At 47.5% G+C, this 72089-nt stretch overlaps 1 long non-coding RNA gene and 1 pseudogene across 1 annotated transcript; both read right to left on the bottom strand.

Annotated features, from left to right (window-relative positions):
• Positions 1 to 554: 554 nt before the first annotated feature.
• Positions 555 to 679, bottom strand: LOC139266525 (5S ribosomal RNA; annotated as a pseudogene).
• A 20345-nt stretch (positions 680 to 21024) lies between these two features.
• Positions 21025 to 47055, bottom strand: LOC139265335 (uncharacterized). The gene is made up of 3 exons (XR_011593534.1): positions 47008 to 47055; positions 34544 to 34628; positions 21025 to 21067 (listed from the first exon to the last, which is right to left on the bottom strand). It is a non-coding gene; the product is annotated as an uncharacterized lncRNA (long non-coding RNA).
• Positions 47056 to 72089: the final 25034 nt, after the last annotated feature.

Genomic DNA, 72089 nt, shown 5'->3' with positions numbered 1-72089 from the left:
ACAACGAGCATGGTGGATAGAGGTGTACCGATGGATGTGGTGTATTTAGATTTCCAAAAGGCATTCGATAAGGTGCCACACAAAAGGTTACTGCAGAAGATAAAGGTACGCGGAGTCAGAGGAAATGTATTAGCATGGATAGAGAATTGGCTGACTAACAGAAAGCAGAGAGTCGGGATAAATGGGTCCATTTCGGGTTGGAAATCGGTGGTTAGTGGTGTGCCACAGGGATCGGTGCTGGGACCACAACTGTTTACAATATACATAGATGACCTGGAAGAGGGGATAGAGTGTAGTGTGACAAAATTTGCAGATGACACAAAGATTAGTGGGAAAACGGGTTGTGTAGAGGACACAGAGAGGCTGCAAAGAGATTTAGATAGGTTAAGCGAATGGGCTAAGGTTTGGCAGATGGAATACCATGTCAGAAAATGTGAGGTCATCCACCCCTTGGAAAAAAAAACAGTAAAAGGAAATATTATTTGAATGGGGAGAAATTACAACATGCTGTGTTGCAAGGGACCTGGGGGTCCTTGTGCATGAAACTCTTTTTGGACCGACTGCACCTGGTATTCCCAGGCAGTCTCCCATCCAAGTACTAACCAGGCCTGACTCTGCTTAGCTTCCGAGATCAGACGAGATCGGGCGTTTTTTTTTTCAGACTAGTGTGGCCGTAGGCTCCTTGTGCATGAAACTCTTTTTGGAGTTCACCTGCAAAAACATAAAACATTAAACGGTGCCACCCGACCTGGGTGACACTCCAGACATTTACAAGGCCCTTTTTTTTCCCCCTTTTTTTTTTTGGGCACTAAAATCACAATTTTCCCCAGTGCCCCCTATAAAAGGGGAGGGGGACACTAAAAGCACCGGCAATTAAAACAAATTAAACTTAAAAAACGTAAAATCAAATTAAAATTTGGTTGCCGGGCGTGATGATGCACTCCAGTCCCTCCGGTGCCCACCTCTCGCGGAAGACCGCGAGCGTACCGGTGGACACCGCGTGCTCCATCTCCAAGGACACCCTGGACCGGATGTAAGAGCGGAAGAGAGGCAGGCAGTCAGGTTGAACGACCCCCTCGACCGCCCGCTGCCTGGACCGGCTGATGGCACCCTTGGCCGTGCCCAGGAGCAGTCCTACGAGGAGGCCTTCGGACCTACCCGCTCCCCTCCGCACAGGGTGCCCAAAGATCAGGAGAGTGGGACTGAAGTGCAGCCAGAATTTCAGGAGCAGCCCCTTCAAATAATAAAACAGGGGCTGCAACCTTGTGCATTCCATAAAAACATGGAACACGGACTCTTCCAGACCGCAGAAATTGCAGGCGGCCTGGGAGTCCGTGAACCGGCTTAAAAATTTGTTGCACGGCACTGCTCCGTGCACCACCCTCCAGGCCAAGTCCCCGATGAATAGTGGGAGGACTCCTGCGTAGAGTGCCCTCCATCGGGGACCCCCGCCTCCTCCGGACGGCAAGATGGTACGCCATGGCGTGTCCGGACGGCCGGCGAGGATGGCAAAGTTGAGGGTGTGCAGGAGCAGCCCGTACAGGAAACCCCTCCGCGCGGAACTGAAAGGCACGGAGGGGATTTCCCCGAGGCGGCTCAAGTTGTGAGGCGCCGGCCCCCGAGGGAGGTTCCGGGGTTTGGCGCCGATGAGGAATTCCGTCCGGACGGGGGTCAGTTCGGACGGGATCTCCCCACGTGCTTGAGCCTCCTCGATGCACTTAACGGAGTCAGGGCCCAGAGCTGTTTTTAGCGACTCGATGGCATCGGCCGCGTGGCGGACGTTGGCAGAATTTAGGCGCCGCGCCAGCGTGTCTGGCGCCATCCAGCCCGCTCCTCCGCCATCGAGCAGGTCCCTGACCCTGGTCACCTCACCAGCCACAGCCCTCTCTTCCGACCGCCACATAAAACCTCGGCCGTGGAGGTACGGATTCCCGAGCAGCGGTTCCTGCAGGACGGCCGCCACTCCAGCCGGCGGAGAGCTGCGCTTGGTGGAAACTTTGTTCCAGACCCTGATGAGTTCCCTGTAAAAGACAGGCAGTTCCCGGAGGGCGGTCCTGGCACCCCCCAAGTTCACAAACAGAAGCTGCGTGTCATAATTGAGGTCGCGCTGCTGGCGGAAGAAATACCTCGCCAGAGCACACCACCTAGGAGGGGGCTCGACGTAAAGGTATCTCTGCAGGGTCTGAAGACGGAAAGTCGCGAGCTGGGCGCTGACGCACACCAACGACTGGCCGCCCTCCTCAAGCGGGAGACTCAAGACCGCAGCAGAGACCCAGTGCTTCCTGTTGTTCCAGAAGAAGTCCACCAGCTTCTTCTGTATCTTGGCGACAAACGCAGGGGGAGGGGTCAAAGTGACCAGCCGGTACCACAACATTGCGGCCACCAGCTGGTTTATGACTAGCGCTCGACCCCTGTAGGACAGCACTCGGAGCAGTCCTGTCCAGCGCCCTAGGCGAGCGGCGACCTTGGCCTCCAGCTCCTGCCAGTTCGCCGGCCAGGCTCCCTCGTCGGGGCTAAGGTAGACTCCCAGATAGAGGAGATGGGTCGTGCTCCAGGCAAAAGGCCTGAGCTCCTCCGGCAGGGAGTCCACCCGCCACTGACCCACCAGGAGTCCGGAACATTTCTCCCAGTTGATCCTGGCGGAGGACGCGGCCGAGTAAATCTCCTGGCACTCACGCATCCTCCGCAGGTCAGCGGGATCCTCTACCGCGAGGAGCACGTCATCGGCGTAAGCCGAGAGGACGACCTCCACGCCCGGCCCTTGCAGAGCCAGTCCCGTCAACCTCGTCCGCAAGAGGCGCAGGAAAGGCTCCACGCAAACGGCGTATAACTGGCCGGACATGGGGCATCCCTGGCGCACCCCTCTCCTAAAGCGAAGGGGCGCCGTCAAGGACCCGTTAACCTTAATCAGACACTCCGCGGCGGCGTACAAAAGTCGGATCCGGGCAACGAAATGCGTCCCGAACCCGAAAGCGCGCAGAGTTCTGAGCAGATAGTCGTGATCCACCCTGTCGAACGCCTTCTCTTGGTCGAGGGATAGGAAGGCGACCGACAGACCAGCCTCCTGGGAACAATGGATGAGGTCCCGGACCAGATGGATGTTATCGTAGATTGTCCGGCCCGGGACCGTGTAGGACTGGTCGGGGTGGATCATGTGGTCCAGCACGGCACCAAGGCGAGCAGACATTGCCCTGGCGAAGATTTTGTAGTCCGTGCTGAGGAGGGAGACCGGGCGCCAGTTCTTAGGGAGGCGGAGATCGCCCTTCTTAGGCAGCAGGACGATGACTGCCCTGCGCCAAGAGAGGGGCATCTCCCCGGTCGCCAGACTTTCCCCCAGGACCCGCGCGTAGTCGCTCCCCAGGACGTCCCAGAACGCCCTGTGGAACTCCACGGTCAGCCCGTCCAGCCCCGGGGATTTTCCCCTCGAGAGCCGGGCGAGGGCACCGGTCAGCTCCGCCAGGCTTAGCGGAGCTTCCAGATTTTCGGCGCCCTCCGGGCTGACCTTCAGCAGGTCCTCCCACAAAACTCTACGCGCTTCCTCGCTGGAAGGATCCGGAGAGAACAGAGCCCCGTAATATTCACGGACCCTGTTGTTGACGCCCTCCGGATCCGAGACGAGAGAGCCGTCGTCGGCCAGCAGCGTCAAGAGCTGCTTACGGACACTCTGCCTTTTTTCCAGCGAGTAGAAGAAGGGGGAGCCGCGGTCCAGCTCCCGCAGGAATCGGATCCGCGACCTCACGAACGCGCCTCGGGACCCGACGAGCAGCAGGTCCTTCAGCGCGGCCTTCTTCGCTTCGTACACCGTCCGCAGGGCCGGGTCCTGGACGACTTGACCGAGACGGGACTCCAGGTCGAGCACCTCTTTTTCTAGGCGCCCGACTCTGGCCGCCCGCCTCTTGGTCGACCCCCTCGCGTACTCTTGACAGAAGACGCGGACGTGAGCCTTGCCCACGTCCCACCATAGCCTCAAGGAGGGGAAGCCCCCCTGCTTCCTTCTCCAGTCGGACCAGAATCGACGGAACGAGTCCTGGAACCGCACGTCCTCCAGCAGCCGGTTGTTAAAGTGCCAGTACGCGGACCCCGTCCTCGCGCGGAGCGAAGCGAGCTCCGCCCACACCAGGTGGTGGTCCGAACACGGCACCGGCCGCATGGAGGCCGCCGGGACGCAGGAAACGTACGCCCGAGACACGTAAAGGTGGTCGACTCGAAACCATCCAACTCCAGGCCTCACCCAAGTAAAGGCGCTGGAGTCGGGGTGGAGATTTCGCCAGACGTCCACCAAGTCGAAGGACCCGACCAGGTCCCTCAACTTCTCCATCGCCGTCATGCACTGCGGGGCACCGGAGCGGTCCCTCGCCTCGAGGGTGCAGTTAAAATCCCCCCCGAGGACAATGCAGTCGCCGACGTCGACGGAGCCAAGAAGAGCGGACACCTCTTCAAAGAAGCGCGTTTGCTGCGGGCCGGGCTGAGGGGCGTACACGTTCACGAGATGGAGCGGCACGTCCCCCAGGCGAACCGTTACGTGCAGCAAGCGGCCTGGCACGGGCTCCTCGACCCCCAAGATCTCCGGCTGAAAATGCGGGCCCAGCAAGATGGCCACCCCACTAGAAATGGCGGTGAGGTGGCTCATGCGGACCTCTCCTTGCCATTCCAGGAGCCACGTGGCTTCGTCTCCCGGAACGGTGTGGCTTTCTTGCAGGAAGCACACCGCATATTTCCCCTCCCGCAGGAGCGAAAAGTTGTCAAATCTACGGCGTGCCCCTCTGCCACCGTTGATGTTGAGGCTGGCTATGGTTATCTTCATGGCAAAAGCATAGTGCAACCTCTACCTTAACCTATTGTGGGGGAGGGAGCGGAGTCCTTTGTTGAACTCCGCTCCCTCCGCAGCCCAGCGAGGAGTCCCTCGAGCTCGCGCAGCTCAAGGTGTTGCGCCTTTGTCAAGGGCCCGCCCGCGGCCAAGGTTTTAACGGCGGCGCGGACGGACGCCTTGATCAGCTCTGGCTCGGACCATTTTTCCAGGGCCAGTCGGGCTTGGTTGCAGTGACCCCGGCTCTGGGCCAAAAAGTCCCGGAGTTCCTTTGCAGGAATGAGGATGGTCTCGGCGGCGGCCGCGAGCAGATCCACCGCCTCGCTGGCGGTGGTCTCTAGGTCTTCACCCGCGTCCCCCACCGAGTCCCCGTCCTCCTCCGGGAGGTGGCCGCCAGCCGGCCCATCGACCGCACAAGGTACGGCAAATGACCCGGCCACTCCAACCGGCCCTGGCTCTGCCCCGATCCCACCCCCAAGATCGTCGGCAGAGGAGTCCCCACTGGGCTCTTTTAAAAATGGTGCTGGGTCGGGAAATGACAGCGGAAGGGGTTCCCCCTCCGCCCCAGGAACCGGGGAACAAGGAGAGACCCGGCCATAGGAAATCCCAAGGCTCTCCAAGTGCTCCAGCTCCACAGCAAGAGGCGAGGTTAGGTGTTCCTCCACCTCCCCGCTGCCACCCCCCGGCCCAGCATCTACAGTTTCATTAAAATCAATCATTTGTGTTTAATTTTCTGCCGGGTCGAGCGACTCCCGGGGGAAGTTGATTAATAGCTGGGCGGGCTCAGGTTCGGCCTTTTCGGCCCCGCCCGCCTCAGTCCCCGGGACGCCCGGCCCGGCGGCAATGCATTCCTCCGCGGTCCCCACGCCCCCCACGACAGGCAGATCTTCCACGCCATCCCCGGGAGGCAGAGGCTGGGCAGCCTCGACTGTCTCACCCTCCCCGGGGACAGACTCCTCCCGCTACGGCGCTGCTTGGGGGCGCTGGTGGGGGACCCGGGACACGCGGCGGGCACCGACTCCTCCGCGGAGGGATGTTGTTCCCCCTCCGCCTCAACGGAGCGGCGCCTCCTTTTGTTGCTGGAGCTCCGCTGAGGCAGGGAGACCTCCATGTCTGCCGAGGCCTCCCGCTGCGCACCCCCCTTTTCCTTTTCTTGCCCGCGCCCGGGCCCCTCTGCGGTGTTGTTCAAGGGCTCGGGCACGGGCTCAGGGCACCCCGCGCTCGACGGAGGCTGGGTTGGGCCGAGCGCGGTGGTCAATCTTTCCGGCGCACTGAGGGGACCCGCCTCTAGATGTTTCTCCTTGTTCCGCGCCTTCTTTCCGTTCGGACGCTCTCCCTCCCCCCAGCCGGAGGCCCTGAAAACAAAGGCCTCCGACGATGCCCTCGCACCTACGGCTCCCGGCACGCGGACGCAACTAGGGGGAGGGGTGGCGGCGGCGCCAGCCTTGGCCGCCTTCGGTGGTTTGGCGGCCTTGGAGGCGGGGCAGTTCTTGCGAACGTGCCCCACCTCCCTGCATGCATGGCACCGCACGCCGTCCGACGTCCAAAAGACGCGGTAGGCAGTCCTCTCGTGCACCACATTGAAGTTCCCCTCCGTCGTCTCCTCCTGCGCCAGCCGGACAAAGAGCTGGCGGCGAAAGGAGAACACGTGGCGCAGGCTGTTCTCCCTGAGGCCGAGCGGTATGGGGTTGATCCCCGACCTTACCTCCCCCAGTTGGTGTAGGTAAGGGAGGAGGAGCTCAGCGGGAACAAAGGGCGGGACGTTTGAAACGATGACCCTCTGCGCGGTGGCCTCGAGAGGGTCCACCGGCAGGAACGTCCCGCCCACCGTGAGCCCCTTTTCGAGGGCCAGGAACACCGCCCGCTCCGACCCCAGGAAGAAAACAGCCTTCCCAGACATCTTGGAGGCCGCGACAATGGCCGAGGGGCCGACTACCCCAGCCATCGCCCGCACGCACTCCTCAATGCTCATTGTGGGGTGAGTGTAGCTCTTGACCCCGTGTTTCTTGGTTATAAGTTGAAAAGGTGGCAGGGCAGCGGGTGGCGCAGGAGGTGCTGTGGAAGCGGTTGCCACCTGCGCATATGTCCTCGCTGGCCCTGCCACCGGCGTGGATGGGGTTGCCATCACGGGGTCCCTTTAAGGGCTACACCCACCCCAAAGTCACAGGCCTTAATGGTCTTTATTGGCCTCGTATATTAACTGAGCAGAGGAGCCCTTAACGAGGCACCTCTCCCCTAGTTGGCATTTGGGGAGGGGCCTTGCTCCCTCTGCTCAGTTGTCTCAATTGTGTTTTTTTTTAATTAGGAGAAAGGGGCCTCAGAGAGAGAGGGGAGAAACAGAGTAACAGAGAAAGAGAGAGGGGGGTGGGAAGGGGGGGGAACTGCGAGGGCAGGTCTCCCCTCGCAGCTGTGGGTGGGTGCACTCCCCAGATGGCAAAACACACAAGCACAGTCTTTGGGTTGGTCTTCAGGTGGGGAGAGAAGATATCTTCACCTGGGGCAGCTAGAGCCACCAGGCACACACTCCTAACGATATTCAATTGGTGATTTAAAGAAACTTCAGCCTGGTAGCTCCAGCTATCCCAGGCTAGGCAATTGGGGGGGGGGGTCAAATGTGTGTGGGGCCTAGTTGTAAGCAAGGCCCCCACACACACTTTCCACACACACACACCCCCCGCGATGTTCCGGCCCTCAGTGGTCTTCTTTCCTCCCCCCACCGATATAACAAAGTCTTTTGGGAAATGCACCCACACCCACCTGTCGAATGGTAGAGTCTCCCTCCTTCCACACTGGATGTTGTTTTGGTCTTTCCCCCTCTCTCCAACTCTTTGCAAAAGTGGTAAAAGTTGTTAAAGTTTTCTTTTCTCCTCCTCTCCCTCTGGGTGAAAGTTGGTGGTGAAGCCCCTTCCTTCCTTCTCTTCCTGGGCTGTTCTCAGGGCTCTCCAGGCAGGAGCTAAGGTTGATAGCTGCTCTCCTCTCTGCAGCTCAGCTCCGACTGAGCAGGACACGCCTCCACTGCTCCACGATTGGTCCTTGTGCATGAAACTCTTTTTGGAGTTCACCTGCAAAAACATAAAACATTAAACGGTGCCACCCGACCTGGGTGACGCACCAGACATTTACAAGGTCCTTTTTTCCTTTTTTTGTTGTGTTTTTCATTTTTTTGGGGGTTTTTTTTGGGCGTTAAAATCAGATTTTTCCAGTGCCCCCTATAAAAGGGAAGGGGACACTAAAAGCACCGGCAATTAAAACAAATTAAACTTTAAAACGTAAAATCAAATTAAAATTTGGTTGCTGGGCGTGATGATGCACTCCAGTCCCTCCGGTGCCCACCTCTCGCGGAAGGCCGCGAGCGTACCGGTGGACACCGCGTGCTCCATCTCCAAGGACACCCTGGACCGGATGTAAGAGCGGAAGAGAGGCAGGCAGTCAGGTTGAACGACCCCCTCGACCGCCCGCTGCCTGGACCGGCTGATGGCACCCTTGGCCGTGCCCAGGAGCAGTCCTACGAGGAGGCCTTCGGACCTACCCGCTCCCCTCCGCACAGGGTGCCCAAAGATCAGGAGAGTGGGACTGAAGTGCAGCCAGAATTTCAGGAGCAGCCCCTTCAAATAATAAAACAGGGGCTGCAACCTTGTGCATTCCATAAAAACATGGAACACGGACTCTTCCAGACCGCAGAAATTGCAGGCGGCCTGGGTGTCCGTGAACCGGCTTAAAAATTTGTTGCACGGCACTGCTCCGTGCACCACCCTCCAGGCCAAGTCCCCGATGAATAGTGGGAGGACCCCTGCGTAGAGTGCCCTCCATCGGGGACCCCCGCCTCCTCCGGACGGCAAGATGGTACGCCATGGCGTGTCCGGACGGCCGGCGAGGATGGCAAAGTTGAGGGTGTGCAGGAGCAGCCCGTACAGGAAACCCCTCCGCGCGGAACTGAAAGGCACGGAGGGGATTTCCCCGAGGCGGCTCAAGTTGTGAGGCGCCGGCCCCCGAGGGAGGTTCCGGGGTTTGGCGCCGATGAGGAATTCCGTCCGGACGGGGGTCAGTTCGGACGGGATCTCCCCACGTGCTTGAGCCTCCTCGATGCACTTAACGGAGTCAGGGCCCAGAGCTGTTTTTAGCGACTCGATGGCATCGGCCGCGTGGCGGACGTTGGCAGAATTTAGGCGCCGCGCCAGCGTGTCTGGCGCCATCCAGCCCGCTCCTCCGCCATCGAGCAGGTCCCTGACCCTGGTCACCTCACCAGCCACAGCCCTCTCTTCCGACCGCCACATAAAACCTCGGCCGTGGAGGTACGGATTCCCGAGCAGCGGTTCCTGCAGGACGGCCGCCACTCCAGCCGGCGGAGAGCTGCGCTTGGTGGAGACTTTGTTCCAGACCCTGATGAGTTCCCTGTAAAAGACAGGCAGCTCCCGGAGGGCGGTCCTGGCACCCCCCAAGTTCACAAACAGGAGCTGCGTGTCATAATTGAGGTCGTGCTGCTGGCGGAAGAAATACCTCGCCAGAGCACACCACCTAGGAGGGGGCTCGACGTAAAGGTATCTCTGCAGGGTCTGAAGACGGAAAGTCGCGAGCTGGGCGCTGACGCACACCAACGACTGACCGCCCTCCTCAAGCGGGAGACTCAAGACCGCGGCAGAGACCCAGTGCTTCCTGTTGTTCCAGAAGAAGTCCACCAGCTTCTTCTGTATCTTGGCGACAAACGCAGGGGGAGGGGTCAAAGTGACCAGCCGGTACCACAACATTGCGGCCACCAGCTGGTTTATGACTAGCGCTCGACCCCTGTAGGACAGCACTCGGAGCAGTCCTGTCCAGCGCCCTAGGCGAGCGGCGACCTTGGCCTCCAGCTCCTGCCAGTTCGCATGCCAGGCTCCCTCGTCGGGGCTAAGGTAGACTCTCAGATAGAGGAGATGGGTCGTGCTCCAGGCAAAAGGCCTGAGCTCCTCCGGCAGGGAGTCCACCCGCCACTGACCCACCAGGAGTCCGGAACATTTCTTCCAGTTGATCCTGGCGGAGGACGCGGCCGAGTAAATCTCCTGGCACTCACGCATCCTCCGCAGGTCAGCGGGATCCTCTACCGCGAGGAGCACGTCATCGGCGTAAGCCGAGAGGACGACCTCCACGCCCGGCCCTTGCAGAGCCAGTCCCGTCAACCTCGTCCGCAAGAGGCGCAGGAAAGGCTCCACGCAAACGGCGTATAACTGGCCGGACATGGGGCATCCCTGGCGCACCCCTCTCCTAAAGCGAAGGGGCGCCGTCAAGGACCCGTTAACCTTAATCAGACACTCCGCGGCAGCGTACAAAAGTTGGATCCGGGCGACGAAATGCGTCCCGAACCCGAAAGCGCGCAGAGTTCCGAGCAGATAGTCGTGATCCACCCTGTCGAACGCCTTCTCTTGGTCGAGGGATAGGAAGGCGACCGACAGACCAGCCTCCTGGGAACAATGGATGAGGTCCCGGACCAGATGGATGTTATTGTGGATTGTCCGGCCCGGGACCGTGTAGGACTGGTCGGGGTGGATCATGTGGTCCAGCACGGCACCAAGGCGAGCAGACATCGCCCTGGCGAAGATTTTGTAGTCCGTGCTGAGGAGGGAGACCGGGCGCCAGTTCTTAAGGAGGCGGAGATCGCCCTTCTTAGGCAGCAGGACGATGACTGCCCTGCGCCAAGAGAGGGGCATCTCCCCGGTCGCCAGACTTTCCCCCAGGACCCGCGCGTAGTCGCCCCCCAGGACGTCCCAGAACGCCCTGTGGAACTCCACGGTCAGCCCGTCCAGCCCCGGGGATTTTCCCCTCGAGAGCCGGTCGAGGGCACCGGTCAGCTCCGCCAGGCTTAGCGGAGCTTCCAGATTTTCGGCGCCCTCCGGGCTGACCTTCGGCAGGTCCTCCCACAAAACTCTACGCGCTTCCTCGCTGGACGGATCCGGAGAGAACAGAGCCCCGTAATATTCACGGGCCCTGTTGTTGACGCCCTCCGGATCCGAGACGAGAGAGCCGTCGTCGGCCAGCAGCGTCAAGAGCTGCTTACGGACACTCTGCCTTTTTTCCAGCGAGTAGAAGAAGGGGGAGCCGCGGTCCAGATCCCGCAGGAACTGGATCCGCGACCTCACGAACGCGCCTCGGGACCCGACGAGCTGCAGGTCCTTCAGCGCGGCCCTCTTCGCTTCGTACACCGTCCGCAGGGCCGGGTCCTGGACGACTTGACCGAGACGGGCTTCCAGGTCGAGCACCTCTTTTTCTAGGCGCCCGACTCTGGCCGCCCGCCTCTTGGTCGACCCCCTCGCGTACTCTTGACAGAAGACGCGGACGTGAGCCTTGCCCACGTCCCACCATAGCCTCAAGGAGGGGAAGCCCCCCTGCTTCCTTCTCCAGTCGGACCAGAATCGACGGAACGAGTCCTGGAACCGCACGTCCTCCAGCAGCCGGTTGTTAAAGTGCCAGTACGCGGACCCCGTCCTCGCGCGGAGCGAAGCGAGCTCCGCCCACACCAGGTGGTGGTCCAAACACGGCACCGGCCGCATGGAGGCCGCCGGGACGCAGGAAACGTACGCCCGAGACACGTAAAGGCGGTCGACTCTAGACCATCCAACTCCAGGCCTCACCCAAGTAAAGACGCTGGAGTCGGGGTGGAGATTTCGCCAGACGTCCACCAAGTCGAAGGACCCGACCAGGTCCCTCAACTTCTCCATCGCCGTCATGCACTGCGGGGCACCGGAGCGGTCCCTCGCCTCGAGGGTGCAGTTAAAATCCCCCCCGAGGACAATGCAGTCGCCGACGTCGACAGAGCCAAGAAGAGCGGACACCTCTTCAAAGAAGCGCGTCTGCTGCGGGCCGGGCTGAGGGGCGTACACGTTCACGAGATGGAGCGGCACGTCCCCCAGGCGAACCGTTACGTGCAGCAAGCGGCCTGGCACGGGCTCCTCGACCCCCAAGATCTCCAGCTGAAAATGCGGGCCCAGCAAGATGGCCACCCCACTAGAAATGGCGGTGAGGTGGCTCATGCGGACCTCTCCTTGCCATTCCAGGAGCCACGTGGCTTCGTCTCCCGGAACGGTGTGGGTTTCTTGCAGGAAGCACACCGCATATTTCCCCTCCCGCAGGAGCGAAAAATTGTCAAATCTGCGGCGTGCCCCTCTGCAGCCGTTGATGTTGAGGCTGGCTATGGTTATCTTCATGGCAAAAGCATAGTGCAACCTCTACCTTAGCCTATTGTGGGGGAGGGAGTGGAGTCGTTTGTTGACCTCCACTCCATCAGCAGCCCAGCGAGGAACTTTTTGAGCCGGCGCAGCTCAAGGCCTTGAGCCTTTGATAAGGGCCCGCCCGCGGCCATGGTTTTAGCGGCGGCGTGGACGGACGCGACGAGCAGCCCCGGCTCGGACCATCTTTCCAGGGCCAGACGGGCTTGGTCGCGGCGACCCCGGCACTGGACCAAAAAGTCCCGGAGTTCCTCTGCGGGAATGAGGAGGGTCTCAGTGGCGGCCGCGAGCAGATCCACCGCCTCACTGGCGATGGACTCGAGATCTTCACCCGCGTCCTCCACCGAGTCCCCGTCCCCCTCCGGGAGGTCGCCGCTAGCAGCCGGCCCGTCGACCGCACGAGGTATGGCAAACGGCCTGGCTGCTCCATTTGGCCCTGGCTCTGCCCCGATCCCACCCCAGGATCGTCGGCAGAGGAGTCCCCACTGGGCTCTTTTAAAATTGGTGCTGGGTCGGGAAGCGACAGCGGAAGGGGTTCCCCCTCCGCCCCAGGAACCGGGGAACAGGGAGAGACCTGGTCAAAGTAATGTTCCAGGTCCTCCAATTCCCCCAGCTCCACAGTAGGGGGCGAGGGTTGTTGTTCTTCTCCCTCCCCGCCGCCACCCCCCAGCCCAGCGTGAACGGATTCCATAAAATTGGCATTTTCAGAGTCGAGCGACTCCCGGGGGAAGTTGGGTATTGGCTGGGCGGGCTCAGGTTCGGCCTTTTCGGCCTCGCCCGCCTCAGTCCCCGGGACGCCCAGCCCGGCGGCTACGCATTCCTCCGCGGTCCCCACGACAGGCAGATCTTCCATGCCATCCCCAGGAGGCAGCGGCTGGGCAGCCTCGACTGCCTCACCCTCCCCGGGGACAGACTCTTCGCGCCTGCAGCGCAATTTGGGAGCGCTGGTGGGGGACGCGGGACACGCGGCGGGCACCGACTCCTCCGCGGAGGGATGTTGTTCCCCCTCCGCCTCATTGGGGCGGTGCCTCTTTTTGTTCCTGGGGGTGCGCGAAGGCAGGGAGACCTCTATGTCTGTCGAGGCCTCCCGCTCCGCCCCCCCCTTTTCCTTTTCTTGCCCGCGCCTGGGCCCCTCCGCGGTATTGGTCAAGGGCTCAGGCACGGGCTCAGGGCACCCCGCGCTCGCCGGTGACTGGGTTGGGCTGAGCGCGGTGGTCAAATTGTCTGGCGCACCGAGGGGACCCGCCTCTGGATGTTTTGTCTTCTTCCGCGCCTTCCTTCCGGTCGGACGCTCTCCCTCCCCCCCGCCGGAGGCCCTGAAAACAAAGGCCTCCGACGATGCCCGCGCACCCATGGCTCCCGGCACGCGGACGCAGCTAGGGGGAGGGGTGGCGGCGGCGCCAGCCTTGGCCGCCTTCGGTGGTTTGGCTGCCTTGGAGGCGGGGCAGTTCTTGCGAACGTGCCCCACCTCCTTGCAGGCATGGCACCGCACGCCGTCCGACGTCCAGAAGACGCGGTAGGCAGTCCCCTCGTGCACCACATTAAATGATCCCTCCGTCGTCTCCTCCCGCGCCAGCCGGACAAAGAGCTGGCGGCGGAAGGAGAACACGTGGCGCAGGCTGTTCTCCCTGAGGCCGAGCGGTATGGGGTTGATCCCCGACCTTACCTCCCCCAGTTGGTGTAGGTGAGGGAGGAGGAGCTCAGCGGAAACAAAGGGCGGGACGTTTGACACGATGACCCTCTGCGCGGTGGCCTCGAGAGGGTCCACCGGCAGGAACGTCCCGCCCACCGTGAGCCCCTTTTCAAGGGCCAGGGACACCGCCCGCTCCGACCCCAGGAAGAACACGGCCTTCCCAGACATCTTGGAGGCTGCGACAATGGCCAAGGGGCCGACTACCCCAGCCATCGCCCGCACGCACTCCTCGATGCTCATTGTGGGGTGAGTGTAGCTCTTGACCCCGTGTTTCCTGGTTATAAGTGTAAAAGGTGGCAATGCAGCGGGTGGCGCAGGAGGTGCCGTGGATGTGGAAACCGCCTGCGCATACGTCCTTGCTGGCCCTGCCACCGGCGTGGATGGGGTCGCCATCACGGGGTCCCTTTAAGGGCTACACCCACCCCAAAGTCACAGGCCTTAATGGTCTTAATTAGGCCTCGTATATAAACTGAGCAGAGGAGCCCTTAACGAGGCACCTCTCCCCTAGTTGGTAATTGGGGAGGGGCCTTGCTCCCTCTGCTCAGTTGTCTTAATTGTTTTTTTTATTAATTTGGAAGAAAGAGGCCTCAGAGAGAGAGGGGAGAAACAGAGTAGCAGAGAAAGAGAGAGGGGGGTGGGAAGGGGGGGGGGCTGCGAGGGCAGGTCTTTAATAGGGTGATTAATGAAAATCTTCAGCCTGGTAGCTCCAGCTATCCCAGGCTAGGCAAATGTGGGGGGGTGGGGGGGGGTTCCAATTGTGGGGGGGGCCTAGTTGTAAGCACGGCCCCCACGCACACTACCACACACACACACACCCCCCGCGATGTTCCGGCCCTCAGTGGTCTTCTTTCCTCCCCCCACCGATACAACAAAGTCTTTTGGGAAATGCACCCACACCCACCTGTATAAATGTAGAGTCTCCCTCCTTCCACACTGGATGTTGTTGTGGTTTTTCCCCCTCTCTCCAACTCCTTGCAGAATGGTAAAAAAGTTGAAATGTTTTCTGTTCTCCTCCTCTCCCTCTGGGTAAAAGTTGGTGGTGAAGCCCCTTCCTTCCTTCTCTTCCTGGGCTGGTCTCAGGGCTCTCCAGGCAGGAGCTCAAGTTGATAGCAGCTCCTCTCACTGCTCACAGCTCCAACTGTGCAGGACACGCCTCCACTGCTCTACCATTGGTTCCTTGTGCATGAAACTCTTTTTGGAGTTCACCTGCAAAACATAAAACATTAAACGGTGCCACCCGACCTGGGTGACACTCCAGACATTTACAAGGCCCTTTTTTTTCCCCCCTTTTTTTTTTGTGTTTTTCTTTTTTTTTTGGGGCACTAAAATCACAATTTTTCCCCAGTGCCCCCTATAAAAGGGAAGGGGGACACTAAAACCACCGGCAATTAAGACAAATTAAACTTAAAAAACGTAAAGTCAAATTAAAATTTGGTTGCCGGCGTGATGATGCACTCCAGTCCCTCCGGTGCCCACCTCTCGCGGAAGGCCGCGAGCGTACCGGTGGACACCGCGTGCTCCATCTCCAAGGACACCCTGGACCGGATGTAAGAGCGGAAGAGAGGCAGGCAGTCAGGTTGAACGACCCCCTCGACCGCCCGCTGCCTGGACCGGCTGATGGCACCCTTGGCCGTGCCCAGGAGCAGTCCTACGAGGAGGCCTTCGGACCTACCCGCTCCCCTCCGCACAGGGTGCCCAAAGATCAGGAGTGTGGGACTGAAGTGCAGCCAGAATTTCAGGAGCAGCCCCTTCAAATAATGGAACAGGGGCTGCAACCTTGTGCACTCAATAAAAACATGGAACACGGACTCCTCCAGACCGCAGAAATTGCAGGCGGCCTGGGAGTCCGTGAACCGGCTTAAAAATTTGTTGCACGGCACTGCTCCGTGCACCACCCTCCAGGCCAAGTCCCCGATGAATAGTGGGAGGACCCCTGCGTAGAGTGCCCTCCATCGGGGACCCCCGCCTCCTCCGGACGGCAAGATGGTACGCCATGGCGTGTCCGGACGGCCAGCGAGGATGGCAAAGTTGAGGGTGTGCAGGAGCAGCCCATACAGGAAACCCCTCCGATGAATCCCAAAAAGTTAGTTTGCAGGTGCAGCAGGTAATCAGGAAGGCGAATGGAATGTTGGCCTTCATTGCGGGAGGGATGGAGTACAAAAGCAGGGAGGTCCTGCTGCAACTGTACAGGGTATTGGTGAGGCTGCACCTGGAGTACTGCGTGCAGTTTTGGTCACCTTACTTAAGGAAGGATATACTAGCTTTGGAGGGGGTACAGAGACAATTCACTAGGCTGATTCCGGAGATGAGGGCGTTACCTTATGATGATAGATTGAGTAGACTGGGTCTTTACTCATTGGAGTTCAGAAGAATGAGGGGTGATCTTATAGAAACATTAAAAATAATGAAAGGGATCGTCAAGATAGAGGCAGAGAGGTTGTTTCCACTGGTCGGGGAGACTAGAACTAGGGGGCACAGCCTCAAAATACGGGGGAGCCAATTTAAAACCGAGTTGAGAAGGAATTTCTTCTCCCAGAGGGTTGTGAATCTGTGGAATTCTCTGCCCAAGGAAGCAGTTGAGGCTAGCTCATTGAATGTATTCAAAGCACAGATAGATAGATTTTTAACCAATAAGGGAATTAAGGGTTATGGGGAGCGGGTGGGTAAGTGGAGCTGAGTCCATGGCCAGATCAGCCATGATCTTGTTTAATGGCGGAGCAGGCTCGAGGGGCTAGATGGCCTACTCCTGTTCCTAATTCTTATGTTCTTATGTTCTCCTCCTTTATCACGCTCCTTAAAACCTACTATCCCAATATCTCATGTGGCCTGGTGTCAAATTTTGTCTGATAAAACTTGTGTGAAGCACCTCGGGATGTTTTATTGCATTAAAGGTGTTATATGAATACAAGTTGTTGTACTGTTTCACTTAGTTACATTTTAAATGTTTTGAATCACCTTTATTACTCAGGGTTTTGTCAGTTTCCCACCAGAGTTATGGTAGGAGCTCTGTGGAATTCCGCCAGAATTTCTGCCCCAGCATTTAAAGTCACTATTTTATTTTTTAATTGTTTTCAAATTTTCTGTGCAAAACTGTAACACCGTGTCTACAAATGATTTGAAGCTTGGGACAGAACCAAATCTGTCTAATTTTGCAGAAGAAATTGGGAGGGACTTCAATAGGCAACCCAAATACAAAGAGATTTGGATAGGTTGAGACGGTAGGCTGTACTGAAGCAAGGATATCCAAGCATTGGAGGAAATAGCAAAAAGGGCAACCAAACTGATATCGAGTTAAGGCATCAAAGCTGTGAGGAGATGTTGAAGAGGCTGGGATTGTATATTCTGCAGAAATCATTCCAGTATTCAACATCACGGGTCTGGATCTTTGGCTAATTTGTGCCTCGTTTAGCGCCCCAACAGTTAAATGCTGTTTTTGGGCAGGATGCTGGACGTCCAGGATTTAGTGCCCGACTAGAAGATTCGCCTATCGGATTGCGCCAGTGCAAAAACTTACCGCCCTGTCCTCCATTTTCAGCATGATTATGACGTCAATCGTTGTGCAAGGCTGCGCTAGTGCCCCCCATATGGAACTTTCGGCCTTCGCGCCTCATTTAATGCCCGCCACAGGAAACGCCTGAAAAAAACAGGTGGTCCCAGGGTGCAGCAGGTACTATTGGCAGCATATTTAAATGGAGGCCGCTGGATCTTATATCGCAGTCGTCAGTGACCGTTACGGTTGCGCGCAGAATGCTGCGTGAGACTTTGAATTGCAATCACCACTTTTATGTGCCGTGACACTTTGCTTACAAGGTCAGTGAGAGATTTCAATGGGGGCAATACTAGTTTGCCAGCGTATCATGCTGGTTGCTATTGGCAGGTGGCTTCAAGCTGGAAGAAGGGTTCTTGGCCATGTTGTGCCACGGATTCGAAGAGGTCGCAGATGTATGTGGAGGAGGCCTTACCACCCACAGGTTTACAGGGAACATTGCTCATAACTCTACATCTCTGAGGTGCAGTGTGTTAGAAGGTTGCACTTCCGAAAATAAGTGCTGACAGAGAAATGCCAGCTCCTACAGGCCGACCTACAGCCTACCAGTGCCAACAGGACTGTGCTGCTTGTCGAGGTGAAGGTGACTGTGAGAAGGTGACTGTGGTGATGGCCTTCGATGCCTCTGGCTCCTTCCAGGCAGCAGCAGGGGACAAATGCAGCATCTCTCAGCACGCTGCACATAGCTGCATTCGACAGGTTACAAGGGCACTGTATGCATACATAATCGACTTCATAAAGTTCCCAATGAGCTGGAACAGCTAGAATGAGAGGGTTTTAGGGTTTGGACGATTTTCAGGCTTCCCCAAGGTTCAAGGTGCCATTGACTGCATAGATGTTGCCTTGCGAGCACCAACATAGAATGCAGAGGTCTTCTGAAACCGAAAGGGATATCATTCACTAAACATACAGCTGGACTGCGATCACACGCAGCACATCCTCACAGTGAATGCCCGCTATCCAGGGAGCACACATCATGCTTTCATCTTGTGTGAAACAAATGTTTCAGTGACAAAGACAGGGCCAGAGCTGGCTGATTGGGGACAAAGGATATGGCCTGACCACCTGGCTCATTATCCCCCTCCAGAACCCCGCCACAGAAGCCGATACCTGGACTGCTCTGGAGGCAGCCTTCAATACATCCCTCAACAGGTCTCCGAATCAATTGTCGTGTGCTGCATGCTGCACAACTTAGCCATCATGAGGGGCCAGGCATTGCCAGTGGGTATTGCAAGACCACCTCAGGAGGATGAGGAGCCTCACAAAGAAGTCATTGCGGTGCTACCACAACCACAGGAAGGCAGCATGGAGATGTGGCCGCAGCAAGAGCCTTACGTCGGCAGCTCATCACTGACCGATTTGCTTGAATGGGGGATAGAAACGTCGAAAATAGGTGCAGAAGTAGGCCATCCGGCCCTTCGAGCCTGCACCACCATTCAATAAGATCATGGCTGATCATTCCTTTAGTACCCCGTTCCTGCTTTCTCTCCATACCCCTTGATCCCTTTAGCCGCAAGGGCCATATCTAAGTCCCTCTTGAATATATCCAATGAACTGGCATCAACAACTCTCTGCAGCAGGGAATTCCACAGGTTAACAACTCTCTGAGTGAAGTCCTAAATGGCTTACCCCTTATCCTAAGACTATGTCCCCTGGTTCTGGACTTCCCCAACAACGGGAACATTCTTCCCGCATCTAACCTGTCCAGTCCCGTCAGAATTTTATATGTTTCTATGAGATCCCCTCTCATCCTTCTAAACTCCAGTGAATACAGGCCCAGTCGATCCAGTCTCTCCTCATATGTCAGTCCTGCCATCCCAGGAATCAGTCTGGTGAACCTTCGGTGGACTCCCTCAATAGCAAGAACGTCCTTCCTCAGATTAGGAGACCAAAACTGAACACAATATTCCAGGTGGGGCCTCACCAAGGCCCTGTACAACTGCAGTAAGACTTCCCTGCTCCTATACTCAAATCCCCTTGCTATGAAGGCCAATACACCATTTGCCTTCTTCACTGCCTGCTGTACCTGCATGCCAACCTTCAATGACTGATGAATCATGACACCCAGGTCTCGCTGCACCTCCCCTTTTCCTAATCTGCCACCATTCAGATAATATTCTGCCTGTGTGTTTTTGCCCCCAAAGTGGATAACCTCACATTTATCCACATTATACTGCACCTTTGCAGCGTTGACTCACTACTCTAGGCCACCATGACAGCTAATCCACACTGAATTCTGCAATGAGACACAAGCCACCAATGGCAAAGATCAAATAAACATTTTTATAAATATTAACCCCAAAGCCCCAAACTATATAATGGTTAAAGTTAAAGTAATTAAAAACAAAGCTGCTTCTTGCAGTGAAGAAAATGTAAATAAACATCAAACTGCATCATCCAGTCAACAAAATATAAATAAATACGAAACTGCTTCCTGCAGCAAGACAATTCAAGATGATTTAATTGTTAAAACACAACTATTTACAATTCTATATACATCCATTAACACAAACTTGTGCCAGCCCTTAATGGCACTTAGCCACACTTGTCCCCCCCTTCCCTTCAACCCCCTCCCATGCCTGCTGCTTCTCCTCAATGAGGCCTCAGTGCCTACAGCAAGGCTGCTAGAGGGCTGCTCATAGCCTGGAAGGCCCGCCTGTGGATTGCTGTGCCTCATCATTGGCGGGAGCAGTCACTGATGGCTGGGGTGTCAACCATGTATGGTGCATGATTGACGAGTCAGTGGTGGGAGCTGGAATGCTGTCATCCTGAGGAAGCACCTACCATTTCCTGGGAGCCACTGACACTCCAATGGGACTGGGCCTCAGTATCCGGAGCACGATGTGTCTCCAAAATTTGCTGACCTGCTTTGGCACCATCCCTTCCCCATTGGACAGTGGGGAATGCAGAGAATATGGTAGCAGACATCGACTGCATCACTTGACCAAGCTGAAGGATAGCTGTGCCTGCGATGTGCCTGAGTCTGTGAAGTGATCAAGGGCACCCGCCACACACACTGGAATGCCACTGTCGCTGCTCAAGGCCACCAGCCTCTGTGTGTGGGCAATGATGACCTCGCTGGATTCCCGAGTCGCACTGACAATCTGTGATGCTGCCTCCGCAACATTCGTAGTAAGCTTGTCGATGCCCTATGGGATCTGTCCCAATACATCCATCAGCATTCCTGTGGTGTTCCTGGACATTTCCACCAAATCCAGTTCCATGTCTGCCTGTCGTTGAGCAGACCGACTTTGCCGACTCAACCTTTGGAGAGCTGGCCTGCGAGATTCCCCGCTCACACTGCATTTGCTATCGGCAACTGGGGCCAGGAGCCTCCGACTCCTCAAACCCCGGAAAATCAGCATCGTCCCCAGATGTAGTGAGGCCAGACGGGACAACTGGTGGGCTTTGAGGCTCATGGCAGAGCACTCTCTTCCCCTCTCTCATCGTCTCCCCCATGGCCAGATGTAGATGGCTCCCTTGAAGGATATGCACTTGTGGCTGGTCATCTGCAAGTAGAAAACAACTGAGGTGTGGTTAGCAGCAGGGGAGGGGGCAGGGTGATATGAAGAAGGTGGCATTGCACATATTCATTTGAAGGCCCGCCACCACTTCATTATCTGTCTACATTCAGTCTTGTTCATTGCTCTATCCATTTACATACCCTCAGTACCCGAAGGGGGCTCAGCATTGTCCCTGGCAACTGTCCGAGCTGGTACACCTATGAGGGCCAACACCCGTTCCTCGACATCAGTGAGTGGTAACTATTCGGGCAGTCCCCTGCCTGTGCGCAGCTGCTCCCTCCTGTTGTGGGAGTGCTTTGACTGCAAAGAGAAAAATAGGAAGGATTCAGAAAGGGTTTCTGTCCTGTTGTGGCACATATGCCTACCATAATATGCCTCGTATAATACGTGATACTGTGTGCATGTTCTAGTGGCTTCTGTTCAATCTGTTTGGATGTTGCATGTGCTTCATGAGAAATTGTTAGGAGGTTATTGGGATGTAAAAGGGGACTGTAGGTGATCTTTCTGAAAGGCACAGCAACAGGGGGGAGTGTATTGTGAGGAAGGATGTAAATGATTGAGTTTATGTGCCTGGATCATTAGAAGCCAATGGGTGCAGAAGTAAGCCTTCATCTTTCTTATGCATTGTGAAAGCCACCCACCTACGGTTGAGAGGGACCATATGCATGAAAAACTTCAGATAGTGTGTGTGTGAGATTCATGTTTGAAGTCATGGAGGCATACACAACTGCAAATGGTACTCATCCCAATGACTCTGGTAAGGTCATTGACCTTTTTACGACACTGTGTGGCAGTTCTGGGCACAGTGTCTGCAGCAGACACCTCCTGTGCAATGTCCTTCCACAGTCTCTTAAACACAGGTGGGAGTGGTCTGGCTCCCCCAGCAAGATAGAGTGAGGACCACCTACTCTCCACTGCATTGGACTAAGGCCTCACTCGCCTCATTGCTGAAACGCCTGGCACACTGCCTTTTCTCCTGCTCCTCTATCTCTGAAAAAGTGGCTGAAGTGGGGCGGTTTATATGCGCAGGAAGCTGCCATGCCCTGCATTAACGTTTGCGACCGGGAGAAAAAACTGCACATGCGCAAAATGGCCGCCTCCTTTAATGACGCAAGTTTTGGCTCGGGCACACAAGGTCCATTGTGCAATGCCTGACTTAACGCCAATGCTCCTGCAATTTAGTTTTTCACCAAAACTTCCAGTCAAAGGCGTAAACTATTTTTAGGTGCTAACTTTAACGCCCTGAAATCCAAAAAGCCCAAAATCCAGCCCATTGAGTCTTGATAATGTGTTTGGGTTTGACAAAAACTCCAGAATGCAGGACATGGATTCCAGATTTGAAGAGGGAAGATGCACAAACAGTTTAAATTGAATTACTTTCGCAAAGGGTGGTGAATGTGTTGAATGGATTGGCAGGGAGGCAGTGAAGGCAGACAGTGAAAATATTTAAAGGATAATGGATAGATATTTGAAGGAATGAATGATTCGAATATATTATTTTTTTGGATTGACCAGATCTACTGCAGTCTTTTTGCATCCTGTAATTTCCTCTGTTTTCCCATTGTCTGCAAAATCCTTGAGATGGCAATCAAATACTTTATCAATCTTTACAATAAACTAATAAAATACAATTGGGGCCCAGATAAGCCTAGCTTCTAGTTAACCTTTACTATGCTGGAGCTGACAGCCTAATTTAAATTGTGATATGAATTATTCTCCTTGTCATCGAAACCTCTCTGGACTGGACTGGCATACCACTTGCTCTGAACCTGCCGCTAGGCCAAAGGGCGCAAGATATACAAGTGCAACAATAGAAACATATTTCTGTTACCGTCAGAGGGAAACTACCCTTTTGCTGGTTGAAACAATGCCCAGTTGAAAACAGCATTTGTATTTTAGTGTTGCACATATACTAAAACAATTATTGGTTGCTTTAAGCCAAGACATACGGCTGGATTCCCTGTTTCATGGCAGTGTTCCAAGAAATGATTACAGGGTAGTCTTCTCTATAACCCAACTAATTTCTTCCAATACATTTTACATCCAGCAGATCATGCTGGAGGTTATTTTGTAACAAAGAAGGTTGTTAACCTGACATGGGGAACTGGCTAGGTACAATGGGAAAGTTGCCATTCCACTCCCATCAGACACAAGCACCCCACTCCACGGATGTCAACCCAATATTCAGAGGCCAGAGCTCTGGGGATCAATATTAATGCAGAGGTAGGATCTGAGTGTGGGAAGATCGATAGCGGGTGCGAAACACGGAAGATTCTGGGACTGTCTGATTTCAACATGGATGCCTCATTATAACTTTATTTCAAGGTTTCATGTCTCCAATGTTTGTGAGCATGTGTGATGCGCACTCGCATGGCTGAATTTCACTGTGACCATTTAAAAGGCCAATGCACAGATGAAATACGGAGGAGTTGAGGGAATTGCATGAGCCAAATAAAAGTTGAAATGGAATCAGGAAGGGCAAAGGCTGCAGCCTGCTTTAATGTGGTGTCGCTTGGTGTACTGCTGCAGTAAGGGTGAGAAAAGAAGTCTTATTTCCCAGTGATGGGAAAAAAAAACCTGCTGCTATAACAAAGAAGATGGCTGAAGAGGTGAGTAGCAGGAGCGTTGTGCTCGGGGCATGGATTCAGTGCAGGAAGCGTTTTGATAACTTAACCAGGTCAGGAAAGTTGAGCACAGTTGCAGATTCATCTAAATCCTGTAGTGCACCCCCCACCCCCACTCTATCTTGTCAAGCATATTCCATCATATCACTCCTCACACCCACTTAGGTTACAGCCGCATCCATTGTTCCATGTCAATGCACTTCCTCACCGCCCCCTTCCTCCACCCACCATTGTTACTCACCCCAACCCTTATGTAACGTGATACCACCTCAGTCAGCTCACTTGATTCTCAGACTTCGCTGCAGCATGGTGACACACTAAATATCTCCGACCCACATCTCATACAAGACTAAGTCATGTTGACTTGATTTCAGCACCAAATGAAATATGAACACCTTAATCATGTGAATTTCAGCATTTTTACATTCCCAAGACTAAATCACACCCATCTCTTCTCTCCTTCAGGACTATACCAAGAAGAGGAGCAGCTCATGCCCTTTGCTGACAATTATTCCTCAAAGGAGCTGATTCCTTCTGAGGGTGCACCATCACAGGACACGTGCTTACCAGGCACCAGCGCAGAAACGATCACTTCAGTGGGTCCTCTTGGACAGAGAAGTGGGATGTCACCTGGTGATTTGTATGCCACAAGTGAGCATGAGCAGAGAGTGGTGGCAGGGACATCTGTGGAGGGTTTGTGTCTGAGGGTGCAGTCCTTTCCAAGCTCTGCTCAGCTAGGCAGAGATACTGTATCCCGGTGGCCATGAATGAAAAGGAGAATGTTAAGGGGCCAACAGCAAATGTGCGAGGTACTGACAGTCCTGCCAGGCACACTCACCATGATGTTCCAGAGGATCGAACATTTGCAGAATGATGTCACAGGCCATTGTGAGGATGCCTTCCATGGAGAGAATGGCCTCCTCTGTGGAACTTGAATCGTGGCAGACAAAGCAGTTCTTGGGCCCTGATGATGGCTATGCAAACTATGCATGCCAACATTTCTGCTGCTTTAAACAGGATGACAGATACATTAGCCACAGCCTTACAAGGCGTCACTGAACTTCATCAAGCTGCTCTCCCCTAAAGAGGCAGGAGTGATGTGCACCTGGCCCAGGAGAGGGCTGATGGCGAAAGGGGATATGGAAATGGTAACTCCTCCAAAGCATTTCCACCTCTCACCCATTGCTTCCCCCCACAGTACCCAACATGCTGCCTCCTCTCCCACTGGCCCAGTCTACTCCTGCACATGTGCAGGTAGAGCAGTCTTTGGTCATAGTCCGTGTGTATCTCAAAAGAGATCAGAGCAGCCTGGCTCTTCCTCTGCTGAAACCACAGGGGTTGCACCATGTAGGAGTGCCAGGGAAAGAAAAATAAAAGTTTTGTAGTTCACTGAGGGGTATGCACATGGTGTTTATGAAAATGTCTTGTTAGTATCTTTAATTTCTTAATTCACATAAACTTTATTAATTTGCACCACTTTCCTGCATTCACCATTCTTACATGGCGAGTGCCATCTCAGGGTTTCAGTTGCTTGGTGATGAATGTGAAGACATGAATTGACTGAGACCAACTGGTGCATGTGCAATGGTTGGATGGTTGGTTACAAGACAGCTTTGTGTAAGTAGGGGTGTGGGGTTGTGGTGGGGAGATGGCTGGTTAAGTTATAGTTACTTTGGTCCAGTGTGAATGACGAACTGAACCTTTGAGCTATTAGGGCATCCCTGGCATTCTGAGCAGCAACGTGATCGTCTGGTCTGGCATTGGGGACCCCATCTTCCTCCCTCCTCCACTTTGTCCTCCTCCTCTTCATTGGAATCCTCATCAGATGATGAGGGCTGAATGGCTTATTCCTCCTGCACCTCTAGTCCTTGCAGTTGCGCTATGTTGTATAGAACACAGCACACTACGATTATCCTGGAGACCCTTGCTAGTCAGTTCTGAAGTATGCCTCCAGATCTGTCCAAGCACCTGAAATGCATCTTGAGCATGCCGATGGCTTGTTGGATGCCACATCTGGTTGTCATACGAATCACGTTGTCGTGCTCTTGGTGTTCATTGGTGGGGTACCTCAGAGGTGCATCAGCCAGGATTGAAGGGGGTATCCTTTGTCACCTAGCAGCGACCTCTTAAGGCTGGTTCCAGGTATGAACAGGTCGGGGATGTTGGACTGCCACTGTATGAAAGCATCATGGCAGCTCCCTGGTCTAAAGGCCTGCATGACTCTTTTCTTGTGGTTGCATACCAGCTGAAAATTGATGGAATGGATTCCCGCGTGTGTGCAATCGATGGCACCCTGCACCTGTGGGAAGCCAGAAAGAGAAGCAAATTCAAGTGCTCGCTCATTCTGGCTATTCTCATCTAGGGACGTTTACATAACTCCCAGCCGTATGCATTTATGTGCAGCCGATTGCAAGACCTTCAATATGTCTCCAGTAGTGCATGGAAGGAACCAGACGCAAAAAATTTGAGGGCAATTCTGACTTTCACAGTCACTGGTAATGCGTGAGCACCAGGTCCAAAAGATAGCTGGTCTTCTTCTAGGAGGCTGCAGATGTCTGCGACTATTCCACATGAAATTTTAGCCCTTGTCTGTACTTGCCAGGCTTTCTGAAACGCGGCTCGAAGCTATTGCCTTCCTATTCATAGACAGGAATACCATCACTGAGCCAAGGTTCATTCCATTACACTGTGGTAGTGAATTAGAAATAAATGAATATTGAAACTTAGCGCAAACATGTCTTTTTATTTGCTTTTCTCGCATCAAATAGCTGTTTCTGTTATGCCTATGATATAATAAGCATGCTGTTTTCTTAAGCCTAACATTTCACTATAAATCCTTTAATCTGCTGAATTATTTCGACATAAACCTGCAGTAATGATGTTGTAAATAAATATGATGATTTTCTGTGAACCTTTGGCTGTCAAATCATCTCACAAATCCAGAACAGAATTAAAAAGTGGTGTGTCAGCCCAAGGCAATAAGAATAAACAAACTATTAATAAAATATCACCTAGTATATTTTACAAAAGTAACTAGCAGCAGAGAGAGATATTTCAGGCTGCAGTCTCATCTCAGGATCCAGATAATGTTCCTAAATCTCTCAAACCCACCCCTCATGTTTCTGATATCCAACCCCTCAGTCAGATTACAGAATGTGTAGTTCACTCCTGACTATCCGTTTCTGTATCTCTTTTGGCTCTGCAACTATTGAGAGTTTACAAAAAATGATGTTTAATTTTCTAATTTTATCGTTAAGACAAGTAACGTATTTTATCTTTTGTTGAAGCTAGATAACTTAAATAAAGGCACCTTGTGCTATGGCTCTTTTTGCACATTTCCGAAGTGGGGGCGGGGTGGAAAGGAAAGAAATTCTGGCTCATCAAAGAACCTTTAGTGTAGGTTGTGCATTGGAGAAGCAAAGAGTGCTGCTATTAAGTGAGGAGCTGAGTGAACAGCACACCAAGTTTAATATGCTGCCGACAAGCTGCTCAAAGATTCTCAATTATGACTACCATATGTGGCAAAATAAATATCAGGCAGAGCAGTTACATTATACATTCTCTTTAATCCAGCTGTACCTCAGAAGTAATGTAAAACAGCTATGAAATCACTGATGATTGACAGTTTAAAGGTACTCATCTACTTAAATGTAACTTCACAGAACAACACTGTGCCTTAAACTGAAATGGGTTTCCACTAGTTTCACAAGCTTTAATCTGATTTATGAATAAATTTGTTTTTATTCATACTCACATAACTGGATCTTTCTTCAGCATTAAATGTTCTTTCCCTAAAGTCCTTTGTAATGACTAGAAACTGACCTTTATTTCCAACTAATTGCCCATTGGTACCAAATTACCACTCTTTGGGCCCAAATTTCCCCAACCCCGTTTTCCGGCACACTCTCCTGAGATGCGGCAACTTTGTGCACTCAAAACGGCGCCAAAAAACTTACTAACAATTCTGGCCGCTCTGCTGTGTGTCCCGGGTCCTGGCGCGCCGTTTCTCGTGAAGTGGGGGGCGGAGCTATAGCCCCGTGCCGAAAACAGTGCCGGCTGCTGCACGCATGCGCAGTGGAGTCTGCGCGCATGCGCAGTAGCTCCTTGCCTTCCCAGCGTGTCCTGCAGGCTGTGAGCGGGACCCGATGCTCACTGCCCTGATCCCTGGCCAAAGGGACGACCCGATGTTCGCCGCCCCGATCCCTGGCCGAGTGGCCTGCCGCACAGGACGGCCGCTGCCTTTCCGCGCTGAGGGCTACAAGAAACAGGTTGGTGCGAGGAAACTTTTGATCAGAGGGGAAAGGTGGGGGGGGGGGGGGGAAGAATTTTGATGGGGAAGAATTTTGATGGGGGGGGAAGAGTTTTGATTGGGTGGGGGGGGGGGGCGGTGGGGAGGAGGAGGAGAGTTTCTTTAAATGATTTAGAAAAAGACTCTGTCAATGGCACAATGCAACTGGCTGTTAAGAAGTGAGAATGACCAGAGAAAACTTCCCTTAGGTTTGGTCTCTCACTACCAGCAAATATCTGGTTATGGCTTTTGTTTTGGTAGTAATCATGATTTGGGTCAATTTTTTTAAAATCCCACCAATTCTTAGTGAACAACTGCATGGATGCCCGTGGATACCCTGTTGGGAACATTCCATTAGCACCCACGGGTGCCTTATTGGGAAGTGACAGCATGGGCACCCTCAGGTACCTTGCACAAGTGACTATCGTTCATAGCCCTGCTAGCAAAATATTTGATTCATAAATGGTTTTATGAAACCCTTTGTCTTCTGATATAAATGATATTAAAAAGTGTATATTTTATGAAGCTTTATATAGTGGAATGTGTAAATTATGCAAAAGTTACAGTACAAGATCTGTGTTAATTGTTGTGAAGGTGTTTAGTGCTTTGCAAGATCCTCTAACTTCCCTTTCCACTGCCCCACCCCACTCCCCGCCCCCTTTAAAAAAAAAATAAACGAAAAAAAATCCTAACTCACTTGTACTGCCGCAAATTAAATGTGCAGAATGGGGATTATTAAGATACTCCAGAAAAATCAAGTTGCTCCAAAAAAACCGGAGCAACTCCTGGACAAATTTGGGCCCTTTGAACCAGGAACTATTGCAACTTTATTGTTATTTATTATACATTTGATTCAATTTTATTCGATATCAGCTCTTCGATTATATTGAGCAACATTTTCCTCTGAGAGTTTTTTCAGCTTTCTGCTGAGGTACACTTGGAACCATTTGAAGACAAGTGTGGAGAAATGGATTTGCACCCCTTTCCCATTCACCTATGGTGGCCGTGCCTTCAGCCTTCTCGGCCAACACTTTGGAATTCCCTCCCTAAGCCCCTCCACCTCTTTAATCCTTTCAGGCTTTCCTTAAAAACTATCTTTAACCAAGCTTTTAGTCACCCCTCCTAATATCTCCTTCTTTGACGGCATCCATCTTTATCTCATTACATCTATGCGAAGGACCTTGGGATGTTTTACTACATTATAGGTGCTAAAGAAATGCAAATTGTTGTTGTTACCATAGAGAGAGGCAGAGGAGAGACTAGGTGCTTCCACATGTAGAGATTGAAAGGCTGACCTCATGTAAAGAACGAAAGGCTGAATCATACTATTTGTAAATGTAAATACTCTTTTGACAGTAGATGTGTGTAGAACATATAGTTACCTCCAAGCTATAAGAATGACATTTTCTGACATGATAGCAACTCCAATCAACATGCTCATTGAAATAATAATAGAAGCAATTTTTCCCACCAGCATGTCTTAGTGTTTTGACAAAGAGTCAAGACCTGAAATGTTAATCTTTTTCCTTTCTCCAAAGATGCTGACTGACCTGCTCAGTATTTACAACATGATCTATTTTTATTTCAGTTACCCAGCATCTGCAGAATTTTGCTTTTTGTGAATGAGCAGGTGTTGCATTTCCTGTGCTTGCATGGGTAGGTGCCAGGGAAATGAAGGAGGTAGTAGCATTGATGGAACAATGAACCAAGGTGTCACAGAGGGAACAGTCCCTTCAGAATGCTGAGAGGGGAAGAGAAGAGAAAATGGCCTGGAAATTTGGTTGCACCTCATCCATTTTCCAGGTGCTGAATAGGCACATAAGCATCCAATATGGCAGGCAGGAAGCACACCTTGATTATGAGCCAGGAGACTGCCGCCCACCATATTGGATAGGGCTTCTTTGTAGGCATCCACAGCGCCACCCAAACTATTTAAAGCAATGGATAACTTATGTAAGTAAGGCTGCTATGCTTGTTGGGCTACTCCAGGACCTGACTCGCCATGTGTTAAACTCGTCCAGCAACTTAAAAAAATGTGTTTATGAGATGTGGAGGTCGCTGGCAAGGCTAGCATTTATTGCCCATCCCTAATTGCCTTCAGAAGATGGTGTTGAGCTGCCTTCTTGAACTGCTGCAGTCCATGTGGTGAAGGTACTCCCACAGTGCTGTTAGGTAAGGAGTTCCAGGATTTTGACCCAGCGACGATGAAGGAGCGGTGATATACTTCCAAGTCAGGATGGTATGTGACTTGGAGAGGAATGTGGAAGTGGTGGTGTTCCCATGTGCCTGCTGCCCTTGTCATTCTACGTGGAAGAGGTCATGGGTTTGGGAGGTGTTGTCGAAGAAGCCTTGGCAACTTGCTGCAGTGCATCTTGTAGATGGTATACACTGCAGCCACGGTACGCCAGTGATGGAGGGAGTGACTGTTGAAGGTGGTGGATGGGGTGCCAATCAAGCGGGCTGCTTTGTCCTGGATGGTGTCGAACTTCTTGAACTCATGGCACTAACAAGCACAAACGAGCCCTCACCAGCGGTATTTAAAGGGATCATGCAATACATACAAGTTAGTTGACTTGTATGTCATTTCAGGCTGCCGGTTAACTTGTGGGTGTTATCTGACTCTGGAAAGTTCATTTTGACTACTGAAAATAAGCTTTTGCTGCTGTTACATTGTTGTTGGGTGCTTTATAAACAGTTCGTCTGCAGTCATGGGTGCCTTTGGGGTTGGAACAGCGAGGAAAACAGCAGAGAGCAGGAGCAATTGCGACAAGAGGGAGGAGGTGGTGAAGGACACTGTGTTGGAGGCAACATCCACAGCAGGTATTCAGGGAGCACTCCTCCTACATGAAGTTCTCAGAGGAGCAATGTCTCAAATGCCTTAGCTTCACGAAGAAGGCTGTCACCAAACTATGATACCTGCTGCAGCCACAACTCGAGAATCATACCATGGACAGCACTCCCTGTGGCTGTCAATGTCACGATAGCCCTTAACCTTTATGCCACGGGCTCATTTCAGGCTGCAACGGGGCGACATCGGTGATATATCACAGTTCCCAGTCCACCGCTGTATCAGGGAAGTCACCAAGGCTCTCCATAATCAGAAGGAATACCTATATCTAGTCTCCGTGGTCAAAGCGAAACAGTATGAGAGAGCATGTTCACCCATATGGCAGGCTTCCCCAGGGCACAGAGTGTCATAGTCTGTACCCACATTGATAATGGGGTGCAAACCCCTTTTTGTCCAGGGCGGCAGATGCGCCTCCCCTGCAATTGCCCCCTTCATTGTTAGGGCGATAATGGTTTTGTGCTGCGCCTCCCAATTAGCGCCTTGGGTCGGGGCACACATGGTGATGACGTAATCGCTGTGCGCGCCAACCACTTATCACCCCACGCCGACTCCTTTGCGCCCTGCTGGGGAAATTGCCCCATGGGACGAGAAGCTGTCTCAGGGCAATGCCAACGACAGCTTCATGAGGCACAAAGCTGCCGTACAGGGGCCGCTGGGGCACTCCTTAAAGAGGACGGCCTTTGCACGCGGCTACCATGTACTTTTGTCAGCCAACCTTTCAGTAGGCCCGACAGTAACCGTTGGTTCCTTGGGTGCTAGGCCGCTGGCCAGGCTGAAAAAGTCCCTGGTGGCCACCAAAGATAATGCAGAGTTCACAGCAGTCCTACCCTTTAAAAGAAGCGGAGGGGCATTGTGGCGTCCCACTATCGCCCTGAGAGTGCCTCAGAAATGAGACGGAATGCCTCAGACAGCGCTCTGCCTTGTTTCTGGGGCGCTTTGGCCCAATTCAGCGAGAGGGTCGGTACTTCCGACCTGGGCACAAAAAGGCCCGTGTTCGGAGGTTACCGCCCGCAACATTGGTAAGGGACAATTTCGCCCCCAGAGTGCTTACAGGAAGTAGGATGGGAAGAAGTAAAGTTAATTAAATTCTCTAGATCAAGGCAAGGGCAGAAAACAACAACACCAAGTTTTACTGCTAATTTTGCCTCCCTCTCTATCTTAATAAGCTCCATCACTTACTCTCCACTTCCTGGACTTCTCTCTTTCTGTCTCAGGGGATGGGCTTTCCACTGACATCTAATACAAGCCCACAGATTCCCATAACTACCTGGATTATACTTCTTGGCAGTCCATCCCATTTGTCATTTATACAAAAAAAATGCTTATTCTCTGACATATACTCTAAACTCAGGTTACAAGTATTCGCATTTTAAGCTGTGCATCTTCTAAAATACATCCTTTAAAATGTAGTTTCTGGATCCATTACATAAACTTAGTGTTGCATTGAGTCACATTTCCCTTCATCTCACCTCAGATTACTTAGTTTCTATGCATCATTACACTTCTCTGTGAGAGGAAAGCTGTGTGAGATTCACAACATTGGTCACTGCCACAGATGGTTTAGTACAAGGCCCCTGTTTGCACAGTTGACAAAAGGCCTTTTCATAAATATTAACTGTATGAAATTGCAGAATCCCACTAAGTCTGGAACTTGTGCCAACTATTCACTGTTATTGTATTTAAGTATTTTCTTTTTTCTAATTTATTATTCAGGTTTTGAGCTCATACTCCGGTACAGTACTGAAGAAGCATGCATTGTTAGAAATATTGGATGAGATGTTAAACCGAGGTCCCACCTGCCGAGTCTGGTGTTTTAGTTGGGTGTTAAAGATCAAGTTACACTATTTGAAGAAGAGCAGGGAGTTCTCCCGGGGTCCTAACCTACATTCCTTCCTCAACCAATAACATCAAAAATACCCACATTATTTTGTCATTCATAGAAGAAGGCCATTCAGCCCGTTGTGCCTGTGCCGGCTCTTTGAAAGAGCTGTCCAATTTAGTCCCAGAGCCCTGCAAATTTCTTCTCTTCTAGTACATGCCCAATTGCTTTCTGAAAGTTCCTATGGAATCTGATTCCACCACCCTTTCAGGTAGTGTATTCCAGATCTTGACAACCTTCTGTGTGAAAACATTTCTCCTCATTTCCCCTCTAGTTCTTTTGTCAATTATTTTTAAATCTGACATCTTTTTACCAACCCACTTGCCAGAGGAAACAGTTTCTCCCGCCTTGCTCTATCAAAACCCCTCATAATTTAGAATACCTCTATTAGGTCTTCCCTTAACCTTCTCTGCTCTAAGGAGAACAATTCCAGCTTCTCCAATCTCTTCACGTAACTGAAGTCCATCATCCTTGTAAACATCCTCTGTACCCTCTCTAAGGGTTTGACATCCTTCCGAAAGTGTGATGCCCAGAATTGTACACAATACACTAGCTGAGGCCTAGCCAGTGATTTTTAAAGGTTTAGCATGACTTCCTTGTTCTGTATTCAATGCCTCAGTTACAAAGCCAAGTATCACATACGCTTTCTTAATTTCCTTATGAATTTGCCCTGCAACCTTTAAAGATTTGTGAATATGCACCCCAGGTCCCTCTGCTCTTGCACCCCCTCAAAATAGTACCTATACTTGTCGTTGTTGTTTGTCGGTCATTTCTAACTGTCACAAAACACCTACAAGACAGCTGCCACACTTGCCTACAAAACAATAATCACGCTTTTAAAAGTAATTCTTCAGTACAACATTGAAGTGTCAGTCTAGATTATGTGTTCACCTCTCTGGAGTGGGGCAGAGTTGAGAGTACTACCACTGAGCCATGGCTGACATCTAAGCTATTCCTAAAACATCTAAGACACTAACACTCAGATTATCATATACTTTGCTTAGAGTTAATAATTAATATTATCATTCTTACAACAAAAATGTTTTAAGGAAAAGTAGAGCATTTTTCTTAAGATTACACATCCCGTGATCTGAAATTACTGTTGAGGTTATAATAATAAAGGTTATTCTCATACATAAAAGGTACATCACTTGACTATTATAAATCCATTTAATCTGTGCTGAAAATATTTAAGGGGGAAATCACAAACCAATGCACAAAAACAAAATAAAGATTTTCAGTTTGTCCACATTATGAGTTGCTCAGAACCACTATAAATCTTATTCACAAAGAAAATGGACCTTTGAGAAATAACCTTTGGCTAATAATACAGGAGTTCCTGCTCATGAATTCTCCTCTTTATTAGATAGGAAGTGGTATTGCTGTTAATCAGTGCCAAATTTGCATTTCCTAACTATAATATATTTGTATTGGTGCTTAACAGATTTCATTTTTGATCTATTTGCCTAAGGCGTTTTATTATTATACATGAATCCATCCTTAATGGACCACTGAGCACAAATTGCCAGCAGCTAGGACTCCATTAAAAATCACCCTGAGCCTCCAAGCAACTAACCACAAACTGCATTCAGTAAAACTGCACTTTCATAGCCACTGTTTATAGTGGAATATATACTGCAAGGTTTTTCTGAATATTGATTGTAAAATTGATTTTACATTTTTTTTTAATGGATGCTATGCCCAACAATGTTTCTCTGCCTCCTTCCTAGGCACAAACACAATGATTCCCGATTGTTTACAATTGAGCACAACAGCAGCAAGCTAATTACTTGTGATAGGGAATGTCATTTAGATTTTGTATGGTGTGTTACAGAAATGTAATTATATGCATTAGTATAATTATCCTATCAGTAAAATGACTCTCCAGTCTTAGCAGAAAAGGTATCATCAACTTAATATTAGAAACAAATTAGTGTGAGAGAAATTTTTCTGGGCCCATTTTTGTATTGAAAGGTTTCAAAACCTAGTTCAGCTTTCCTCTGATGCATCAACAGCCATCCAAGCAACAACCCCTTGCACAACAGTAACAACCAATGAGCACCCAGCCAACAAGCTTCACGACAACAAACTTGATAGCACTTTTATAGCTTGAATCACCAGAAGGCTCTTCTCCTACCTTGCTCTCCACAGTGCAGAGGTGATATGGCTGAATGCTCTTTCACTGGCAGTGAAGCAGAAAGAGCAGGGGACATAAAGGAGACCTGCATCAAATAAGCAGAGAATATAAATGAAGACAGTGGGCTGAATTTTCCCCAATTATCTGCGCCGTTTTTTTTAGCCTGCACCGTTTTTTTTGAGTAAATTTATATCTCCAAGTTTCCCCAAAGTTTCTGCACTAGTGCAATTCACTTAGGTCGGATTTTTTTAGGCTACGATTTTTTTTTACCTCATTGGGGGCGTAATCTGCCACCCACTCCAATTCTGGCCATTTAAGCAAGTTTGGCCAGCTCCGATTTACTCCAAATTTTCTTAGGATGGCATATGTGACCACTCTGGAAAAACCTTCTGGGCAGTTAACAAAATCGGTGCAGGTAAGAGAATCAGCACAGCAGATGTAGTTCCACGGCCTGGTCAGCAGCAGCAATGAGGGAGAGAGAGTGGGAGAGGAGAGAGGAGAGAGGAGAGGGAGGGGGGGGAAGGAGAGGAGAGAGGAGAGAGGGAAGAGGGGGGAGGCCTTTCAGCCAGGGCTAGCAGCAGCAACCGGCACCGGGAGGAGGGGGGCAGGGGGCGGGGAACGTAGGGAGGGATAGACTTTTAGCATAAACACTTTAATAGTTTAATGATGGAATGTTGCTGCAATGTGCAAGGTGCTTGTGCAGGTTGCTGTGAGCTGGCCAGAATGTGTTGTATGTTTCACTTTCCAGCCTCAGCCTGCAGTGTGTCCCTCGTTACCCTGGTAACCTGATGTTTTTGGTGCAGATCTTAGGCTCCACTCCTAAAGCTAAAGGACAGGCTAGGCGACGCCAAAATCAACAATTCAAATGGGGAAAGTTGGATGATTATTTTTGCATAGTTGGGCCTCCAAAAAATGAGCATAACTCTTCAAGTACGCCAAAAAATGGCATTGGGGAAAATTAAGTCCATAAGGTTGCAGGAGGTGGTGCAGGTCAGATGAACCATGCCTGTAGAGAGAATTGTAGAGCGGATGGGGATTTTGAAATGAATGTGTTGGAGACTAGGAGCCAGGGGAGGTCAGCAGGCTGCAGCCACATCTAGGCTTCACTGATACAGTAATTGTTAAATTACAACTGAAATAAGGCAGTCATTTGTCCTGAGAAGTGAAAACATAGAAGTACGCCTCATTCATTTGTCAGTAAATGATTTGAAGATCAATCCATTGTAAGTGTAAAATACATTCCACACACTATTATTCTCCATGATGACTTGCCACCACATTGATCTGCCTGCACTGCTCTCTCTGTGACCAGCACAATCAACCTATATGGCACTAGTACATTTTAGGCTACAGTACAGACATACATTTGTCAGATCACTGATGTACTTTAGAGGAGAGATGATGAATTTATCATCTTTGGTATCACAACAAGGCAGCACCAAGATAGGGCCATTACTGTTATGGGATATTAGCTTTCCAAGATCCAGGTGCAATCAATGGCACCCATAATGTTTTGCAAACTCCCACAGAAAACTCACTCAATAATCTCAACAGGAAGGGCTTCCACTCCCTCAATGTACAGATTGTGTGTGACAACATGCGGAGGAATCTGCACATCAACATCCGAAAAGCTGGAAATTGTCATGATGCAGTCATTCTTCACAATTCAGCATTGCTTGACATCTTCTGAGTCCACATTAACAGCTGTTAACTAGGTTATTGCTCGACAGATAATCCTTAAATTTACGCCTGGCAATCAATTTCATTATTTTACATGGAATGGAACAAAGACTAACTGTGCATGTTTTGTCACCTGTTATGAAAATAGGCACCACATTAGCCAGTATCCAATGACACTCTCATAGTGATATCAGTGTTTCACTAATCTGGATCCCACTGGAATACTCCAGGGATCTATCCTTGGCCCCCTCCTATTTCTCATCTACATGTTACTTTTCAGCGACATCATTTGAAAACATGATGTCAGATTCCACACATACGCTGATGAAACCCAGCTCTACCTCACCACCACCTCTATCAACCCCTCCACTGCCTCTGATTTGTCGTGGTGCTTGTCCGACATCCAGTATTGGATGAGCAGAAATTTCCTCCAATGAAATGATGGGAAGACTAAAACCCATTGGCTTCGGTTCCCACCACAAACTCTGTTGTTCTTGGAGCAACAATCCTGACATTGACCTCCTTCTTGCCACTGCCTCCTGAGCACATGTCTGGAGGGCCTCCTGCCCCCCTATGGATACAGGATGTCTCTCCTTCTCTCCAGTGCATAGTTAGAAGACCTTGGAGCATGCTCTCTCGCATGTTCAGCCATTTCTCAAAGTATCACAGCCCAGATTCACTTTTGAAAAAACTCCCACCACTTCTCGCAGCCTGGCTGCACGCAGAAATCTTTTAAAACAGCAGGCAGCACCAATTTAACCTCCTGCCTGCAACCCATTGAACAGGCACAGGTTAATCGTGTACCGTGATCCGGACGCCCATATTTGGGGTTAGCTAATTTAATCCCCTACATCTACCAACTCTAACTCTAAACAACAGTTTGGTTGATTGAAGTCTTCCATTAAATTTACTTTCCTATTCTCACATACCCTCCTTATACCTTCAAAGAGCTAATTGTTCTCCTTATATTCACCTGGTGGTCTATAACATACCACGGTGTTAGCTTTCAAGTGTGTAACACCAGATGTGCTCAGTTAAAAAGTATTGGGCTGCAAGGGCGGGAACTCTGAACTAGCATGGACACACATGCTATGATTTATAAAAAATAAGCTGGTAGGTTGTACAGAAATAAAAGAAACAATTTATTTTTTAGGCCATTAATGGCAGATTCATGCAGATATAGCATATTTGTCTTGGCACAAAGGGATATAGTAGCGTGATTTGTTGAAGACTGAAATATCATGTGAATAATCGCATTACATCTGCCAGTATAGCTATATTAATGACTTGGCAATCTGATCATAGCTGATGGATTCACAAAGCTGGTGAGCTAAAAGTCAATTTACAAACAAATCAAAATTCTGTTATTTCATTCATATTTATGGCATGCTTTGTGTTCATAAAGGCACAGGCTGGTGAGTAAACCCATTTTTGGTACAGCAGAGCTGGTTTTATAAATGTGTGTAAGTGGGCAAGGCTCTTGGTCAGTAATGTGCCCTTGTTCAATGGCCCTCTGAGATTAAGCCTGATGGTGAGTACAACTCCCTCTACTCTGTACCAGCTGTGAGGAAGGGGGAATTATCTTACAGACAACACAGATTGTTTGGCAACACACAAATACATGAATTGTGCACATTCATCAGCAAGCAGTGAAAACAATTGGGTCAGAAAATAAACAGCTGTTCTGGTGGATTGAATCATTGGGGCAATTTACCTTAAAATGAAAGAATCATGACTACCACCTGGGAAGTGGGCATTCACCTACATGATGTTGTGCGAGAGGTGGGCACCGGAGGGACTGGAGTGCATCATCACGCCCGGCAGCCAAATTTTAATTTGATTTTACGTTTTTAAGTTTAATTTGTTTTAATTGCCGGTGCTTTTAGTGTCCCCCTTCCCTTTTATAGGGGGCACTGGGGAAAATTGTGATTTTAGTGCCCAAAAAAAACCAAAAAAGAAAAACACAAAAAAAAAAGGGGGGAAAAAAAAGGGCCTTGTAAATGTCTGGAGTGTCACCCAGGTCGGGTGGCACCGTTTAATGTTTTTATGTTTTGCAGGTGAACTCCAAAAAGAGTTACATGATGTTGTGCAGGTGCTCAAAGACAAGCTACAGGTTGATGGAGTGATATCTAAACTTTGGGGAATCCTGCCACTGAGAATGCCAATTGTCCACAACACCAGAAGAAACAATTGCAGTATATTTGGATGGTCTCAGTGTTCTTAGACTGGACAAATCAAATTGGTAAAGATAGTCTGGAGGATGAGTTCATGGAATGCATTCGGGACAGTTTCCTAGAACAATACGTCATGGAACCAACCAGGGAACAGGCTATTTAAGATCTTGAATTGTGTAATCAGACAGGGTTAATTAGCAATCTCATAGTAAAGGATCCTCTGGGGCAGAGTGATCATAATATGATAGAATTTCACATTAGATTTGAGAGTGACTTGCTCAAGTCCAAAACTAGTGTCTTAAACTTAAATAAAGCCAATTACATAGGTATGAAGGATGAGTTGGCTAAGGTAGATTGGAAAAATAGATTAAAAGGTATGTCAATACTTAAGCAGTGGCTAGCATTTAAATAAATATTTCATAATTCTCAACAAAAATACATTCCATTGAGAAACAAAAACTCCACAGGAAAAGTGATCTATCCATGGCTAACTAAAGAAGTTAAGGAAAGCATTAGATTGAAAGCAGAAGCTTATAATGTTATGAAGAATAGTATTAAGCCTAAGGATTGGGAGAGTTTCAGAAACCAGCAAAGGATGACCAAAAAATTGATCAAAAGGGAACAAATAAGACTATGAGAGAAAATTAGCAAGAAATATATAAACAGATTGTAAGAGCTTCTGGAAGTATGTAAAAATGAAGAGAGTAGCAAAAGTAAACATTGGTCCCTTAGAGACTGAGGCTGGAGAAATTATTATGAGGAATAAGGAAATGGCAGAAATGTTAAACAAATATTTTGCATCTGTCTTCACAATAGAAGACACAAGAAGCGTATCTAAAATGGTGGGGAACCAAGGGTCTAATGAGGGTGAGGAACTTAATGTAGTTAATATCAGTAGATAAAACGTTCTAGAGAAACTAATGGGACTAAAAGCCGACAAATCCCCTGGACTTGACGGTCTACATCCTAGGGTTCTAAAAGAGGTGACTACAGAGATCATGGATGCATTGGTTTTGATCTTTCAAAATTCCCTAGATTCTGGAACGGTTCCAGCAGAATGGAAGATAGCAAATGTAACACCGCTATTCAAGAAAGGAGGGGGAGAGAAAACAGGGAACTGCAGGCCAGTTAGTCTGACACCAGTAATCGGGAAAATACTGGAATCCATTGTGAAGAAAGTAGTATCAGGGCACTTAGGTATATGATTAGGCAGAGTCAACATGGTTTTATGAAAAGGAAATCGTATTTGATAAATTTATTAGAGCTTTTTAAGGATATAGCTACTAGGGCAGATAAAGGGGAACCAGTGGATGTAGTATATTTGGATTTCCAAAAGACTTTCGATAAGATGCCACATAAAAGGTTATTACACAAGATAAGGGCTCATGGGATTGGAGATAATGTATAAACATGAATAGAGGATTGGTTATCGGACAGGAAACAGAGTGTAGGGATAAATGGGTCTTTTTCAGGTTGGCAGAATGTAACTAGTGGGGTGCCACAAGGATCACTGGACAACACAAAGCAACTGAAAAGGGATATAGATAGACTAAATGAGTCGGCAGAAAGGTGGCAGATGGAGTATAATGCAGGGAAATGTGAGGTTATTCACCTTGGTAGGAAGAATAGAAAACATATTTTTTAAATGGTGAGAAACTTTTAAATGTTGGTGTTGAGAGAGATTTGGGTGTCCTTGTGCAAGACACACAAAAGGCAAGCATGCAGGTACAGCAAACAATAAGGAAGGCAAATGGAATGTTGTCCTTTATTAAAAGGAAAAGGAGGTGGGGTAGCATTGCTAGTTAAAGAGGAGATTAATGCAATAGTTAGGAAGGACATTAGCTTGGATGATGTGGAAGAAAAATGGGTAGAGCTGCAGAACACCAAAGGGCAAAAAACGTTAGTGGGAATTGTGTACAGACCTCCAAACAGTAGTAGTGATGTTGGGGAGGGCATCAAACAGGAAATTAGGGGTGCATGCAATAACGGTGCAGCAGTTATCATGGGTGACTTTAATATATATATAGATTGGGCTAACCAAACTGGAAGCAATACGGTGGAGGAGGATTTCCTGGAGTGCATAAGGGATGGTTTTCTAGACCAATATGTCGAGGAACCAACTAGGGGGGAGACCATCTTAGACTGGGTGTTGTGTAATGAGAGAGGATTAATTAGCAATCTCGTTGTGCGAGGCCCCTTGGGGAAGAGTGACCATAATATAGTGGAATTCTACATTAGAATGGAGAATGAAACAGTTAATTCAGAGACCATGGTCCAGAACTTAAAGAAGGGTAACTTTGAAGGTATAAGGCGTGAATTGGCTAGGATAGATTGGCGAATGATACTTAAGAGGTTGACAGTGGATGGGCAATGGCAGACATTTAGAGACTGCATCGATGAACTACAACAATTGTACATCCCTGTCTGGCGTAAAAATAAAAAAGGGAAGGTGGCTCATCTGTGGCTATCAAGGGAAATCAGGGATAGTATTAAAGCCAAGGAAGTGGCACGCAAATTGGCCAGAAATAGCAGCGAACCCGGGGATTGGGAGAAATTTAGAACTCAGCAGAGGAGGACAAAGGGTTTGATTAGGGCAGAGAAAATAGAGTATGAGAGGAAGCTTGCAGGAAACATTAAAAAGGACTGCAAAAGCTTCTATAGATATGTAAAGAGAAAAAGGTTAGTAAAGACAAACGTAGGTCCCCTGTGGTCAGAATCAGGGGAAGTCATAAAGGGGAACAAAGAAATGGCAGACCAATTGAACAAGTACTTTGGTTTGGTATTCACTAAGGAGGACACAAACAACCTTCCGGATATAAAAGGGGTCAGAGGGTCTAGTAAGAAGGAGGAACTGAGGGAAATCCTTATTAGTCAGGAAATTGTGTTGGGGAAGTTGATGGGATTGAAGGCCGATAAAACCCCAGGGCCTGATGGTCTGCATCCCAGAGTAATTAAGGAGGTGGCCTTGGAAATAGCGGATGCATTGACAGTCATTTTCCAACATTTCATAGACTCTGGATCAGTTCCTATGGCGTGGAGGGTAGCCAATGTAACCCCACTTTTTAAAAAAGGAGGGAGAGAGAAAACATGGAATTATAGACCGGTCAGCCTGACATCGGTAGTGGGTAAAATGATGGAATCAATTATTAAGGATGTCATAGCAGCGCATTTGGAAAGAGGTGACAGGATACAAATCCATGCTAACTTGGACCTGAAAGGGAAATCATGCTTGACAAATCTTCTGGAATTTTTTGAGGATGTTTCCAGTAGAGTGGACAAGGGAGAACCAGTTGATGTGGTGTATTTGGACTTTCAGAAGGCTTTCGACAAGGTCCCACACAAGAGATTAATGTGCAAAGTTAAAGCACATGGGATTGGGGGTAGTGTGCTGACATGGATTGAGAACTGGTTGTCAGACAGGAAGCAAAGAGTAGGAGTAAATGGGTACTTTTCGGAATGGCAGGCAGTGACTAGTGGGGTACCGCAAGGTTCTGTGCTGGGGTCCCAGCTGTTTACATTGTACATTAATGATTTAGACGAGGGGATTAAATGTAGTATCGCCAAATTTGCGGATGATACTAAGTTGGGTGGCAGTGTGAGCTGCGAGGAGGATGCTATGAGGCTGCAGAGTGACTTGGATAGGTTAGGTGAGTGGGCAAATGCATGGCAGATGAAGTATAATGTGGATAAAAGTGAGGTTATCCACTTTGGTGTTAAAAACTGAGAGTCAGACTATTATCTGAATGGTGACAGATTAGGAAAAGGGGAGGTGCAATGAGACCTGGGTGTCATGGTACATCAGTCATTGAAGGTTGGCATGCAGGTACAGCAGGCGGTTAAGAAAGCAAATGGCATGTTGGCCTTCATAGCGAGGGGATTTGAGTACAGGGGCAGGGAGGTGTTACTACAGTTGTACAGGGCCTTGGTGAGGCCACACCTGGAGTATTGTGTACAGTTTTGGTCTCCTAACATGAGGAAGGACATTCTTGCTATTGAGGGAGTGCAGCGAAGGTTCACCAGACTGATTCCCGGGATGGCGGGACTGACATATCAAGAAAGACTGGATCAACTGGGCTTGTATTCACTGGAGTTCAGAAGAATGAGAGGGGATCTCATATAAACGTTTAAAATTCTGATGGGTTTAGACAGGTTAGATGCAGGAAGAATGTTCCCAATGTTGGGAAAGTCCAGAACCAGGGGTCACAGTCTGAGGATAAGGGGTAAGCCATTTGGGACCGAGATGAGGAGAAACTTCTTCACCCAGAGAGTGATGAGCCTGTGGAATTCTCGACCACAGAAAGTTGTTGAGACCAATTCACTAAATATATTCAAAAAGGAGTTAGATGTAATTCTTACTACTAGGGTGATCAAGAGGTATGGCGAGAAAGCAGGAATGGGGTACTGAAGTTGCATGTTCAGCCATGAACTCATTGAATGGTGGTGCAGGCTTGAAGGGCTGAATGGCCTATTCCTGCACCTATTTTCTATGTTTCTATGTTTCTATTGAAAGATGGCTGGATAATAAGAGTAAGGAAGTCTTGCTACAATTGTTTTGGCCTTGGTGAGACCACACCTGGAGTACTGTGCGCAGTTTTGATTGCCTTATTTAAGGAAGGATATCCTTGCCTTGGAGGCGGTACAACGGAGGTTCGCTAGATTGATTTCTGGGATGAAAGGGTTGTCTTAAGATGAGAGATTATGTAGAATGGGCCTATACGCTCTGGAGTTTAGAAGAATGAGAGGTGATCTCATTGAAACATACAAGATTCTGAAGAGGATTGACAGGGTAGATGCTGAGAGGTTGTTTCCCCTGGCTGGAGTGTCTCGAACTAGGGGGCACAATCTCAGGATAAAGGGAAGGCCATTTAAGACAGAGATGAGGAGGAATATCTTCGCTCAGAGGGTTGTAAATGTTTGGAATTCTCTGCCCCAGAGGGGTGTTAATACTTGTGGCTGGAAATTCATGAATACCACTACCACCAGTTTGCTGCCAAAAAAACCCACTTTGACTCCGCTATGATTTTGAGGCAGAAGATTTGGGAAAATAATGGGAAAAAATCCACCCGGCGGGAAAAATTGGTATTGCATGAAGATTCACGGCGTAAACCGCAAATTTTCTGTAACTTTTTTCCGAGGCCGTTACTGCTGCAAGTTGGGCCTAGCGAGGAGGGAAAACACAACAAATATTTTTCCAAAAAACAAAAAATAAAAAATCGCAATACATTCACAAGACCCTTTTCCAGTGAATCACTGCAAAAGAATTTTAAAAAAATCTTTAATTACCTTTTTTGCAAGTTTTCATACCTATCGCTGCTTCCAAGGGCTGCACCGACAGGCTTTTTCTCGGTGTTATTTTTTACCCTATCTATGGCTCACCGCTGGGACCAAACCCGGGCGAAAGCGCTTGTGCCATTCTTACACGCCAGCGGGCCGCTCCCCAGCAGTATTTAAAAAACGCCGATGAAAGACTTCAGGGAATTTTCCGCTGCACCGTTTTCCGCCCAGAATGGCAAAATACCTGCTGAAAAACGCGGTGGAAGATTGATGAACATCAGAACATAAGAAATAGGAACAGAAGTAGGCCATACGGCCCCTTGAGCCTGCTCCACCATTCAATAAGATCATGGCTGATCTGATCATGGACTCAGCTCCACTTCCCCGCCCACTCCCCATAACCCCCTATTGTTTAAGAAACTGTCTATTACTGTCTTAAATTTATTCTATGTCGCAGCTTCAACAGCTCTCTGAGGCAATTAATTCCACAGATTTACAACCCTCAGAGAAGAAATTCCTCCTCATCTCTGTTTTAAATGGGTGGCCCCTTATTCTAAGATCATGCCCTCTAGTTCTAGTCTCCCCCATCAATGGAAACATCCTCTCTGCATCCAACATGTCAAGCTCCCTCATAATCTTATATGTTTCGATAAGATCACCTGAATTCCAATGAGTAGAGGCCCAACCCTACTCAACCTTTCCTCATAAGTCAAACCCCTCATCCTCGGAATCAATCTAGTAAACCTTCTCTGAACTGCCTCCAAAGCAAATGCCTCCTTTCATAAATATGGAAACCAAAACTGCACACAGTATTCCAGGTGTGGCCTCACCAATACCTTGTATATCTGTAGCAAGACTCCCCCTGCTTTTATACTCCATCCCCTTTGCAATAAAGGCCAAGATACCATTGGTCTTCCTGATCACTTGCTGTACCTGCATATTATACATTTGTGTTTTATGCACAAGTACCCCCAGATCCCACTGTACTGTGGCACTTTGCAATTTTTCTCCATTTAAATAATAACTTGCTCTTTGATTTTTTTCTGCCAAAGTGCTTGACCTCACACTTTCCAACATTATACTCCATCTGCCAAATTTTTGCCCACTCACTTAGCCTGTCTATGTTCTTTTGCAGATTTTTTGTGTCTTCCTCACAAATTGCTTTCCCTCCCATCTTTGTATCGTCAGCAAACTTGGCTACTTTACACTCAGTCCCTTCTTCCAAATTGTTAATGTAGATTGTAAATAGTTGGGGTTCCAGCACTGATCCCTCCTGTACTCCACTAGTTAATGGTTGCTCACCAGAGAATGAACCATTTATCCCGACTCTCTGTTTCTCTGTTAGTTAGCCAATCCTTCATCCATGCTAATATATTACCTCCAACCCCTTGAACTTTTATCTTGTGCAGTAACCTTTTATGTGGCACCTTGTCAAATGCCTTCTGGAAGTCCAAATACACCACATCCACTGGTTCCCCTTTATCCACCCTGTTCATTACATCCTTGAAGAACTCCAGCAAATTTGTCAAACATGACTTCCCCTTCATAAATCCATGCTGACTCTACCTGACCAACTTTTGCTTTTTCAAATATCCTGCCATTGCTTCTTTAATAATGGACTCCAACATTTTCCCAACCACAGATGTTAGGCTAACTGATCTATAGTTTCCTGCTTTTTGTCTGCCTCCTTTTTGAAATAGGGGCGTTACATTTGCAGTTTTCCAATCTGCTGGGACCTCCCCCGAATCCAGGGAATTTTGGTAAATTACAACCAATGCATCCACAATCCCTGCTGCTACTTCTCTTAATACCCTAGGATGCAAGCCATCAGGTCCAGGGGATTTATCTGCCTTTAGTCCCATTATCTTACTGAGTACCACCTCCTTAGTGATTGCGATTGTGTTAAGTTCCCCCCCTCCCTATAGCCCCTTGACTATCCACTGTTGGAATATTATTAGTGTCCTCTACCATAAAGACTGATAGAAAATATTTGTTCAGAGTTTCTGCCATCTCCATGTTCCGCATTACTAGCCTGAGTCTCTGAATATATTCAAGGCTGAGATAGATAGATTTTTGGAGTCTAGGGGAATCAAGGGATATTGAGATCAGGCGGGAAAGTGGAGTTGAGGTCGATGATCAGCCATGATCCTATTGAATGGCAGAGCATGCTCGACGGGCCATAGGGCCTACTCCTGCTCCTATTTCTTATGCTCTTATTTCCTCAATACTTGTCATATCACTGCCAATTTTTTTCTTCAAGGTATTTCTCAACTCTCTCTTGAATTTGACAATATAATCAGCCTCACTGCTTTCCTTGGCAGTTCACTCCATACATTCAGTACCTTTTGCATAAAGCACTTAAATCTAAACTGTCTTTTCACCACCCTTCTTCCAATTTTGAGGCAATCCATCTTACTATAGAATCTGAGGCCAAAAATTCATAGCCCTTCCAGATCACTCCCACCAGAACTATGGCAGGAGTGCACCAGAGGGACATAAATTAGGTCTGGACTTGGATATGGTGGGTCTCATCTTTATTATGGGGATTCCTTATGCTTTGGAAAGGGAAGAGCCACTTTTCACCCCTTACAAGGTCATAGTGTAATAACCAGAACTATACAAGTGTCCTAGCTGGTGCTGGACTAGGCTCTACCTAGGTGGAAAGTATTGCCATAGTGCAGCAAAAAGTAAATTGGGCTGGGAGGGTTGCACCCCTGCAGTGAAGCCCATCTGATTTTCCTTCCATTACTTTAAATACATATGCAATACTTCCTGTCCGACTTTTCTCCCCATGCTGTGTTCAGATGCTGTCTTATGTCCAAGCATGAAAGAAAAAAAATCTGCCTGATGCTGCTCCTAAAACATTCCGGTTATATCATTTCTCTGGGGTGTCCACAGCTCATCTGCTGATGGAGGAGTGGGAAAACCTTTGCGGAAATTCAGGCCCTGAACGTTTTTATGTCAAAGTCTGATTTTTCACTTATATACTTAAACCTTCCTCAAAAATATAATTATTGCAATTCACAAAACATTTTTTTAAATTAAAAACAAAACAAATATGAAATGCCCTCTGGTGTGGTATCGATATAGTGCAAGAACTGCTGATTACACCCAGCAAGAAATATCTCCCGTACTGAGGAGGCCTCTTGATCACTCCGATGGAAAGTACATGAGTAAAAGAATCCCCGTAATTCCACAACAGTTGTAATGCTTTTAAGGTGTGTATATGCGTACACACACAAACAGACATACTTATATATAATCTGCCTATACACAAAACTTCACTGTCAGTGCCTTTCAGGCAGAGGAATAAGCCAAATATCATTAACTTGTTACTTCTGATTTTTACTGTTTTCGTGCTTTTACTTTTCTGTCGAGCTTTCCATCCGAAAACATAAATTTTAAATAAGATGACTCCCTTCCCCCACAATTCCTGAGTAATGCTCATGGAGTGTACCATGAGCAACTGTATTTGGGGTGGAAGATGGGCGGTTCTCTCAGTAATCTACTTGTAGTGTTACTCCTTAAGATTTGAAAACAGAGAAATGCCACTGAATCCTAGCCATCTTGTGATTTAATGCAAATGCTAAACAATTCATAATCTGGAATAATTTGCTCTCACTGTTTATTATTTTATAATGCAAATGTGCTTTGATCAGTCAGCAAGCTACTTCTATTAAACAAATGCACTTTAGCTTTTGGTTCAGTCCTTGAACAAAGTTGCAGTCTTGAAAGCTATTTGGCAAATGTTCAGAGCCTTCAGACTGAGAGACGACAGCCAACAGTGCAAAAAGTAAGCTGATGGGGAAATTCTGAGCTCACAGCACAGAAGGACTAAACCCACAGAATGGGAAAGGCATTTCTTTGAAAATCTGAAGGTAGAAATTACTGATGTCATTTGGAACACTTATTTTTGTTTAAACTGATAAAATATGAATTGGTGGTAAGTACACAAAGACAAACAGAATGGTCAATAATAAAATTAAAAGATTTTTATTCATCTAAAATTAATGATCTGAAAGTAATGGATGCAATTGTTCTGGTCACTGTCCTACATTTTTTCAGTTTGTGCAACAGCAGGAGATGTCTGGCACCATCTGCTGACCTGTCAGTGCTCGTATGCTAATTATTGTATAATATATTTCAATAAAATGTATGAAATATTAAGTTATGAACAGTACTGATTTGACCAACAGGATGCAGCAATTACAAGAAACTAATAATTTGAAAACAACAAAATGAAAAAGGGAGGATTTTAATATTCTGTATTGTATTTTTAAAAGATTCTGTATCAAAATATATAATTGGAAATTAATGGTGTAGTGAATAACTGATCATTTAGCTATAAACAATGATCTTGTTGATTTATATAATAAACTCCATATAGCTACTCCACATATTTTTTTTTGTGTGCACTGATGTCACAAACTTAACCCATTTAAAAATCTCAGCCTCGAGAGAAACTGTTTATCAAAGTAAATCCATGTGTATTTGTCTTGAACAAATCTTGTAGGCCTTGTCTGTATTATGAAAAAAACACTACATATGTAGAAAATAAGTTAAGAGTTACAGCACCACAAATCCCCTAATGTAACTGTTTTTGCTTTTATAATGTTGTGCAAAGCACAAAATTAAGTCAGTTTTGTAACTGGCTCTCGCTATTCTAGATGTACATAATTTAATATCAGGAAATGCAGTAAGTAGTTCTCGGTAGCACCACAGTTTAGCACTTGCTTCATGTCTTTATCAGTTTGTAGCTTCATTGCTGCCTGATGCACAAAGCTAAATCCAGACGTATGCTGTGTTACCCCTCTTGTCCCGCACACCAGGTGGATAGCCTCAGGCAAATGCTTTACTTTGGGAGAAAAAGCCATCTTGTACAACAACAAGGGGAAACAAAAGTCACCCTGCTCTCCTAACTGAAGAATCCTGTGTGGGGTCAAAAACTGACATGGGGCTGAGGATTGGGAAAGAGAGATCAAGTGATGTTAAATAACAATAAAGAATTCATCGCTGAAATTAAAATTCAAGAGTCAGACCAAAAAGTCACCATGGTGTTACATAAGAATTATATAGAGCTTACAGCGCAGAATCAGGCCTCCTCCCACTCTATTTACTTCATATCCTCCTATCAACATCTCCTGCTATTCCTTTCTCCATCATGCACTTATCTAGCTTCCCTTTAAATGCATCTATGCCATTCGTCTCAACCACTCCATGAGGTAGCGAGTTCTACAGTCTCACCATTCTGAGTAAAGAAGTTTCTCCTAAATTCCTTATTAGATTTATTAGTGACTATCTTATATTTATGGGCCCTAGTTTTGGACTCTCCCAAAAGTGGAAACATCTTCTCTACGTCTACCCTATCGAACTCCTTCATAATTTTAAAGACCTCTATCAGGTCACCTCTCAGTCTTCGCTTTTCTCGAGGAAAAGTCTGTTCAGTCTGTCCTGATAGTTGTACCCTCTCAGTTCTGGTATTATCCCTGTAAATCTTTTTTGCACCTTCTCCAGTGCTTCGATATCCTTTTTGTAATTTGGAGACCAAAACTGTGCACAGTTCTAACTAAGGTTCTATATAAGTTTAACAAAACTTCTCTTTTGAATTCTATTCCTCTAGAAATGAATCCCAGTGCTTTATTTGCACTTTTTATGGCTTTATTAACCTGTGTCTCTATTTTTAATGGTATGTGTATCTCTACACCTAGAACCCTCTGCTCCTCCAACCTATTTGGACTTATTTTCCAAGGAGTAGGTGCCTTCCTCATTCCTCCTACCAAGATGAACCACCTCACACTTACTTATATTAAAATTAAGTTTCTATACACGCCCGTTCAGCAGGTTTGTTAATGTCTTCTTGTATTTTGTCATAGACCTCCTCAGTATTAACTACACCCCGCAATTTGGTGTCATCCGCACATTTTGATATTGTATTTCTGATTCCCGAGGCACATGCAGAAATCCTGAACTTGCGGTCAGGCTGCGCCCCCCCACCCCCAACGCGCCCCCCACCCCGATGCCCCCTCCCCACAATGCCCCCCCCCCCCCGCACAAAGAACCGGCAATCAATGAAATCAGCCAAATCATTGAAACTTTCAAAAACTTCAGCTCTTCCGCAGTAAGTACGCTGTTAAATTCCCCACTAAAAGTTAGACCCAAAGGGATTAGGTGTAACTGGGATTTTAACAGCATATTGACTGCTAAACGATTGTTAAGGGCCTGGAAAACTAATCTTAATTTTATACAGTGTGAATTTTGTCTATTTTAATAACAAGTAAAAAAACTTAATTTGTTTTAAAAGTTTGTCCATCTTTATTTCAGGTTTGCATTTACTCCATATGAGAGCTCCAATCTTTCTTTGGCTCTCTGTAACTATTTTAAAAAGTTAGAATTTTAAGACCTCACTCACTTCCTTGTTCGCGGTTTGTGAGAATTCTGCATTTTGATTGGCTGCTTAGACAGCCTGCTGATATCACAGCAGTTCGCACAAGTGAATCCCCATTAAGTTCCGTTGATTTGAACTGAAGGTTGGAAACCTGAAGTTCTTGACACAGGGATGGCGAGAACCTTATGCGAAGTGTACTTCTGGGCCAGCAGCAAATGCCTTCAAATTCCGGGCTATTATGTTCTTATCAAGCCCAAAGAAACTATTGTGAACTGAAATCTAGCATATGTTTTGTGAAGGCTTAGTAAAGGCCCCGCCACTGCATTAGATGAAGATAATTGATCCCAGAAAGGATCAATTACATTCTCCGCTCTGCCCATTTAATCCCTGCAGAGATAATAATTTAACAACTTTCTTTCAGCGTCATCAGAGCAGCATTCAGTCTGATTTTCCAGACTACTGTTGGGTAGGCACCTCTGATGTTCCCTTACAGGTGGAGGCTACCCACTTTCATGATGGTAATGATTCCTTCGCTGAAACTTGGGGTAAGGTTTACATTGCTGGTCATGGGCAGACAGGAGTTCTTCTCCGTCCTGTTCCCACCGGAAGAGTAGAACTTCCAGAATTTGAGTTCACAACGAATGCTAAGTTAATGATGGCAACTTAAGGAATACCGCTATTCATTTAATTATTAAGTTGCATTAATGAAAGATGATAGCTGATAATATAAACATTGTACCTTTTGAACAATAATATCAGCAAAAGACCTCTTGGATCAGTAAACGACTACAAATACAGAAAGCTTTGCTGTCCCTGCATGAGTTACCTGAGCAACTTGAACTTCAGTAGGAAGCTATCTGCACCTGATTTATTCAGTTATGCAGTGAGGTTAAATGGCTAGCAGGATGCCCACCCAATTAAAATGTACTTTTAGACAGAGTTCAGATAGGTCACCGTGTCATGGCATTTAGATATGCTGCTTCCTTCCTGTATATGATGAAAACTTTTTTTAAATTTTACATTTCAATAGTTCACTTACAGGCAAAGTCATCTGTCAGTTGTTTTAAATCATATGCTGCTGTGTTCGGAAAAAAAATCCAATGTGTGACATTGCACTTTTTCACCACAAGAGGGATTCCAACACCTCTCCTTCCACTGGTTTAACCTCGTCGTAGTCAGCAGTTATATACTATTATGTAATGCATAGTTATATTTTGTAGCTTTCCACAAGAAAGAACTAAGAAAAAAAAAAGAAAATACACTGCAATAAATGTAATGGAGACAATTTTCCTCAATATGTAAAAGTCACACTAAATGTTACTTGTCAAAAAACATTCTTTTTTCCTTTCTTTGGGCTCAATTTTCGACACCATTGGGCGCCGCTTTTTTTGCTGTCCACTAATTTTTTTGGAGCAATTGTGATTTAGCAATTTTCCTCAAAGTTTGTACACTGACGGCGACTGTCAGGGGCGTATTTTTTGTACGGCAGAATTTTTGTCGCAGGTCTGGGTGAATACTGATTTCTGCGGCGTTTTTGGCCATTTAACCGATTTTTGCCAACACCGATTTTTTTCAGGGTTACACAGAGTGCTCTTAAATACCGATCAGAAAAATCCCTACGTTAACTTAAGACAATCGGTGCTGAGTATATTTCTGAGTTTTTGGAGTGAGGGAAGAAGACAATTTAAAACACAAATTCATGATGATTTTTGCAGAGGGACCTTGGAAAATAAGTCGGGAAGTTAATTTTTCCCACAGAATGTTAGAAATTAAAATTTTCCCATAGAATATTAGAAATGTAATTTTTTCTATGTTATGTGAGAAGGCAAATTGCGACTCCACCTCACCACAGAATCTCTGCTCACGGGGCTCCAGACATGGGTCGGAGGAGTGCCGGCCGGTGGCAGCATCGCTCCCTCGGACGGACACAAGCACAGGAGCTTGGCGCTTGGATTCCACCCCACCCCCTCTCCCCCCGGGCTTCTTTCCAAGCTGAGCGCTGATCTCCTGTGTTTCTGTCTGGCCGAGGGAGTGATCCTGCCGGTCGACACTCCAGCAAACATATGCATTTCGGCAAAAGCTATAATTAAAGTGCCATAAATCACTGTGCATCGTGTCTCCATAGAGACAGAGCCTCGTGTTGTGCATACGCAGACCAAGGTGTGGTCCGTTCTACTAGGGCGTCACCCAGCAAAGGTGCGTGTGCTTCAGTAAGTACTGTCTCACAATAACAAGAATAACAAAATTAACAATAATAACTATGAGTGCAACTCTGACTATGCCTCATGTCATAAGCTTAATTTGCATGCATACCATGCAGAGGTGACAGATAATACGATGCCAACATCGGAAAAAAACAGATCGCTCGGGAATTGATGGGGAGGAGGCCATACCCTGATTGAATCTACAGGCACAGGCGCTCATACCTACACCTGAGTGAGGCAGACTGCATTCGCAGGGTGTGATTTAGAAAGGAGGTCATCACAGAGATCTGTCAGCTAGTCAGGGCAGACATACAGCCAAGAAGTGGCAGGAGGACTGCCCTACCTGTGGAAATGAAGGTTACTGCAGCACTTGCCTTCTATGCTTCTGGTTCATTTCAAGCAGCAACTGGGGACATATGCTGCATCTCGCAACACACCACACATTACTGCATTCGACAGATGACTGCTGCACTGTATGCCAAAAGGGACCAGTTCATCAATTTCCCTATGACCACACAGGCAATGCGAGACAGGGCTGTGGGGTTCTCCAGAATTGCTGGCTTCCCCAAGGTACAGGGTGCAATTGACTGTACGCACATCGCTTTGAGAGCACCTTTGGACGACTCCGAGGTTTATCGCAACAGGAAAGGGTTCCACTCCCTAAATGTCCAGCTCGTCTGCGACGATATGCACCGGATCATGGCAGTGGATGCCAAATACCTAGGTAGCATCATGATGCTTTCATCCTATGTGAGAGCGTTATATCTGCCATGTTTCAGGAGCTGCCAGAAGGGCAGAGCTGGTTGCTCAGGGACAATGGGTACGGGCTCACCATACCTGGCTTATGATCCCCCTACGCAATCCCCGCACTGAGCCAGAGCGTCGGTACAGCACGTCGCACATAATGACATAAAGCATCATAGAGTGGACAATTGGCATACCGAAGCAGCGTTTCTGATGCCTGGACCACTCTGGAGGCTACCTACAATACACCCCTCACCACGCCGGTCAGTTCACTGTCGTCTGCTGCATGGTGCACAATTTCAGGATGAGCTCTCCTTCCCACCCTCCTCGGTCATCTCCCAGGTGTGGCTTGCTTTTCAAAGGCCACGATGCCAACCCAAACTGTGCAATTTGCAGGGCTTACCCTCTCTCGGTAACCTGGGCCCAGCGTCCACATTGGGGGTGGATCTTCTCTTGCGAGAGTTAATCATAAGAGCGATCCTCTGTTCCACGGCTATTAGTTGCAGCCTACTTACATAGATACATAGAAAATAGGTGCAGGGTTAGGCCATTCGGCCCTTCGAGCCTGCACCACCATTCAATAATTCTATCCTTTTCCTGCTTTCTCTCCATACCATCCCTTTAGCTGCAAGGGCCATATCTAACTCTCTCTTGAATATATCCAATGAACTGGCATCAACAACTCTCTGCGGTATATAATTCCACAGGTTAACAACTCTCTGAGTGAAGAAGTTTCTCCTCATCTCAGTCCTAAATGGCCTACCCTTATCCTTATACTGTGTCCCCTGGTTCTGGACTCCCCCATCATCGGGAACATTCTTCCCGCATCTAACCTGTCCTGTCCCGTCAGAATCTTGTAAGTTTCTATGAGATCCCCTCTCATCCATCTAAACTCCAATGTATAAAGGCCCAGTTGATCCACTCCCTCCTCATATGTCAGTCCCGCCATCCCAGGAATCAGTCTGGCGAATTTTCGCTGCACTCCCTCAATAGCAAGAATGTCCTTCCTCAGATTAGGAGACCAAAACTGAACACAATATTCCAACTTGGCGCACTTCCTCCAGTTTTTGACCTTTCTCAGTTGATCTGTGACACCTTCCTCTCCAAAGATGAAAATAGAACATTTAAGAGGTCCTTCTGCTGTGGTGGCCACACACACACATACATACACACACACACACACATACGCACACACACATTAGTCACATTTACAAATGTAATTGCAGTGCATAAATAAAAATATTACTTACAGTAACTACTTGGCCAAGGTCCTGCCACTTCTTTTTGATCTGCGTGCCGCTTCTTGGGGTCATGGCTACTGCATTAAACTCTTCTGCAACTTGGTCCCGAAGTTTTGCTCGTAAAGAGGGTTTCAGTTTCTTTTGTCCCATTCTTCTTTTGTTCTCAAGCACATCCCATCTCCTCTTAATTATATCTACCGGGGTTCAATTTCTTCTGCTAGAAATCTCTTGGTCCTTCCTCCTTCCCCTTCCCCTTCCCCTTCTCCTTTCCTTGGATCCATCTTTTGCAGCTAAAATTTAAATGTCCAGATTCAGCTCTGATCCCAATGTGTTCTCTCAAGCTCTTGATCCAGACCAGGAAGTTCACTGTGGTTGTGCGAACACACCCGTCATGTGGAAAAAATTTTTTTTTCCAGCGCATGCTCACAGACTTTTTGGCACACACTTGAAGCTCAAACCCCAGACTTAACTTCGGGCACTGTAGCGCCAAAATTAAATTTTATTTTGGCGAAAGTTGCATCTTTTTTTTTTACATAATGGGGCAGAAAAAATTCAGCCGTTAATCCTGGATGCCAAAAATCGGCGAAGAGGAAAACTTAGCCCATGGTCTTTAAAAAGTTACATTCACCTTTGTCTTGCCCCTTGATAATTCGTTAGATTTTCTCCAATAGTCTGGTTTGTTTAAAATCAGATCAAATAAGAAAGATTTTTTTTTAGAAACTTGGTCCAATTTAACTATAAACCAACAAATGCTGAATGTGTAAAATTATAATATAAAAATAACTAAATATACTGAATCATGGGCCACGATTTCACCAATAGTGTTGAGTCTGGTGTGGCCGGCATTGGTGGGGTGTGGGGAATGCGCTCCAGGCTCCAGTCCGCCCTCTCAACACAATTTTCCCTTGATTGGGCTTGTTAAGCCTGCCCTGTGATGTTCCCGGCCAATTAATAGGAAGCAGGTCTGATGTCGTCATTTAATGATGCTTTATCAGCTGGTTTCCTTAAAGGGACCATGGCCAAACTTTTTTTGATAGTTGTTCTGTCAATGTTCTGCAGCAGTGAGGTGCTGCAAACACTGACAGGCACTGCACAAAGGTGCACAACTGCACCCAGGCTCTCCCTTGACTCCCTCCAGATACTTATGGAGGGAGTCACAGCATGTAGCGACATCCTCTTCCCTTTCAATGGGCAGAAGAGACCTCCCCAGGACACCAACGTAGCCTGGTTGCACATTGCACAGGTGGGCACAAGCAGGATGTCATCAGGAGGACCAGGCTGCAGTTGCGCAAACATTTCAATAATCTCAGTAGATCATGAAATGTTACTGCAAAGCCACACTCAACTTCATCCTGCTGTGCCACTCATCACATCCCCATCACTTTGCCTTCCCTACCCTAATCCTGCAGATCCTTTCTTACACCAACTTACGTTGCACCTCCACCCATCCCTCTCTCCCTCTCTCTCTATCTATCTATCTATCTACATTATCCCTTCCCCATCTCACTAGCCACACCTCACACTCACCCTCATCCTTGTCCAATCATACCAACTAACAAGTCACAAGGGTAGGTGTTTTAGCAAATATTCATGTAGAGTTTCTGCTAATGTGTTGTCAAACATTGAAATCTTTATATTGTACACTTTGGGGGTGAAATTGCCCCTTTTTATAGTCCCGAATTTAGCGCCCCAGTCATCGCTGTGCCCTCCCCACCCCGCGCCGATCGCTTAACGCCCGGCGGGGGATATTGCCCACAGTGGAATGTCTCCCTGGTGGCCACCAAAGGGCCATGCAGTGGCCCTCCACTTTAATTGAAGGGGAGGGGGCGTTGTAGCACATCAGCGCTATGCAGAGCATCCGCATAGCGCTGACCTCAGCGCACGCTACCGCCCGGGAGCCCCCCTCAAAGGGTCGGAAGGCCCAATTCCATATCGGGGGCGGGACCTCCGGGCTGTGCGGTAAAAGTCCCGGCCCCGGAAGATTACCGCCCCAATTGGGATGAGGGGCAATTTCACCCCTTTTATGTTCTTGGACAGAATTGTGTGCACCTTTGGAAATGGCATAGTGAGGTGAAGCGAAAAGTGTGAAAGGAATGGCTTGGGAATTGCAGGGATGCTTTATGGTGCTGTGTGGGGTGGTGCCAACCTGGTGTATCATGTAGTAGCCAGGGTGTACAGCGTCGTGAAGCAAATGTTGCCATGGTGAGGCCATTCCTGGCATCCCAGGCAGCAATGTGGTCAGGTGCTGATGCCCTGTGTACTGTGCAGCATCAGGTTATTGCGGACGTTGTTGTTGTTGGTGGTGATGCTGGTGTGTTTAGTGATGTTGGTGTTGGGATTGATTGTGAGGACCAAGGTTAGATTTTTTCAAGGGCAGCGATGCTGCTGGAATAGATGGTAGGTGAGGTTGAGATGACAGAAGCAATTTATCAATGATGAGAGAGGTTGCTCCAAGGAGGTGACAGTGGATAGAGAGTTCACTGCAAACATTTCCAAACTGCACACAGCTCAAAAATTTATTCCAAATCCTGATGGCTTCAGCTTCTGACATTGGAAAGTGAACAGCTGTGAAATGATAGCTTTTATACCACTTCTGCGGCTGTCAACTAGACAAAACAGTGGAGAGTCACTGAGAACCCAACACACTTTCCCGGCGTGAAACCCGAGGGACAGCAAACTCGTTGAACACTGGGTAAAATGGTAACTGCCTGGATAAAATTCTTTTAAATACCTTTAAATTACCTCTTAAGCATCTTAATTGGCTGGTCCGCCGCTTGGTGTCAGGTCTGCGATCCACAAGCAGACCCGAAAGTTGAGAAATTGACATGGAGGTGGGTTCAGAGTGGACTTCCACTCCACTGCCAATCAGAACCATTTTGATAGCAGGCCCACCTCCAAACCCGCACTCGCAGGGCTGGGAAGATTCCGGCCATGAAGTGGGATAAGCTGTTATATATGTGGACTTATATTTACTCTGTACAGCCACCAGAGTGCTCATTCCCTGGAGTCCCAAGGGATCCCATAATCCCTTGGGAGCACAGGTATTTAAGGAGGCTTCACAGGTTGGAGAGGCACTCTGGAGATCTGTAATAAAAGACTAAGGTCACACTTTATTTTGAGCTCACAGTGTTCAGTCTGACTCTTTCTCCATACACTACATAACCTGTGTAGTGTTTATTCGTTGCAGAAAGCCTTCATGGAGTCTGTACACTGCAAAGTCAAATTCCACATCATTCATGCATAGATAAAAGTTCACACAGCCCCGCTAAATATTGGAAGGAACAGCTGTATTGGCTGATCATAATGATAATCAAGCAATCAGTGGAATATGAGCACTTGTTAGCCAGAACCTACACAACTCAGTGAGATGTCTCTCCTGTAATAATATTTCAAATATTTGCATATTAAGGTGCGAGTTGCAGAAGAACAGGTTGATAACAATGGTTTTTGTAGGGAGATGAAGACATGTTTCAGTAGATCTTGGCAGGCTACAAGGAGCTCAGTGAGAGAGAAAAAACTTTGGTAGGTTGGTATTATAGCCAAAACTGCGCAATTGGCAGAAAAAAAATAGTCTGTATTTGGTTGTTTCTAGCTGGTTTCAGGAAGCAAGTCACTATCGGGATGTGGATAGAAACCAGTCAATAGTTGCTCTCTGTGAACCCTAATGCTTCAATGTCCAGAAGTCCATCAAATTCCTCTGTAATTTATTGACTCAGTGGCAGGCTCACATCGATGAACACATGCCAGAATATGGACACCACTCGTTTTTTCATCAGCTAGGCCCTGTTCCTTAGCAGATTGGAGCAGTTCTGGGTTTGAGCAGTAAGCCAGGTACATACAGATATTTATCAAACTTGTGGTCAAGTCAAAAGGTCAAGATTGAATCTGGTGCTCAGTGCTGCTCCCAAAGTCAAAGCATTTGCCACAGAACACACCTATTCAGGTTTATGAATCCTCTGCACATAAACCAGACTAACACCATCCAGTTTATGAAAAACCTTTCCAATCAATATGTTACATAATGCAGCAGTTAAAGCAAAATTTGTGTAACCTTTAACCCTTTAGTACAGTAGTGGTTCACTCTCTCACTCTTTTTGCATGAATACACATGTACAAAATTGTTGTATTTCACTCCTCCTGTAAAGTGTTTTAGGGAAATCCATCAGGTGAAATGTGCTATCTCATTATACTGTCTTTTATGCTGCCCAACATACTAAATATTACATTGTAGAAATTATTACTGATAACTCACTACACATGCTCTATATACTTAGACCAAATTTCTCGTTCCTCTATTTTAACAGACGTGTCAACCCATTTAAAACAAACAGATTAATGCCTTGATTAAAATTGTGGCAGTGGAATTTGTTATGAGCATATTAAGCAGTTATAAGATAAAATTGCCAACAGTAATTTTATCCTTTCTATCCTTATTTACATGTCTGAAAAATCCATGCCCAGTATTCAAATCTGTTCAACTCTTATATGCAAAGGAAATACAAATTTTATAAAATAAAGCATTGGGACAGAATCGGCTGTTGATTAAAACTTCACATCAACCACATACATGTGTGTGGCAATGAGGACCTCGAGGAACCTACATCTAAATGTTTGCTAAAGTTAGGACCATGTGTATATTCATCTATTTTACAGATTATGGTAATTTACCTGCCCTATCAGTTATTAATATTCTTAAATATCTGCTGACACAAATAAAGGGATGGTAAAGTTAAGGAATAATGAAATATGAATTTGACTTGAGAGGTAGCACAAATTGGGTGAGAGCGAATTGGCAGTCCACTTTCCACTCTGCCCAATTTTATTTTCCCAATGGAACAAATCAAAAAAGTAAACTTTCACAAATACACACAACATTTCACTGTTGCTCAAAACCAATTCCATATAAAAAGGAATCAATTGCATCCGTGATCTCTTTTCCAATTCCTTTCAGCAACCATGTAAGCTTCTTGCTCATCCTATTTACATTGTACATTAATGATTTAGACGAGGGAATTAAATGTAGTATCTCCAAATTTGCGAATGACACTAAGTTGGGTGGCAGTGTGAGCTGCGAGGAGGATGCTATGAGGCTGCAGAGTGACTTGGATAGGTTAGGTGAGTGAGCAAATGCATGGCAGTTGAAGTATAATGTGGATAAATGTGAGGTTATCCACTTTGGTGGTAAAAACAGAGAGACAGACTATTATCTGAATGGTGACAGATTAGGAAAAGGGGAGGTGCAATGAGACCTGGGTGTCATGGTACATCAGTCACTGAAGGTTGGCATGCAGGTACAGCAGACGGTTAAGAATGCAAATGGCATGTTGGCCTTCATAGCGAGGGGATTTGAGTACAGGGGCAGGGAGGTATTACTACAGTTGTACAGGGCCTTGGTGAGGGCACACCTGGAGTATTGTGTACAGTTTTGGTCTCCTAACTTGAGGAAGGACATTCTTGCTATTGAGGGAGTGCAGCAAAGGTTCACCAGACTGATTTTCGGGATGGCGGAACTGACATATCAAGAAAGACTCGATCAACTGGGCTTGTATTCACTGGAGTTCAGAAGAATGAGAGGGGATCTCATAGAAATGTTTAAAATTCTGACGGGTTTAGACAGGTTAGATGCAGGAAGAACGTTCCCAATGTTGGGGAAGTCCAGAACCAGGGGTCACAGCCTAAGGATAAGGGGTAAGACATTTAGGACTGAGATGAGGAGCAACTTCTTCACCCAGAGAATGGTGAACCTGTGGAATTCTCTACCACAGAAAGTTGTTGAGGCCAATTCACTAAATATATTCAAAAAGGAGTTAGATGTAGTCCTTACTACTAGGGGGATCAAGGGGTATGGCTAGAAAGCAGGAATGGGGTACTGAAATTGCATGTTCAGCCATGAACTCATTGAATGGCGGTGCAGGCTCGAAGGGCCAAATGGCCTACTCCTGCACCTATTTTCTATGTTTCTATGTTTCTATTACAAATCCTTCAACATAATGGGCCGTAATTTGTGCCCCCTATCCACACTTAGGAGGTGCGCACCCGCCTGTCGGAGCTGTGCAAGTTCCGGGTTTAGACATGTGCTGCGCATGCGCTAAAACCCGCAACTTGCAATCGGCCGCAGTTTTGGGCTATTTGCCCAACTTCTGTGTAGCGAATGCCTGTGAAATTCTTATGCCTGATAAAAGCAGTGTAGGGCCTGCTTTTACCAGTGTAAGAGTTTTAAAAAAGATTCAATATTTTTTTTAATACATTTAAACATTAAAACATATGTAAAATAAGGTACGGTTATTTTTAGCTTCTTTAAAACATTTAAATTGATATTTCAAAAAATTAATTTTTATTTTAAATGTTTAATTATATTGTATTTTAATTCATTTAAATATGTTATATTTAAAAAAAAATTATTTATGGTAAGTTAAATGTGTTTTATATGTGATCCCCATTCATACTTATGGGGTTTCTGTACGCTTGCGCCCCGGGATACGCTGGCCTCAAGGCATGTCTGCGGCACAGAGGCCCAGGAATGCAAGTCTCCATGGATTCTGAGGCAGAAGGTAAGTTTGTAGATTTTTTGCCGGTCAGAGGCATCCGCCTGTGGGAAGCCTCCGACTGCTAATTCAGGCCCAATATTTAATTTTAACAATCGCAAAACTTACCCATAAACTTACCTATCTCATCTCCCAATATTTTCAACAACATTCCCTGTATAGGCCTCTCCACTCTCCCTTCATCTCAACCCTGCAACTAAATGGCCCGTAATCTGCGTTCAACGGTGAACAAAGGTGCTCGCCACTAGCCTTGAAGAAAGCTACCCACACAAATATTGCGGTGAGAAGTTTGGCTTTTTTGACGTTCAGTCATGGGGATTCCCAGCGAAGAGGTGCTGTGATGTCAACAAGCTTTCTAAGCAACCAATTACATTGAAGAATTCTCACAGTCAGCAAAGCAGGAAATGAGAAGCTGCTTTTATCCAAACTTTAAAAAAAATGTTATAGAAAGCAAAATAAAGATTGGAACTTTCATATGGGGATATTGTAGAAGCTGAAATATCATGAACAAACTTTAAAAAAAAATTAAATTGAAAAAAATGTTTTAATTTTTATCCGAATAGAGAATTTTGACACTCCATAAATATAAAAATTCATTTTTTAGGGCCAGAACGTTTGCATAGCAGTCAATACGCTGGTAAAACCCCAGTTACTCCTAATCCAATAAGGCTTAACATTTAATGAGGCATTGAACAGCGATATTAGCATGGAAAAGCCCAAGTTGTGGTCAGTTTCACTAGTTCACTGATTAGAAACAGAGAAACATAGAAAATAGGTGCAGGAGTAGGCCATTCGGCATAATTGATTCCATCATTTTACCCACTACCGATGTCAGGCTGACCGGTCTATAATTCCTTGTTTTCTCTCTCCCTCCTTTTTTAAAAAGTGGGGTTACATTGGCTACCCTCCACTCCATAGAAACTGATCCAGAGTCTATGAAATGTTCGAAAATGACTGTCAATGCATCCGCTATTCCCAAGGCCACCTCCTTAAGTACTCTGGGATGCAGACCATCAGGCCCTGGGGATTTATCGGCCTTCAATCCCATCAATTTCCCCAACACAATTTCCCAACTAATAAGGATTTCCCTCAGTTCCTCCTTCTTACTAGACCCTCTGACCCCTTTTATATCCGGAAGGTTGTTTGTGTCCTCCTTAGTGAATACCGAACCAAAGTACTTGTTCAATTGGTCTGCCATTTCTTTGTTCCCCGTTATGACTTCCCCTGATTCTGACTGCAGGGGACCTAAGTTTGTCTTTACTAACCTTTTTACATATCTATAGAAGCTTTTGCAGTCCGTTTTAATGTTCCCTGCAAGCTTCCTCTCGTACTCTATTTTCCTTGCCCTAATCAAACCTTTTGTCCTCCTTTGCTGAGTTCTAAATTTTTCCCAGTCCCTGTATTCATTGCTATTTCTGGTCAATTTGTGTGCCACTTCTTTGGCTTTAATACTATCCCTGATTTCCCTTAATAGTCACGGTTGAGTCACCTTTCCTTTTTTATTTTTACGCCAGACAAGGATGTATAATTGTTGTAGTTCATCCATGCGGTCTCTAAATGTCTACCATTGCCCATCCACTGTCAACCCCTTAAGTATCATTCGCCAATCTATCCTAGCCAATTCACGCCTCATATCTTCAAAGTTACCCTTCTTTAAGTTCTGGACCATGGTCTCTGAATTAACTGTTTCATTCTCCATCCTAATGTAGAATTCCACCATATTATGGTCACTCTTCCCCAAGGGCCTCGCACAACGAGATTGCTAATTAATCCTCTCTCATTACACAACACCCAGTCTAAGATGGCCTCCCCCCTCGTTGGTTCCTCGACATATTGGTCTAGAAAACCATCCCTTATGCACTCCAGGAAATCCTCCTCCACCGTATTGCTTCCAGTTTGGTTAGCCCAATCTATATGCTTATTAAAGACACCCATGAGAACTGCTGCATCTTTATTGCATGCACCCCTAATTTCCTGTTTGATGCCCTCCCCAACATCACTACTACTGTACACAATTCCCACTAACGTTTTTTGCCCTTTGGTGTTCTGCAGCTCGACCCATATAGATTCCACATCATCCAAGCTAATGTCCTTCCTAACTATTGCATTAATCTCCTCTTTAACCAGCAATGCTACCCCACTGATTGCCGGCTATGGGGGGTGGTGATGGGGGGTAGAGGAGGATCCACAGTGCAGCAAATGTTGGAGCAGTGAATGACTGACCACAACGTCAGGATTTCTGCGTTTAGGTGCACATGCATTAAATGCTGAAGTTACTGTCACTTTCAGAGGGCTAATGATAGTGAACACTGACAGCTTGCCATCATTACCCACTGCAACTTTCGGGACAGTGTTTTTCAGACCATTACATATTCACCCCTCAGAGCTGTTTATCTATTCTTGTGCAGTTCAGTGTCAGCAGTGTTACATTCAACCGCTCTCCCATTCTACATAATGACAAAAGACCAAGGGGTCAAAATTACCCCCCTCTTTAAGCTCCATTACCACCTCTAAGAGCGGATAGACCTCACCGACTAGGGGCAGATGGATGGGCCGACCCATCCGAAATTGCCCCTAGGCCGGGAGCGGCGGAAATGGGTTTCCGTACCGCCCATGCTGCCGCCCCCATTGGGCACCCGCCGACCCCACACTGACCCCAGTGAGAAATTGCCCCACGAGAGCGGTGCTGTCACCGGTCAGTGCCACTGACAGCTTTCCCCTGCGGGAAGCTGTATGTGCCTGGGCAACGCGTCCGCCCTTAAAGGGGAGGGCGCACTACTAGCACCTCCATTTTATTTTAATTGTCAGGCCGACTCTGAGGTCGGTCCCACAATGGTGGCCACAGGTTCGACCGGGCCACCACAACTATCTTGGGAGATAGGCCGCTGGCCCAGCCGAAACTTCCCTGGTGGCCCAGTGGGCTTAACTAAACTTCTTGCAGAGCTCGCAGTGGCCCTCGCCCTTGAAGGGGAGAGACATTGCGATGTGGCAGCGCGACGTGGCACGTCCGCATCGCGCTGACATCAGCAGCGCAGTGTTGATGACTCATTGGGGCGCCCGACCTATCCAAAGGACACCTCCACCCCTCAGCATCGCTCTGACCGGAACTTGACAACAAAGAGCCGAATATCAGCGCAAGATCTGCCCCATGGATTGAGGCGGCGAAAAATCTTAAATATCGGTTCGTGCGCCTTATCTTAGTTGGAGGACAATTTCTGTCCCCAGTAGTTGCACATTTAAGATCAATTCATTCCAACACAAAAAGAACACCAGGAAAAAAAAGTGAGGAGAAAACGTGGAACAAAATGGTGAGAATGTGAAACTCGCTACCACATGAAGTGGTTGAGGCGAAGAGCATAGATGCATTTAAGGGGCAACTAGGTAAGTACATGAAGACATGAGGAAGAAAGAAATAGAAGGAAAGGCTGAGAAGGTGAGCTGAAGTAAGGTAGGAGGAGGCTCATGTGGAGCATGAACACCGGCATAGAGTTGTTGGGCCAAATGGCCTGTTTTGGTGCTGTCCATTCGATGTAATTCTATGAAAGCAAAATAAACCAAAGTCGCAAAAATGAAAGCATCAAAGTTGAATAGAAACATAGAAAATAGGTGTAGGAGTAGGCCATTTGGCCCTTCGAGCCTGCACCACCCTTCAATATGATCATGGCTGATCATGCAACTTCAGTATCCCATTCCTGCTTTCTCTCCATACCCCTTGATCCCTTTAGTTATAAGGGCCACATCAAACTCCCTTTTGAATATATCTAACTAACTGGCCTCAACAACTTTCTGTGGTAGAGAATTTCACAGGTTCACAATTCTCTGAGTGAAGATTTTCTCCTCATCTCCGTCCTAAATAGCTTACCCCTTATCCTTAGACTGTGTCCCCTGGTTCTGGACTTTCCCAACATCGGGAACATTCTTCTTACATCTAACCTGTCCAATCTCGTCAGAATTTTATGTTTCTATGAGATCCCCTCTCATTCTTCTAAATTCCAGTGAATATAAGCCTAGTCGATCCAGTCTTTCTTCATATGTCAGTCCTGCCATCCCGGGAATCAGCCTGGTGAACCTTCGCTGCACTCCCTCAATAGCAAGAATGTCCTTCCTCAGATTAGGAGACCAAAACTGTACACAATATTCCAGGTGAGGCCTCACCAAGGCCCTGTACAACTGCAGTAAGACTCAAATCCTCTCGCTATGAAGGCCAACATGCCATTTGCCTTCTTCACCGCCTGCTGTACCTGCATGCCAACTTTCAATGACTGATGTACCATGACACCCAGGTCTCGTTGCACCTCCCCTTTTCCTAATCTGTCACCATTCAGATAATATTCTGCCTTCCTGTTTTTGCCACCAAAGTGGATAACCTCAGATTTATCTACATTATACTGCATCTGCCATGCATTTGCCCACTCACCTAACCTGTGCAAGTCACCCTGCAGCCTCTTAGCATCCTCCTCACAGCTCACACTGCCACCCAGTTTAGTGTCAAAGCGGAATGAAATATAACCGTGAAAGATTAAAAGAAAAATCAATGGAGGCAAAAGGAAAGAAAGATAGGAATAAAATAAAAAAGGATTTGATTTTATATAGGACCTTTTCGCATATCTCACAAACATCTTGAAGCTCTCGTCAAAGGAATAGAAAATTGGGCGGGGTATATAAGGGTGGCTGATACAATATCGCCTGTTTTACGACCCAACTGAAGCTGAAAGTTCCAGTCAATGCCTTTCCAGCTAGAGGCTAATCTAACTGTTAAAAATATTCAGCACGACCTGGTTCAAAGTGCAGTTGCAGCATTAATAGCAAGTTTTGGGATTAATGTCGTATCTGTCAAGTGCAGTATTGGCCCTGAGTATGATGTGTGCACGCTCCTGAAGAGGCCCCGCAAGTTCCAGGTTTAGGCACGCGAAGCGCATGAATCCGGCACTTGCGATCTGTCAAAATGTCTAAAGTCTCTTCTAAAATATATCTGCACATTGTTAGGAGTGTGGATGACATTGCATAACATAATGGGGTTCTTTTAGGAGCACCAACGGTTACATCAATCTTTAATCTTTTTGAGATTTTGCACATTAACATTATATGAAAAGTTTGAGGGAAAGGGAAAAACTGGACTGTTACAGTCCACTACTGTAAAGGCGGGTGCAGTTTAGCCATAAAATGACATCTGGTAACACTGCTGAGGAAGCACTATTCTCCATTCATTAAAGTTACTGATCTCTGCACCTGAATTCCCAATTTGCACTCTCCACATGTGAAGTTCCGTGCAGGAGTAGAACATTCTTAATCCTCAATCAATGGCCTCGCATATGCTCTCCCAGCAGGAGTTGTTGAATAGCAATAAGCAATGGGACCCTGGCTAACTTTCCCATCCTAATCTAAGGCTGCCTAGGGTGATTGTAGCACCTCTATGAGATCAGCTAACTTAGCACAGACCGGGGATCAAAAAACTGGGACATTCCTAGTCTGTATTACTCAGTTAATCACTGCATAAAGTAATATATTTTTTTAAACTGTGATCACAAAACTAAAGGAACTAGTTCTGAATTGTTAGGCATTAAGTGAGTTGACCTGCCTTACCTTACACTCGACAAGCATTTAGTCTCCATTTGGCTCTTTGCCTGACAGTGCAGTGTGTAAAACCTGGATGGAAATTCACGGCCTACCTTTTTGTGGAGCAGCACATTAGTTCTTCAATGTGTTGCACTTCTACATATACTCTCCCTTGGACTGTTCCACTTACTACTGCTGTATAAATCATCAGTCACTATTTTATATATATTACGAATCAGTTGGGACACTTTAATTAATCAAAATGCATATCAGGATATAAGATTATTTTTGGAACAGGAAATTGCCATTTGGCCCAACAAGCCTCCCCCTTTAAACCTATGCTTTCAGTGCATTTCTGTGAATGTACAGAATGTTACCATGCATAAACACTCCCTTTTTTGGAACAGGCTAGCGACAGGAAGAAGAAAATGCTGTTGATGAATTACAGCAACAAAAAACTTTTAAAAAATCATGTTTATAATAATTGAAACCGAGAATCAAAATATCAGTTCTCACAGTGATATGTGCAACAGAACCTCTCAGCCGGTGGCCTTGTAGTCCTAACATAAACCTTCAACTTGTGCTTTAGGTGCTGAAGAGGTAAAGAGGTGGCTAAAATGGGGTCGTAAGCTGAAACACTGGTTTAGCCTGTGATTAGCTCATGACGCCATCTTGGTAAAGGAGTTGAAGCCAGTGTTTGGAACAGCCATCAGTTTTGGGGAAGGCAAGGCAAGGTATAATCATCGGGTCTCCAAGAATTGTTGGACATTATTTGGACATTGCGTTTTAATATTTTCTCACTGCAGAAAAAACTGGAAGCCGGTTTATGGGAGGGGCTCAGGTACTTTTCCATGTTGGACTTGAATTGATGGACGGGGGGGTCTGGGAAGGATAAGGCCAGGATAAGGCAATTCATCACAGGTAATGGGCATGGAGGGTCCATTGTTAAGCAATGTGAACTCATCATAGTTAGATCAGATGAACTGATCAGTCAGCAAGTCATTAGCTGGATGAGATAACCCCGAGAGACGGGAATACTAGAACAATAGAAAGCCATTAAGTCCCAGATCAGTTGGAAGTGAAACCCCACATCAGCCATCAGTGGAATACCCAGAAGCTACACAAACAGGAAGCTTTGAAACAAGAACAAACTTTATTGGGCCAGAAAAGGCAAGCAGACTTTGCACATGAAAGGGGCCGTGTGGCCACAGCTCTCTCTATTGCTCTCGCTGCTTCGCCTCTACAAGAACTGAGCACTCCGCGTGGGACGGAGAGAAGAAACCAGAAGAGACGTGTTTTCACCGGGAGAAGCAGCGAGTAAGCCAATGAATCGGTGAGCATCATCTCTGCCCACGTAATTTTAAGATCACAGCCATGGTGTGAGGGGGTATCGTGTGTTCTCCCAACCAAATCTTAGTAAGGGTTTTAAGGGGGAGGTTTTAGACGTTGGGTACTTCGAGATAGGGGCCTGTCTAGACATGCCAGATTGTGTGTTGTACTGTGTTGGTATTACACTACCAGGGTGTGTTCTTACTGGGTGCAGCTGTGTTTTAACTTGAATAAAGCAATGCCAGTTGAGACCGAGGTATTTGTCTGTGACTCATTCATCTATTCAGTACAGTAATCATTCGAGGTCTAGAACTATTGTAACGTGGGGATGCGTCAAAAACACCTAAGGGAAACCACTTACAAAGGGTTATGGGGAGCGGGCAGGGAAGTGGAGTTGAGGTCAAGATCACATCAGCCATGATATTGAATGGCGGAGCAGGCTCGAGGGGCCAAATGGCCTTCTCCTGCTCCTATTTCTTATGTTCTTACTTCAGCAGGTTGTCTGCATATTGCTTGTAATCTTTCATCCACCTCTGCAAATATGTAGCAAGCTGCACAACTTCAAGCTGTATTCTCCAGGTTATCGCCTGCAAATGTCCAGCTTCCATCCTAACTGTTGTCCCTTTTCTCCTTCTTCTGGGTCCTTCTTGGCAGTAAGAGGCTCCCGCACAAGAAAACACCTTGGAGGAGGACAACCCTCTTGACGATGCACCACAATGGGCTCATCCCTCCCAGGCACCAGCTCAGAAATTAGCACTCTGCATCGATTAGTGAGTGAGCCAGAGGGGTTTGCACACGGTGAAACACGTAGCTTGAATGAGCAGCTGCAGGTTCTGGTGGCCAGAACACCACAGGAGACAGCTAATCGCATGGTGAGATCCTCTCCAAGCTCTGTTGAGGACAGAGATGAGGACTTCAGGGATCCAGTTATGAAAATAAAACTTCTGGGATCACACAAACAGCTATACTAGGTTTTGGAAGGCCTACCAAGGTGCTTCAGCACCATGGCTGAAAGTGTGGAGGAGTCCATTTCGAGCCTGTGTGACATCATCACGCATGGTCTCAGCGCTCTACAGTGAGAGCACCTCCAGGGACGCTGCAGCTGGGCAGCACAACAGGAGTTCACGTTCGCAGGATTTGTAGCTTTGGTGGAAGTTCAAATGGCTGCCAAACAGACTTTGGGCTCAAACCTGTGCTTTGTCTTGGAGAGGTAGAGATCCATCTTGGAGAGATTGGTGGAGCAAATAGGTAGGGACTTTCAAGGAGTCACTCATCGTCCTCAGCCTACTCTCCTATAGGTCAGTGGAAGTGATCTGCCGCACAGGAGTGGCAATGGCGTTATAGAAGTGATACCGATGTGCTGGCCTCTCTCAGGATGTCAGCACATTTGCTCCTTTGCCACACCCTCAACCAATACCTGCCATGGTACCAGCAAGTTGGCTGGGCCAAACTGCCTTGGCAGAAGCTGTGATGCAGCAATCTGCAGCCAGGCCCTCATAGGCATGATCACCCAGATGTCACAGCCATGAGCATCTCAAAGGTCCCAACATCAACAACAACAGCCTTCCACCAGCTTTGCTGAGGCCACGAGGGGAGCACATTGTATGGTAGTAGAGTTAATTAACTGCCTGCCTGTGGTGGGCGCCTCTCTCATGAAAAAAACAGTGCAGTTAAAATGGTGGCCATGGGAAGCGCTAGATCTCAATTTTTAGTACCAGCCCACCCTGTTTCCATCGGGTGAGCAGGGTTCAAATTGGCCCTTGTATAACGTACTTTTTGGTAATCAGCTGCAAACTATTTTTGATACAATCAATAATTTTTCATTGTGGATTTTATCACATACTGATGACAGGCAAACTACTAATCGATTATATCAATACAGACAGTCGCCCCTGACTCACAAATGAACCCTAAGCCGAATAATCCCCCACAGCACTGATGAGTGATCCACTTCTGGAATCAGACAAACAGCTGTTCTTTCCATAGATGCTGTCTGACCTGCTGAGTGTATCCAGGATTTAATGTGTTAGACAGTATTAGATTTCCAGTATCTGTAGTTTTATGTGCTTTTTGTTTATAGAGTATAATTTAATCTTGGCTTTATGACATCATTTGAATTTCTTGATAAGAATCCTGCCTTGTAAACATTCTGAAGTGCTCTCTGTGTAAGATAATGTAAATTGCTGGCTGCCCGATTTAATCTGCCAGTGTAATTTAGTTTGTTGTCAGTCAATGAATTATAGCTATTTGTTGCTAATGTTTGTTTTTATATAATGATTCATTTTAGGTTTATCTCAATATGTGATTATTGAGTGTCAGTGAGACTAAGCCAATTCAAACTATGTGAAGGTTTGGAACATTGACGATTGCACTTGAATATATATTTAAATCTTAGACTTGGAAAAATTCTCAATGCAAAACAAATAATGTTCTCTGAAGCTCAGAGGCTATTGTGTACATTTTATGAAGTCCCACACTGGATGCAGTGCCCTGGGTTGGAAAATCTAGTGTCTGAGCTCATGCCTGATTTGTAGGCCACTTGATTTTCCAATGGGTGCTAACGGCAGATATAATGAACTGCTGTGCCAAGGGTTACCAACCTTTCCAGATTGACCCAGAGTCTCCCAAAATTGAAGATTAATCTCCTGGACACAGCTGGGAGAAAAATCAGTGGGAGGCTGTGACTGTCTCCCATCCTGACTCCGCCCATCTCCAGTCTCTGATTGACAGCTGCATCCCCCAATCATATCCCTCTGTCTGCTCCACTCTCATTGACCAATCAGATGTCACAAAGGCAATATTATCTCTGACTAAAGAATTAAAAAAACATTTTGTTATCTTCCTCTCTCAAATAAATTAATTGAAAACATTTTAAAAAGAAAAAAAAACTTGTCAGGCATTTCTGATATGGCATTAAATCAGGATATGCCACTACTTGTTTGACAGTACTATCCAATCAGGCCACAGCCTCAATTTGACAGGCAGTAGGTTTATCCAATCAATTAGAACTCTTCTGATTGTTAACCAATCAAGCAGGAACATGGGGCGGTGTGTTTGGAGACAGGGAGGCTGAAATTCCCCCTCCGGATAAGGCCTCTGGCCTCCTGAAAGCGCTGGCCACGGAGCGGCCCGGAATGGCCGCCGACTCTCCAAGGAGGGGCCGCAATTTTGTAAATTGCCCTTTGTGAGTTTTGGAGCGGTGCCCGGGACCGCTCCGCCCGATTTCCCGCCGTGGCATGCACGCCAACCCCTTACTGACTGGCGGGGACCCTCTCATGAAATTTCCCCTTGGGAAATTGCCCCTTTCCTGGTATTGCCCTGTGGGAGTGGCCCTGCTGCCGGTTGGTGCCCCTGTCAGCTTTTTGTGTCGGTGCACTCCCTGCGGCATGGCGGCCCGGCCGCTCTTAAAGGGGAGGGCGCACTGCCATGGCCGCCATGTTATTTTTTTTTGTCGGCTGACTTATGCCCCCGGATTCGGCCAGGCCATCAACAGCCAGCCTGGCATCCTGTCTTTTGTGCCAGGCTGCTGGCCCGGCCGAAACCCTCCCTGGTGGCCCAATGAACCTAATTTTAATGTATGCAGAGCTTGCAGTGGCCCTCCTCGTTAACTGAAGAAACGTTGTGATGCGTCAGCATTGACGTCGTCAGCGGCGCGCTAACATTATCAGTGCAACGCTGGTGACTCGTCAGGGCGGACCCGTTGCGGCGGAGAAAAACTTTAAAAAATGGAGGGTGGGCCCCGTTTCGGGCGGTGGACAATTTTGGCCTCAGGAAGTTATGTATTTGAACCTCCCAGAATATATCCAACCAGAGTTGGCATCCCCAACTGTGCCAACATGTGCAACACCATTAAAATATTTAAATTCCACTGTAAGCGCCTAACTCGCATCAAGTCCCGCTCGCCTATTACCCCTGTGCTCGCTGACCTACTTAGGCTTCTGGTTAAGCAACGCCTCGATTTCAAAATTCTCATCCTTATTTTCAAATTCCTCCATGGCCTCTCCCCTCCCCATCTCCGTAATCTTATCCAGCCCCACAACCCCCTGAGACATCTGTGCTCCTCTAATTCTGTCCTCCTGAGCATCCCTGATTGTAATCACTCAACCATTGGTGGCCATACCTTCTGTTGCCTAGGCCCCAAGCTCTGGAATTCTCTGCCTAAATTATCTCCGCCTCTCTATCTCTCTTTCCTCCTTCAAGAGGCTCCTTCAAATATACCTCTTTGACCAAGCTTTTGGTCACCTGCACTCATTTATACTTATGCGGCTCGGTGTCAAATTTTTATTGCATAATACTCCTGTGAAGCGCCTTGGGATGTTTCACTACGTTAAAGGCACTATATAAATACAAGTTGTTGTTGTTGTAAATTTCGAGACAGTTAATTTTACATCTTTGGGTGAAATTCCTCATACAG

Source organism: Pristiophorus japonicus, chromosome 6, assembly GCF_044704955.1.
Source record: "Pristiophorus japonicus isolate sPriJap1 chromosome 6, sPriJap1.hap1, whole genome shotgun sequence".
Lineage (NCBI taxonomy): Eukaryota > Metazoa > Chordata > Chondrichthyes > Pristiophoridae > Pristiophorus > Pristiophorus japonicus.
Note: the sequence above shows the minus strand (reverse complement) of the source record. Positions and strands in the feature narration are given on the sequence as shown.